Source organism: Crocuta crocuta, unplaced genomic scaffold (assembly GCF_008692635.1).
Source record: "Crocuta crocuta isolate KB4526 unplaced genomic scaffold, BGI_CrCroc_1.0 scaffold7, whole genome shotgun sequence".
Classification (NCBI taxonomy): Eukaryota; Metazoa; Chordata; class Mammalia; order Carnivora; family Hyaenidae; genus Crocuta; species Crocuta crocuta.
The window spans coordinates 7,510,919-7,583,007 of NW_027531904.1; the positions used below are offsets into that span (position 1 = coordinate 7,510,919).

Sequence of the window (72,089 nt, forward strand, 5' to 3'; positions counted from 1 at the left end):
AACTTAAACATTAGACACACACGAGCCCGGTGAAAAGGAAAGGCAGCAAACGCACAGCTGCTCAAGAAAAGGGCGCTGTGGGGTCACTGGTGGGAAGCCCTAGAGCGCAGGTCCCCGCCTGCGCGGGCCACCCTCAGCGGTCTCAGCTCCTGCTCTACAGCGTCAGGAGGGGAAAGCCCTGTACTGTTGGGAAAACAGCAGAACCTAAGAGGAGGGAAAGAGAATCAGGCTAGAGGATACAATTTCTCAGAGCCGGAGGGAGCACAGAAGGATGAGCTAGAAAATCTGAACATTAACCTTAGTAAGGAAATACCTCAGAAGCCGAAACTGACAAAACACAGAATGGTTTAAGGCAATATTCAGAGAAAGAAAATCGCTCCATCTGACGAGAAAGGGAGCGGCCCCGGCCCAGCACTCATCAGTATTTGGGTGACGTATTTCAGGGGGACATCCAGTAACTGAAAGAAATACTCCTTAAAGTCCAGAGAGGTGTCGCTGCTTGGAGACCTGCCTGAGCAGCTCACTCCGTCTGACCGGTGTGCGCATCCGGGCAAGCCCACGGGGGGACAGCCTGGAGCCTCTAAGGAATTCCCAGGGGGCCTGCAGGTGTGGGATCTACTCCCAATGAAAGGTCCCATTAGATACTACGGAGGTACAAGGACAGGGTGAGAAGCCCTAATATCGTGACATGAGAACAACAACAGGTAGGTCTCTTAACTTCTGGTTTCTCTTTTGTAAAATGGAATTTATTCTGAAGACTAAATGAGAGAAAATACAAATCTGTCATAAACTCAAAAGCACTTAGCAAAGCACAGGGCAGATTCTAAGTACCCGGCCTTAGTAGCTGGGTCCTGGAAAAGCAAAGCCTGCTTCACATCGGAAGCCCATTACAGGGGAGGCAGGGGTCCCCGGGCAGCCACTAAAACTGAGTTGACACCGCGGTCAGCAAAATGCCTGTCATGCTGCCAGCTGTCTGGTAGACCAAAAGGCTGGCATATCGACCTCAACTTTTGGCCCATTCCACGAAACATACTCTAGAGTATCTTCTCTTTTTCGTTTAAATAAGTTGTCAGGTTGACCACTTTGATCAAGTCTGATGCCATTGATTTCCTTGCACGCCTGACACAAATCCACAGTAAAACTCTTTTAACCAGACTCCTTGGTTTAAAGCTGGAATCCAGCTTATCAATCTAAATAAACTAGCTAATTAAAGGAAAGGTTCTAGGGAAATGATTCTTTTTGTTTTTAACATTTTTATTATTGAGACAGAGAGAGACAGAGCATGAGTATGGGAGGGGCAGAGAGAGGGGGAGACACAGAATCTGAAGCAGGCTCCAGGCTCTGAGCGGGGCTGTCAGAGTGGGGTTTGAGCCCACAAACCGTGAGATCCTGACCTGAAGTTGGACGCCCAACTGACTGAGCCACCCAGGCACCTCCAACTCAGGAAATGATTCTTACCCAAGAGTAGAAACCATTCCAGAAACTCCTAAGATTGGTAGAATAGGGATTTATAGTTTAAAAGTCATATTCTCTCTCCATATATATGGTATATATATATTCAATATAACTGCATATGAGAAAGAAGTAACTCTTGTTTTTATAATATAAACTTGAGAAAAAGCAAGAGAAAATAGTCTTTGCTGATGAGGATGGAGGTAGGATATAACAGACCCGAGGGAGAGTTAGTCAGAATGGAGAAGAGGGAAGAGGTTTTATGTTTCTTAAAAGAGGCCATGAGTTTTGAAAGATTAAGGAACACCATTCTACAGGAAAGGTGCCTGGGGTTCCCGACTGGCTAGATGGGTAGCCAGTGTTGGGCGAGGTGTCTCTCTGCAGAGCGGCCGACCACGCCTGTACCCCAGAACGTTCTCTGAAACAGTTCCGTGGAATCACGAGGCTCCTTAACACAGAAAGCACTGCAGAGCATCCATCACACAGCGCCCTGCGGCGGGTCCCAGAAGACAGGCGTCCTGGTCCTCGGGTATCATTACAAGGTTTTTTATTGTTGTTGTTCGTTCCATTTTATGCCCATCCCATAAGGCACAGAGAGGACGGTCTCCCTCTTTACACGAGCCAGAAGGAGCTGCGACCCAAGGCTACCGGTCTCCTCTGGCAGACGGCACAGCGTCTGACGTGTCTGGTGAGCACTAACGTCACCTCTCATTTCGTCCTTCCCTCTCCCCACGCCTGGTTCCACCCCGGACTCTTCAGTTAGGTTGTATCCATTCACACAGTGCCAGCCTCTCTTTGTGAGCAGCTCCAAGCCCTTCCGGGAACAAATCCTTCTGGACTTATTCATTTATTTATTTATTATTTATCAATCAATAAATCTAAGACGTGCAAAGCACTGTGACAGGGAGGAGAGGATCTACAAGGACAAGCCAGAGGCTGGCCCTGTCTTCGCGCCTCTCTGGGGCCGGTCGGGATATGGGACGGACGGACACATACACACACACGCACACGAGGCACACACACGCACACGAGACACACACACACACACATATGGGACACACACACACGACGTACCACTCTGAGAACACTGTTAAGGAGGATGTGGACGACTGGGTGGGGCTGGTTGGGAAAATAAGAAAAAAATAGGGCACGAACAGAGTCCTGACGGTACTAAGCAGGAAGCACTATAGACTCAAGAGCTTAGCTGAGAATAAAACACACTCCTCTTCTGAGCTCCCTCCGCATCTGGACATCTGCTTACGATCCTACGTGGAAAAACTGTTCACATGTCTCTCCGGTTACGGCACGGAGCTCCCAGCGGTTCCTCGCCTTGCTCACCTTTGTACCCCCAGGGGCAGGACCAGATGTGGCACAGACTAGGTGCTCAGTAAGAGTCTGCTGAGTGAGAGAGCTGTTAGCAGGGGCAGAGGTGAGCGGGCACTGCAGGCGGAGGGACCAGCATAAGCAAAGGCTGGATGCCCATCCGCTGAGCCCAGTGTCGAGGGTGGCAGAGCTGAGACCGGAACGCGTCCCGAGGGCCTACAAGGCTGCATGACACTCGGAAGGCAAGGTCTTCGCGATTTTTTAAAATAACTCCTACATACTCTAGTTTTTAATGAACATTTCTTGGTTACACAGAATTCCTTCTATGCCCAGACTCAACACTTGTGTGTGAAGCGTCATATTTGTTTATTTTTAAAACTTTTTTTTTTTATATTTTTTATTTATTTCTAGGAGAGAGAGAGAGAGAGAGAGAGAGAGAGAGAGAGACAGCGTGAGCAGGGGAGGGTCAGAGAGAAAGGGAGTCACAGACTGAAACAGGCTCCAGGCTCTGAGCTGGCAGTCAGCACAGAGCCCGACGCGGGGCTCGAACCCACGAACCGCGAGATCATGACCCAAGTGAAAGTCGGACGCTTAACCGACTGAGCCACCCAGGCGCCCCATATTTGTTTATTTTTAAAAGTCTACCTGATATTACTTCTAGTTCCAGTAAGGGAGAATGCTAACAAAGACACTTGCCAGAAAACAGTCTCAATTGGCCGTCCCCACTGACAGGAGCACCTTGCAGAAGGTGGACAGTCCATTTAACCAGCTAGAATCAGCTGGATCATTCCGGAAGCTCAACGGCACTAAACGTCATAAGAAGGGTGCCCTGAGATGCTGAGATAGCCCCCCCCCCACTGTCCTTGGAGGCTGTATGGACTTGGTGACACATGGGAGGAAATGACCAAGATACGCACGTGAGGGTCACAGAGCCCTACTCTCAGCCTAGGCCCTCAGAGAAGCCTGGGACTCCTTCTTAAGAAAGGTGACAAACACCAATGCTTCTCCCACTGAGACAGAAAATGCAGGAGTCGCTCAAGGACGAACACAAAAGGGAAGAAAACAGGATTAACATAAAAAATTCTAGAAAGGGAACACACTATTTAAATGGAACCATGGAGAGAGAAAGTTTTCAGATTCAAATTGGGCAAGACCAAGATAATGGGCTTCCTAAATAACAGGAAGGTGCAAATCACTTCAATGATTCACAGGCTCTGCCCCACAATCACAGCTCAGCAGCAACGCTGCCCTAAGTCACTGCCTCTGGCCCCAACGAGGTCACACCGAACATTTAGCGTGAGCTCCTGGATGCTATCAGGACAGCACAGAACAGGGTCTACAAAACAGCGCCCCTCCACTGGAGCCTGCAGTTTGACGGGGGAACTTGCGGCCATGTCCACAAATTCACACACCGTCTATGGTCCCAAAAGAGACACTTCTTAAACGGGGCACTAAAACTAATGAACAAGCGAAAATGATCTTAAATAGGCACAGACTATTCACAAACGGAGACACAGTCACCAAACGAAGGGAGCCACTGACTCTGTTCCTGGATTCAGGCGATGGCAATGAGAGGTGGAATGAAAGGGGTAAATGTAGGACTTGTAAGTGACTAAACATGGTGGGAAAATGAAAAATCGACGTGACTGCTCCTGCGAAGAAAAGGCGAAATCTGGAGGGGGAGTTTGCAGGAACGGCTATGAGCTTCAGTTTAAAGAGGGGACAGTCAAGCGTAAGTGTCCAGAGGGAACAGAGAGACCCGGACTAGAAGTGAGGACGGGTATTTGTGAAGAACCTGTAGAGAATTACTCGCCGGGCTGGTGACAGTGGATGAGTCACAGCCAAGAGGCAACCCCAAGATCAAATTCTCACTTGAAGTTTTGCTGATCTTCACTGCTCAGATCCCTGACACTCCCAACGGGCGAGCCTTCCAACTCCCCACTAGCCCGGCCAAATCCCAAACAACTTATCGTTCCACCAAGGTGACACCAAGGTGACCATCTCTGGTGTCAGCCATTGTTTTTTTTTTTTTNAACCGACTAAGCCACCCAGGCGCCCCTGGTGTCAGCCATTCTTGAAGAGCGTTTAAAACATATCACACTGGGGCGCCTGGGTGGCTCAGTCGGTTGAGCGTCCGACTTCAGCTCAGGTCATGATCTCACGGTTCGTGGGTTCGAGCCCTGCGTTGGGCTCTGTGCTGACAGCTCAGAGCCTGGAGCCTGTTTCAGTCTGTGACTCCCTCTCTCTCTGACCCTCCCCTGCTCATGCTGTCTCTCTCTCTCTCTCAAAAATAAATAAAATATTAAAAAACAAACATATCACACTAATAATATAATCGCCCAGCTTTAAGTCTCAGGTGTTAGCACTAAACGAGACACTATAAAAACTGACAACATAAAACCTCTCTCCCAGAATAATCTTTATTTTTGGCTAGTAGAGTAATTCAAATATTCCTGAATGATCTGGTTACTTCTCAGAAAAACTCAGCTGTTGCCTCCAACTAGAGCACCCAGCAAAGGAGGAAAAACAAAACAAAAACAAAACAAAAATATGCAAATGAGGAAAATATTAATGTTTTAACTATGTAAGCGTGTATGGAGGAGGTATCTGGAGAGCTGAGGACACAAGTATGAGCATGCTTACACGCAGGCACGCTAGGACCATAAAGCACCCAGGATCCCAGCCTCGGGCAGCGAAGCACCCTACTTCTCCAGGGTAGTCCCGGAAAGGACACTACAGAAGGGAGCCTGGGCAGTTAGGCCAAGCAGTTACCCCCGTCCTCTGCCAGTGGGGGAAGAGATGGAGCGAAGAGCAATTTTCTAGCATTCTACACACGGGAGATGGCTGCCACACTCTCGTGGCGCGGGAGAAAACGTAAGTACAATATAAGCCTCACAGGCGGATTCAAAGAAGCACTTGTTAGCAGGGATTTGCCGAGTTTCATACTCGGCTGAATCATTAAGAGCCCACATCCAAAGTCTAAAGGCTAAAGCCTACGTAATGGATTTAGGATGGCGCTACTCCCTATATGGGAGAGCTTCAGAAGATTAACTGTTCTTATTTTTAAATTATCTCTGCTTTTTAACGGTAATTCCATTAGCGTTAAAGTGTGGATGGATTCCTACTTCAGCTGATCCACCTCAGCTGAGCAAACACTGGAACCTGCTCATTTAGCCCCACACAGAAAATGTGCTTACTTTCAGGTTTCACATTAATACAAGAAGAGAACAAAAAGAATCAAGAGTACTTTGTACTTAAAAACATGCTGGCTTACCCTATGCTGGCCATTTCCCTAACCGCCTCCATGTTGGAAGAAAAACACAACAGGGCCTGGCATTCACCACTTTGAACCTTGCCTTCCTGAAGTCTGCATCAGAGGAAAGTGAAGCCAGGCACTTAAGAGAACAGGTTCAGGCAAAGGAGTTTTTAGAAAGCAAGAGGCGTGCTTGGCCTCCAGCCCCTCTCCCCCGGCTCCCTCCAGATGCTGAAAGGCACTGCCACCGTGTAGAAAGGGCTGAGAGGGTCTCAGTGTAGAAAAGGGTCGGAGCCTCTACAGCACAGCCAGGAGTTTCTGAACCTTCCAGCAACACACACTGCGTCTCTGCACATCTGAGTCACACCCTAGTGAGTAATCAATTTTATGGCTAAGAGATTTCCTATGAATGTCAACGGGCACCCCTGCTCCACAAAAGCAAAAACAAAACACACACAAACAAACAACCCAAAAGTTGTTAGGATCAGGACAACCTTCTTCACATTAAAGTCTGTATCTCCCCAAGGGGTGCTAGGAACAAGCAGAGGAAGGCGAAGCCTTCCCGACAAACACAAGTCAGGGATAAGGGATTCGATAGGCAAAGTCTTTTATTTAAAATTTGAAAAGTTAAGACTCACGACCACCTCGGTATATGCCATTCCCACTTCATAGGGAGGAATGACGGGTTCAGACTCGTGCAGAGCTGCATTTGCATTTACAGAACTCTGTAGGCACTTTAGAAGTGAAGCTTGGCTTCAAAATACAAACACTGGGGGCTTTGGCTCAACCTTTTAATATAAAAAATTCACTGATGTACAAAAATGTGAAAGTTGACAATGACAACATATGAAATCCTGTGATTGCGAGTCCCCTCGAGTGCGCGCCATGGTGCCCATGCACCCGCCCACACATACCCTGGCGTGGAAACAGAAGCTAATGCAAACCATTGCTACCAAGAAGCGCCGACATGAGCGTTCTCCACTCCACCAATCACAGACCAGTATCTACTCCAAACATTCAGTAACGAAAAGTAGGGCATCTTCCAGGAACAGCAAGGCAGACTTCTTACTCACGATGGACCAGCACAAATAAACCCAGCAAAAAGAGTACTGCGTACTGGAAAATAAACACAGAACATCACAAGTCAGAGAAGCTTTTACAAGTTTACACGTCCTCGGAGTTGATGAATAAGTGGGTCTTTGTGGCCATGATAAATTACTAAATTATCCAAGTACCCTGTAATCCATTTAATAGTTTTCCAAAATTAAGCAAAAGATCATATACGTGTATATATATATATATTTTTTAAACTTGAGAGCGAGAAAGAGAATGTGAGCTGGGAGAGGAACAGAGGGAAAGAGAGACAGAATCTCAAGTAGGCTCTATGCTCAGCACAGAGCCCAACACAGGGCTCAATCCCACTACTTGGGGATCATTAGCTAGGCCGAGATCAGGAGTCAGACGCTCAACCGACTGAGCCACTCAGGAGCCCTAAAAGATCACATTTTTAATGAAACATATAGTACAGGCTCTTACCTTAAATTTAGGGTAGTCATTCATGAGGATCGTCACAATCCCGATATAAGGAACAAATCTAAACAAATAAACAAACAAAAAAACTGATCATCACAGAACTTCCTAAGTAGCCATTCTCATTTACCAAATAGTCTCAGTATCTTCCACAGAAAACTAACTTCCAGTTCACAAAGTCCATTCATACAGACTGTCCTAGAAGATCCTTTCAACCATTCATGTGACAAGGAAGTTAGGAATGTCACCATTTTATAGATGAGGAAACAGACACGCGTGCCTGAGCTCCATGGCTTCTGGGGCCAAGAGCCAACACCAGATCTATCGTCTTGGGCCACAAGATGGTGACGCTCATGCCACGTGCAGATTCAGCACTTGGGGCTGGGTTTGCGGTCATCACCTGCAGAGAGTGGTTACGAGCTGGGCAGACAAGGCACACACAGCCAGGTCACTACAAGGTACTTCATGTCAAGTGTCCAAAAAGAGAGCGAAAGAGCTCCCCTTCGGTACTTAAGATTTCACCACCCTCTCATTTGTTAACCACGTGTAATCTGGCTCTGGCTCTGGCTCTCTGAATCCTGAAACGTTTTCCAGCACAGTTCAAATCACCACATGCAGCAGACCAGTCTCACCTCCCGGCTTCCTTCGCATCTCTACAGAACTGGATTTTGAGGACCACAAACTTCCCTTGAAATCCCTTCCTCCTCGGTTTCCCTAACACACCACAAATCCATTCCTCTACCTACCTCTTGGCTGCTGTCCCTCTGGTTTTTTTCACTAGTCTTTCTTGCCCCTTGCCCCTAAAGTTTATCCCCTCAACTAGGTAAAAACACTGTTAAATAATCTCATAGACCTCCTATATTTTCTCTGAAGTCTTTAGCACGTTTTAAAAAAATTTTATTTACTCATTTGGGGATAGGGCAGAGTGAAAGAGAATCTCAAGCAGGCTCTGCACTGTCAGCACAGAGCCCGACATGGGGCTCAAACCCACGAACCACGAGATCATGACTTGACTTGCAAACAAGAGTCCAAGACTGAGCCACCCAGGTGCCCCCAACATTTTTTATGACATCATTAGTAGCACAACTAGCTGTATAGTGTTTGTCTCTCCTACTCTACGCTCTGTAAGGGCCAAAACGATGCTGGTCTTGCTCCCCAGCGTGTCCTCAAGGCCAAACAGCTTGCACACAGTCGCAGGCATCTAGTAAATACGGCCTGACTGAAGGTTTGAATGTCCAGGACTCTTTTCTTCCCTTTCCCTTGGAAGATCTCATGTGCTCCAGGACTTCACTTCTCCCCTCAAAATACTCCTCAACCTCCTAAGAATTCAGGGGAGAAAGAGAAGGTTGTTAGCAGGGTGCCATCCATGTGGAAGGAGATGGCAATTAGCAAATGAGTGACTTTCTTCTTTCTCCTCCTCTTTTACTGCTGGACTCCAGAGTGGGCTCCATGATACTGACCTAGAGCTTGTCCTAGAGAAGGGAGGCTGGGCGGAGGCGGAGACTGAACTCTGCATACTTTAAAATAGCCCAGATATTTCTATTCAGGAGTTTGCACCATGCCAAAGGTGCACAACGAGGAATTACCTCCCACATAACACCTCATATCAAAGCCTTAAGGCAAGCTTGAAAAACAGAAATTTTGTCTTTGGCGCACTTCACTTCCTTTAAAGAACTCTTACTCCCTGTCTCCTGTCCCCACCCCGGCCTGCCTCTCCCCCTTCTGGCAGCATTACCGGACCCACCCCTCCCTCTCTCTCTCTCTCATTCTCTCTCTTTCCCCATTCCCAAACTCTCATTCCATAAGTTGATGTGTCCTAAAACCTAGGCCTCCTTCGTCAGAACCACTTGGGTAGCCTATTAGAAAATAGCGGATCTCCCCCAGATTTACAGAGTCGGAGCATCTGTGGGAGGTGGGGCCCAGATAATGCTTCTGCACACGGGGGTAGCAGAGACTCAGCTCTAGCTAGTGGTGGACCTGGCATGTGGTGGCAGATAATATCCCCTCCTAGTGCCCATGCTTTGGTTTCAACCCCTGGGACCTCTAAGAGCCGAAAATTCACAGTTCCTACAGGATGGCATAGCTAAGCTCCAGGAGGATAGATACAGGTTTTCTATTTAATACATATTTTTTCTTTTTAATGTGGTAACTGTTATTACTTTGTCTCAGTCACAACATTTCATAAAAGCAAGAGCTTTCAGTGGGGTAAATCATCTAATTTAAGAATGTAAAGACAGGGGCGCCTGGGTGCCTCAGTCGGTTGAGCATCTGACTTGGTTTTGGCTCAGGTCATGATCTCGTGGTTTCGCGAGCTCAAGCCCCACATCAGGCTCTATGATGGCAGCATGAAACCTGCTTGGGATTCTCGTTCTCCCTCTCTGCCCCTCTCGTTCTGCCCCTCCTCCACTCACAATGTCTCTGTCTCTCTCAAAATAAATAAACTTAAAAAAATAAAGGATGTAAAGACAGATGCCTCACAGTAAAATGCAGACTAAAAGTGATAACAGCACCTGTGATTTCTACTAGAACAGGATCAGGCTGCTTATCCTGGTCTGATGATCAATCGGCAGCCGTTCTCACAGACGGACTTTCGCTGTTCCCTCCACACCTTATCCAGGCTCGAAGAACATACAGCCTGTTTACGGGTCATCCCTGGACACGTTTTTCCCCCTAAGGCTGGTGTTTCCTTGCCCCACCATGAGTGAAGTGGAAGCAACTTGGGCTTTAGAAGCAATGGAAGCAAATAATATATCAGGCAGCCCAAAGTCAAACAAAAGATTTAATTCTCTGTCTCACTGTACAAGGCACCAAAGGGTGCGAATCAAGCACGCAGCGCTGCCGTTATCAGTCGTCTTAAGTTCCAACCAGTTGCACGTTTTCCCTATGCTGTTCAGAGAAACTCTGCTTTAGCAGAAGCAGAAGAAGGCTTAAAAGAAGTGAGACAAATGCCACCCACAAAGCTAACTCCAAGAGTGGCCGGTGCCAGGTTAACAACTACGAGGCAGAGGATGGACACACAGGTGCCCCTGGGAGTTCTTGGGATCGGAGGTGCTGGGGAGGGAAGAACGATCTGCTGATATTTGGGAGAAAATAATTTTTCCAGCTGTCAAAAGGGGCCTCTATCTGGGAGCCGACTTAAAAAGGACCCTTGTTTCTACATCAGAAGGATGTTTCAAGTTCAGGAGAAAGTCCATTTGAAAAGCCTCATCCTTAAAACTGGTTTTAGTGATCAGAGCGCTACATCACTCCGCCCCTCCTCTCTAGGTCTCTCTTCACGGTCAGTCTGTCCCCACCGCTCCTCTTCGGCCAGTCTCTCCTCTTTCTCTCCCAGGGCTCTCTACTTTCCTTTGCCGAACAGGTCCTCTTGTGTTTTTCAACTTCCTGAATTTAGAAGGAATCACTACTATTAAATACTTGGTTGGTTCAATATTAGTTTCATTTTCTACAGTTGTCTTTATTACATGTTGTAGCGTGAGCAAGCCTTGAAGACATTCTGCTAGCTGAAAGAAGCCAGACGTAAATGAGGACCACATACTGTAAGATCCTGTTTACATAAAACGCCCAGAACAGGCAATGCACAGAGACACAACATGGATTAGTGGTGCCAGGGGGTGCACAGAAAGGGAAGGGGGACTGACTGCAGATGAGTCTGGAGTTTTCTTTCGGGAGCGTGGACACGTTCTGAGATTAGATAGTGGTGACGGCTGTGTCACCATGTGGCTATAATAAAACCCGTTGAACTGTGTGCACTGTTAACTGGTGAATTTTATTTTCTAATATATGTGAATTCTATCTCAATAAAAGTGTTTTAATATGTTTTTATTTAGGGCCTTAGGCCTCAGAGTAAAACTTTTTAGTGTGCAACTATTTGAAAAAAAAAATTTTTTTTTTTGTTTTTATTGTATACACACATTTGTACCACAGTCACTGTCACAGATTGACCTGCAAAAAAAGTTATTCTCAAGGTTCGGGTACAGTCTGACTTTGAATTATCAGTTTAGTGTTTTATAAACATAATTTCCACAAAAGGGAGTGCTCTGCCCCATGGTGTCAAGGTTAAGTGAGTATAATCAATGCCAAGTAAATCTGTGCAGCTAAGGTTCTGGGCTCCTCTTATGTGTGTCCCAGATGTCTGTCCTTGATGGAAAGTTATTTAATTCAGAGATTACCAGGCTCTTCTTTTCATTAAAAGCTACAAAAAGGTCTGTATTTTCAATGTTGGCATTTTATTTAAGATTTTATTTTTATTTATTTTATTTTAAGTAATCTCTACACCCGGGGTGCCTGGGTGGCTCAGTGGGGTGAGCATCCAGCTCTTGATTTCAGTGTCACAAGTTCAAGCCTCATGCTGGGCTCACGCTGAGCATGGAGTCTACTTAAAAAATAAATAAAATAAAAATATTTTATTTTTAAGTAATCTCTTTAATCTCTTTTAAGTAATCTCTGACCCAGCCAGGCACCCTTCAATGTTGGGATTTTACAAATAACACTGTATATACTTAAAGATTTTTTTAAAAATTCTTCAGAAAGACAAGTTACTTTAAGTATGTTTTGGGGCACCCGATTGGTTCAGTCGGTGTAGCATGTGACTCTTGATCTCAGGGTTGTAAATTCAAGCCCCATGTTGGGTGTAGAGATTACCTGAAGCATTTTTAAAAATGTTTGTTTACTTTTGAGAGAGAGAGACAGAGCGTAAGTGACGGAGGGGCAGAGAGAAAGAGGGAGACACAGAGTCCAAAGCAGGCTCCAGGCTCTGAGCTGTCAGCACATCTCGACATGGGGCTCGAACCCACAAACCGTGAGATCATGACCTAAGCCAAGTCAGCCGCCTAACTGGCTGAGCCACCCAGGTGCCCTGGGTGTAGAGATCACTTAAAAATAAGTAAAATCTTTTAAAAAAAAGGTATGTTTAGCTCCAACACAGGAAAGGAAGTTCCCTTGAATGGGAGACGTGCACACACACAGTCACACCAGTGCTCATACTGCTCCCACCTCTCTGGCCCCAAACCAACACTTCTCCCGCTAGAGCTGAGGCAGCTCTCTCACATGGCGTTCTCTGTGGGAAGAGAACTCCTCAGCGTGGTGACCTGGTCGCTAGTGGAATCGCTCGGAATCCAGTGTCTACAGAAGGAAGGGATGTCTGACAGGGGTGAGAGCCCCGTGTGGCATCTAAACAGTGAGGCCCAGCAGCCCTCCACTTGAGAAGCATTACGCCAGTACTTTCGGTGGGATGGTTAAGAGGGTGGGATCTGGAGTCAGCCAGGCGCCTACAGCGTCGTCAGTGTGGCCTCGGATAAGCAACCTAACTCGTCTACGTTTCCTCATCTGTAGAATGGAAATATTAAGATTGTTCTGAGGTTAAAATGAGGTAATACTTGTAAAGAATTTAGAATGAGTCTCTGGCACATAGTAAGCCTTTTTAAATGTGAGTTATTGTTAATACTATTAATAACATGAGGGTAGTAACAATTCCGTATGTCCTCATATCAACAACTTACAATTCCTGTCCTCCACTGATCTGTTCTCCTGATAAAATCTGAAATAAACAGGCTTCATAAAACTTTATAATTTCAGTTGACCTCAGTGGTTTTAAGACTAGGAATAAAACAGTATGAAATAAACACGGTAAAATTAATTTGGATGGATACTTTAAGTTGCTGATTTAAGTAACTCCTTAAATATGTTTCGAGAAGCATGACCAACACTGCCCTGGACCCCCCGAGACTAGTCCAGGGTAGACATTAGGGTACATGGAAGGTGCCCAATAACATTTCTTGAACGAATTATATAAAATATGAATTTTTAAAACTGTCACTCCAATCATCATCTCGTCACTAATATTCTTTCCTTGGATCCCATTTCCTCCCCTCTGGAGCAGCGTACCTCAAGTTTTAGATGTATTCTAAGAACACTTTTTCAAAGGACACAAGGTGATTTGGTAGAACTGGCATCAAAACACTATATTCAATTGTGTGTGATCAGACAACTGGACAGACGGCCACGTTTCAAGCTCAATCCACACCCCTCCTATACTCACCCCCTTGCTCTCCCCACGACATCTTTCTTCTCCAGCCAGTGTTGTCCTTGTTTATAGAGGCCTCGGTCATCAACCGCATTATTATCTCCTTTGGTCAAAAACTTGATATGTCCATTTTGCCTTAAAAGAGTACAGGAGACCCAAGTTATCAAATACCTTCATGCCATTTGCAAGCACCAAATTTGCTTTTGTGAACCAAAACTCCAGCGGAACTGTGGTATTTTACCATCATTCCTAATATCAAAATAATGAACCATGTAGCTGAAAGTTGTTCACAGCTGTGTTTATGAAAGGGAAAAACTGGAAACAGGCTGAAAGTCTAACATTCAGGAGCTGAAATACGCAAGCCCTGAGAATGACTTTATAGGACGGTTAATGACACTGGAAGATCATATACATTTTACTATGCAAAGAAAAGATTACAGAATAGCATGGACAGTATAGTCTCATTAAAATAAACACAAGCCACCAATTTTCTGTAAATACAAAGAGCAAAGGAACACATTAAATTACCTCACAGGATGTAATCAGCAATCACTGCTGGGGGAAACTACAGAATAACCTATTTTCTTCCACAAACTGTGACGGACAAAGGAAGCTGGAGAAAGAATTTCCATGTTAAGTGTAAGAGACTACAGCCCTATCATATAAAGCCAGCTGCAACCAGGGACCTTATTTGAATCAACAGTCAAACAAACTGCTAAAAAAAAAAAGGTTATGACACAACTGAGAGTTTGAACAAAGACTAGAAACATGATGAGGCAAAGGTATGGTCGCTCCCCTCTGGGGTATAACCGTGCTGACGGCAGTTATGGTGTTTAAAAGCTCACTGCTTATGCTTTATAGATATTTGCTAAAATATTTACATATGACATGACATGAAATTAGGATGTGATTCAAGTAACGCAGGCAGGAGAGGGGGAAGAGGCAGTGGTGTAAGTGGGGAGGAAGTGACCACAGAGGAGTAATTCCTAGGACTGGCTGATGGGTACAGAGGAGTTCATCATACAGTTCTGTGTATTTCTGTGCACGTCAGACATTGTCCATAATTAATGAATTTTAATTTTATTTTTAAGTAGGCTTCACACTCAACATGGGGCTTGAATTCATGGCCCTGAGATCGCCGGTCACAGCCTGCACCAACTGAGCCAGCCAGGCGCCCCTGAAATGCTCCACATTTAAAAAATAAAATGAAAGAAAAAAAGATATAAAAAGAGATCTGAAGTGATATACCAACCTATAAACAGTGGCTATCTATGGCTTTCTTTAGCTTAGCTTTCTCTTCTAATTTTTTTCTCCAATAAACATGCATTACTTTTATATGTTAGGATTTATAGGAAAAGCATTTTGCTTGTTCAGGGAATTATTAGTTTAATTCCACTAAAGAAGAGGAGGTTTCCAGTAATTTTAAAGTTTAATTGAAAGCAAAGCACATTTTACAGTTCGATAAAGACTATCTTAAAATGAATTCAAGTGAGTTTGTGTTAACTTCTATATAGAAAGAAGAAGATTAGCCTCAGACTCCTACTGACTGATAGCCACTTAGATTCTAAGCCAGAAACTGGCTTATTAGACACTAAACGTGCAGATGAACCTAAATTGTAAGGTGTTACAAACACCAAAACCAGTTAAGTGCAAACAGACACACTAAAAATGAGACTCTGGTTAGAAAAAATGCAAATATATACAGAGAAAAAAAATAACGTGTAGCTGACAAGTCAGTGAGTGAAAGAATGTCTGAAACAATATGGAGAGTGAAAGAAGGCAGGTGCCCAGAGGGGCTGCCACAAGAGTCAAAGTCAGCAGCGCAGGAAGCAAGAGTCTACTCAACCTGGAAAACAGCAGCAAGCCCCAAAGGGAGAAGAGGGAAGTCAAGTCTGAGGAAAGGAGACCGGGGGAAACGGGAAAGCTCCCCAGGAAAGGAAAGGGACGCTACAGGAGAACTGGGCTCTTCCCACAGACTCGATTTACCAACAGAACACACAGAGACCCGAGCTCCCCGCTCTGGGGCGCTGTCAGGAGAGACCGCTAGAGGGGACTTGAAAAGCAGAGGTCCCCTCCGACCTGACGGGAGTGGTGGCGGCCAGCTCCTGACCCACCTGCCGTTCAGATCTACTCCAGCACCTCATGGCTTGGGGCCCCCACAGTGACTGAGGACACATTTGGGCAGGGCTTCTCCCTCACCAGCACGGGGACCGAGTATTTAGCATGCTCTCTCTCCAAAGAGCTCGGTGTGCTTTGCAGCTGAATTCAACCAGCAGAATACTGGGATGCCAGGAGGGAGGAATTAATCACATCACTTTCTAGATAAGAAAAAGTAAGACCCAAAAAGCCAAACGGGTGCAAAACCATCTCTGGTTTTTCTCTTTTTCTCTGCAGAAAAAGCAAAGCTAAGGACTAACTCATCCCAACCGCAAAACTGCTCCTTCTGAACACTTGACCACAGGCCAGTATTAAAGATCATCAAATTATAATACCTTATGTAATAGGCTGAACTCACTAAACGCATATTAGAATAGGCTATAAAATAAGATAAAGTAGGAATTTATACGTGGGGAAAGCATAAGCATTAAGAGAGACTAACAGGCTAATGAGGAACTGTCCAAGAGAATTAAGTGGACTGATAATTAAAAGCGATGTCGCCTCTTTACATGGAAACACAAACCTCATTATGTGCTAGCCCTTACCTGGAAGAAAATGGAAACCAAGAGAGGAGTAAGGGGAGAGAGGAGGATTCAAAGGCGAGCTGCTTGACCGTTAGCCTCAGCAAGCGTAACCACGCCTGCACACGCATCTCATAGCTGTCCTGCAGGAGTGAGCAGGGAGAATTCCCCTTGTTTCACTTAATTAAAACACAGTCAGTGCAGGAGGCTGAGTCTTTTTAAAGAACACCACTGACCACCATTTCTCAGTGTACTCTTTACTCTTCCAAACTACCTTCTATTACAAATACTAGAAGTTTCTTAGCGTTTCTTAGAAGAGTTTTTGCCTGAACTCAGCAGTGCACTAAAGGTGAGCCCCGGATTACGTGTGCTCCCCTGCCCAGACAGCTCAGCACGCATGGCTGCTGTCACCCCGAGGTCAGGGAGGACTATGGTGGGCACAAAGAACATTTTCAAATTTATAGACCCAAGAGCAACATATTAAGCAGTACTTGGCCAGCTGATCTTCTAATTTAGGGATTCTCTGCATACATGGTAATACCAGTATATTCTACCATATATTCTTGAGATAATCATGTTACAAAAAATAGTAGAGTAGATCCCAGTGGTGTATGGAGGGAGAAAATATATGTTTATAACACAAAGAGAGGATTACCCCAATTTTAATTTAATTCTCTGGGTGCTAGGGTTACATGTGATTTTGCTTGCTGTGTTTCCTAAATGGATACAGCATCATGGGTATACATGTAATCAGAATGTTCACAATAGGGAGGGTCAATATCTGAAAAAACAAGAGCTTCATATGATATTTACACATTTCCAAAGGCACAGTACACAAGGAGCAGGTGGAGAAGGAGGAATGAGATAAAAGAGAGCGGTCAGCTCAACAATTCCCACCTCTATTCTTCTCAGAGCTCAGGATTATACTTCTTAAAATACTGTTCACATGGAAGAAATGTGTACACGTACAAAAATCAGCCTGAAAAGGTTCAGGGCACATTTACTTCAAACAATCCATTCTGGTTGTCATTTGGTCCCACATTTAATAACAATATTAGCACTATTAAATCAAATGATTATTGGGGTGCCCAGGTGGCTCAGTTGGTTGAGCGTCTGACTTCGGCTCAGGTCATGATCTTCCGGTTCAGGAGTTTGAGCCCCACATCCAGATCTGTGCTGACAGCTCAGAGCGTACAGCCTGCTTTGGATTCTGTATCTCCCTCTCTCTGTCACTCTCTCTCTCTCAAAAATAAACATTTAAGAAAAAAAGTTAAATGATTATCACAATCAGTATTTTAGTCTCCCCAAAAGAAAAAAGGAAATTGGAAGCTTCAGAATATTAACTGGATCTGTTGCCTAAACAGGACTTTGGGGCGCCTGGGTGGCTCAGGAGGTTAAGCATCGGACCTCAGCTCAGGTCACGATCTCATGGTTTGTGTGTTCGAGCCCCACAGTGGGCTCTGGGCTGATAGCTCAGAGCCTGGAGCCTGCTTCAGATCCTGTGTCTCAATCTCTCTGCCCCTCCCTGACTTGCGCTCGGTCTCTCTGTCTCTCAGAGGTAAATAAATGTTAAAAAAGTTAAAACACACCAAAAACCCCAAAGAACAACAACAAAAAAAACCACACAGGACTTCAAGTTGAAGGCATCTCCAGAACCTAAAATGAATCACCAACCTTAAAATATTCAGAATCCTGTTAAAATTATCTTAAAATGTTAAGGACTCTGTAACTGACATATCTGTCAATGAGCCTGCCCTAAAACAAGATGAACTGTTTACAATAAGCAGCTCACTCAACTTCGAGGGATCGCATATGAAAACGGACAACTTCTGCTCTACCCAAAACAGGGGCCGATTTTTGTTTGATTTTCTCTGCTAAATTCAGGGAAAAGTTGGTTCTGCTTTGCCTACACAAGGCAACACTAAGAACAAACCCACAATTCCACTCTGAGACTCTGGAAAACACTACCTGTACTGAATAAACTTTCACAACTTCAAACTAAATTTATTTTTTTGATTTTAAAATTTTGTTTTGAGAGAGAGAAAGTGTGCAAGAGGGGGAGAAGCAGAGAGAGAGGGAGACAGAGAATCCCAAGCAGGTTCTGCACTATCAGCATGGAGCCTGATGTGGGGCTGAAACCCATGAACTGTTGAGATCATGACCTGAGCCAAAGTCGACACTTAACCGACAGAGCCACCTAGGCACCCCCAAACTAAATTTCTAAAAAAGTTAAGTCATTTCTTCCTAGTCAATAGCATAATCTGTTTTAAAATTATAATCTTTCAAAATATACACTGAAGTTTGAAAAAAAAAAAAAAAGACCAGTCAGATCTTTAGTTCATCAGTGAAAAAAGAGTATTAAACTAGAATTTAAAAAAAATTTTTTTAAATGTTTATTTTTGAGAGAGAAACAGAGTATGAGCAGGGGAGGAGCAGAGTAAGAGGGAAGACACGGAATCTGAAGCAGGCTCCAGGCGCTGAGCTGTCAGCACAGAGCCCGATGTGCAGCTCAAACTCATGAACCGAGAGATCGTGACCTGAGCCGAAGTCAGCCGCCCAACCAACCGAGCCACCCAGGCACCCCTGAAACGAGAATGTTTATGGGGACTTTCAAAACGCAACAGTTGGCAGTTCCTTCTTCTTTAAGTGGAGAAAATAAATTAGAGGGTGGGGTAAGAATAAGATAATATTTATTTAGGGCTCCCTCACTCCCAAGAGTCTGTATCGGCTGCTTACTGTCCTACTTCCCCTCTGTGTGACCTCTAGGACACCTACTTTTTCCTTCATTTCTTCCTTTCCTTCTCTCCTGAATGACTTCCTAAGTGAGAGAGACTATAGACTTGGAAGGGAAGGGTGGTGAGGAATGTGGAGCTGGACAGGGAAGCATGGGCTCGGAACTCACAGATCTTATGAGCCATCTTCCAAAACCTCTTAATATTACGGATAAATAAACATACCGAGAGAGGTGAAATTATTTTGCTCACTGTTATGCCCTACCTCCACCTCCAGGTGATTCTAAAGGTTTTACATACATCCTTTCTAATTCTAAATCCTTTTTTAAAAATTATTTTAATGTCTGTTTATTTATGAGAGAGAGATAGAGAGCAAGTGGAGGAGGGGCAGAGAGAGAGACACAGAATCCGAAGCAGGCTCCCAGGTCTGAGCTGTCAGCACAGACACAGGGCTCGAACTCACAAACCGTGAGATCATGACCTGAGCCAAAGTCGGATGCTTAACGACTTAGGGTGCCCCCTCTTTCTAATTCTGAAATGCAAGAGTCTGTGTTTAAAGTAATTAGATTTCAGAAAGTTTCTTTGGAATTTGAAAAAGTTGACAAATTCATTCTTATTTGACATATCTGTTAGATCGCCTTAAAGATTTTTTTCAAAAGATTAAGGAGGGCTACCTCATCAATTACATTAGAAAATTCTACTTTAGGGGGCGCCTGGGTAGCTCAGTCAGTTAAGCGTCCAACTTCAGCTCAGGTCATGATCTTGCTCCTCGTAAGTTCAAGCCCCATGTTGGGCTCTGTGCTGATAGCCTGGAGCCTGGAGTCTGCTTTGGATTCTGTCTCCCCCCTCTCTGCCCCTCCCCCACTCATGCTCTGTGTGTCTCTCTCATAAAAAAAAAAAAAAAACACCTATTTTTTTTTTTAAAAAGAAAATTCTATTTGGGATTATCCTTTATGTCATGTGTTTTGGGGGATGATACACAGGGCTATGGATCTGATTGAGAAGTAAAAGGCAACCAAGAAAAACTTCCAGAAAACCTTCAGAGAAATAAATGAATTAATAAATAACTATTTAGTTTTCCAAATGTTCACCAAACCTTCAGACATTCATAAAAATGGACTGGAAGAAGGACTTCGAGGTATTACCCACGCTTCTTAACCTTCAGGCTATCAAAATTAAATACTCAAACACTAAAACACGAAAATATTTTATTTTTAAACAATTTTTTTTAATGTTTTATTTATTTCTAGGAGAGAGAGAGAGAGAGACAGCGTGAGCAGGGGAGGGCCAGAGAGAGAGGGACTCACAGACTGAAACAGGCTCCAGGCTCTGAGCTGGCAGTCAGCACAGAGCCCGACATGGGGCTCGAACCCACGAACCACGAGATCATGACCCAAGCGAAAGTCGGACGCTTAACCGACTAAGCCACCCAGGCGCCCCTAAAACATGAAAGTATTTTAAACCAGAGAAGATATAGTGTACACCTACTTTTCATGAATCTTCAAGACTCGGTGAACTATAGGAATCTCTCTTCCTTCTATCCTAAAAACAACAATTTCTCCCACTCGGATGGGATCTTCAACTCGATTTGTTAAAAAGAGAAGATCTCCTCTATGAAACGCAGGCTCCATGCTGCCACTAGGAGGAAAGAAGAACAGGAGAAAGAACATGTGAGATTAAAATTACTTTCCAAATTGGATACTCAAGAAAACAATCAAAAGTATCACCCTCAGAGTATAACCAATGCCTTAATAAATATATCAACATCAAGGTATACTGTTCTCAAAATATGGTTCCCATGGACCAACGAGTTATACAAAGCTTTCTTTAGTTATTAGCCTTTACTAACTAGATCCATTTCAAGCATTACTATTCAAAGGAGCTTAAATCTTGAAAAGGGCAATGCTACTAATTCCTTAACCTTTTAAAATTTCAAGTGACAAATGGAATATAAAAGAATGAACTTTATCATCACTGCCCTTATTCTCACCTCATCTGAAAACGCTAAACATATTCAAAATATATTCAAATGAGAACTGGATCATCTTCTGCCATTTATAAAGATAGAGACCAAGATGACCTTATAGTTTCAACCCGCTTAGAAGGAAAAGCAGCTCATCAAGTCAAAGAACAGTCAGCTACAAAGATAATACTTCTGTTCTCAACTTATTTGAAAAAGAGAAACAAGAAAGAAAACCAAGTACAAGAGCAGAGATTTTTGTCTAAGAATTTCAGAAACAAGTAAAGGATTCAATTCTATGGTAACTAGTGAAGACAAACTTCTAGAGTGTCTCATCACTTCTCCTCTGTTCTACCCGATACCAAGTTCAAGTTCTTCAAAGGTCCTAAGATATTTGTACTAATTAATGAGCCTTGTCTTGCTATGAAGAAGTAGCCCATCAGTATTATTTTCTGAAACTCAAGCTCCAGTTCTCAGTAACAATAGATTTAGTAAGAGGAAAATAGATAAGGATTAAAATCTAATATGAGAATAATGACGAAGTCCACTTTTTTTTTTTAATGTTTTATTTATTTCTAGGAGAGAGAGAGAGAGAGAGAGAGAGACAGCATGAGCAGGGGAGGGTCAGAGAGAGAGGGAGACACAGACTGTGAAACAGGCTCCAGGCTCTGAGCTGGCAGTCAGCACAGAGCCCGACGCGGGGCTCGAACCCACGAACTGCGAGATCATGACCTAAGCGAAAGTCGGACGCTTAACTGACTAAGCCACCCAGGCGCCCCCCCCAAACACTTCTCTATGGAGACTCTGGGACCTCATAGGAGACTAGAGCAGTGGTTCCCAAACTTTGCTGCACAGTAGAATCACCTGGGGCACTTTTAAAACACTCCCACACTCTAGGTCGTATCTCTGGCCATATAAATCAGAATCCCTGGGCATGGGAGGCAGGCATCAGCATTCAGTAAGGACCCCAGGTGATTCCAACATACAGTAAAATCTGGGAACCACTACGTCCATGGATTTTCCGGTACATGTTTATTCTCAAAACTTTTGTTAAGGTTCCTGAGGGGACAATGAGTGTTCCCTTTTTCAGATGTTCAAGCAGAAGATAGGACAGATATTTGGTGAAAACATTAGAGAGAGTATTCTAGACATGTAGTTTTCAAGGTTTTACCGATTGCTTTTTAAAATCAGTGACATCCTTGGATCAAATAAAACCGTGCTTAAAAATTATATAAATAAAACAGAAAAAAAGCTGAGTTGCTATGGTTCAATGGTTCGTTTTATTGAGCATTTACTGTATACAAAGTGCTATTCTAAGTTTTTTATAAACAATCTTTAGAACAGCTCTATGCTGTAGATATTTTTTATTAAAAATTTCTTAACATTTATTTATTTTTGAGAGAGTGTGAGCATGAGTGGAGGAGGGGCTCAGAGAGAGGGAGACACAGAATGTGAAGCAGACTCCAGGCTCAGCCATTAGCACAGAGCCTGACGTGGGGCTCGAACTCATGGACCGTGAGATCACGACCTGAGTCAAAGTCAGACACTCAACTGACTGAGCCATGCAGGTGCACCTAACGTAGATATTATCATTACCCTAGTTTTATAGATAAGGAGACTGAAGCTAAGAAAGATATAAAGTCATCAACCAAAAAAATTATAAAGGGGAGATTTGAACAGGGAGTCCAACAGAATCCACTCTCACTGTGCTACACTGCCTCGGAACCACTGTAGAATTTTAGGGAGTGTCATAATCATATCTACATTTAAGAAACATCACTTCAGAAGCTATAGTGTAAAGGACATTTAAATATTTATTGAAATAATGAGTAAACTAGAAAAGACCAGAAGGTAGATTGGGAGACCAGCTGTCCAAACTAGTACTTAGAATCAAATACTTGGCAATCATTAAAAGTGTTATTAATGGACAAAGGAGAATCATAAGGGGACAAATAAAGAAAAGGATGCACATGGGGCACATGGGTGGCTCAGTCAGTTAAGTGTCTGACTTCGGCTCAGGTCAAGATCTCATAGTCCGTGGGTTCAAGCCCCGCATCAGGCTCTGTGCTGACAGCCCAGAGCCTGGAGCTGCTTCAGATTCTGTGTCTCCCTCTCTCTCTGCCCCTCCCCCGCTTGCTCTCTGTCTCTGTCTCTCAAAATAAAATAAAGACATAAAAAATTAAAAAAAAAAAAGGATGCACAGAATTACTTCAATTATGTAGGAAGTAATACACATGAAAAAGGAGACTAAAATGGTAATAGCTGTTATATCCCAAACTATGGGCGACTGCATTTCATCTAGATTCTTTGTGTTTTCAATGCTTCATATAATGAAAATATATTAACTTTTTCTGATTATAAAAGCGGATTTTTAAAGGTCACTACAACAGTCCCGGCAGGAAATGCTGAGGGCCTGAAACAGAACAGCACAGGGGAGACAATTATAAAAGAGCAGAAGAGAGAGGGAAAGTAACACATTTGATGGCCAATCAGACAGGACAGAAAAGGCTGATCAGGGATGACTCCTGGGTTTTAAACAATGGCAATGGAGCAGATGGCGGTGACAGTCACAGACACAGAAGGAAGAAGAACAGGTGTGTGGGAAAAGGAGATGAATTTTACTTTTATTACATGGAGTTTCAAGGGCCCGGTCAACACTCAGATGGAGATGTCCAGGGTGGGGTGAAAACAAAAGCCTACATTTCAGGGAGAAAGCTGGATGAGAAATAACAAGATTGAAAAATTCAGATCCAGATGGCGGTTAAAACCAGCGGGTAGTGAGAGGACCATTAAAGAAATAAACGGGGAGAAACTTTTTAAACGTTAAATACATTTTTGGTAAACTTCTTACCGCTGCTTGATTCAACTATACTTTTAAATTAAATACATCATAAACTTTATAAAAAAGTTATACATAAACCACTTAACTATTTTTAAACTGCCTTCAGCTCTATAAAAGGGAAACAACAGTTTTGGAGGTTCCCTGAAACTCTGCTAATGAAAGTACTTGTCTTCACCTGAAACTGGTAGAAGACTGTGTGGTAATTCTACTGGAATTTAAAAAATAAATAAAAAATCATTACAAAAGAAAAGTTGCTTGTCTTTATGTCCAATGACTTCACAAAAGTCCTAGAAGCGGATTCTCAGTTAACCTGAGTCTTTTGAGGCATATCTGGTTCTAGGTAAAAATTCTACTCCTCGAAGTCACATGCAACCTGGATGATGACCTGCTTTCACTCGGCCACCCAATCACAACCCTAACCTCTCTCTAATGGCTGCTCCTTCTCGTCTTGACCAAATTCTCTCCCAATATGACCTGGTCTCTCTTACTTTCCTTTCTTTATTTCACATATCAGAAAAGCTTAGTGTACAAATAAACCTAGCTGCAAAATGCCACGTTTAAGCCCTAACTGATATTTCAGATTTGCTAGCTGCAGCAGAAGTGAACTGGCTTCAGGGCCACCGCTGTGTGGAGCAGGTCCTCAGTCGAAGCCGTTGCTCACTCCACCATCCCCAGGTTAAGGGTCATTAGACTGTCCTTTAGCATCTCCACTGAAGGGAACGCAATAGGAAATAATCCCAGAAGAATCTCTAACAGAGGCCCCCCCGGCTCATTCTCTACACTTTTTCCCCATGGTGCCAATTAGCATGGCTTCTCCGGTCAGTGTCTGAAACTGAAGCTCTCCATAGAATTTCAAACTGTCTGGGGACTTGGGGCCAAGTCTCTATACTCCCAGACTAGTACATTAAATGCTTTCCCAGCTAATAAAATCCATACATGTCTTTGGATCTCAAAATTATAGTTCCAGGTGACTGTTCAGAAACACAGAACAAAGGTGTGCATAAGAGCAAGGAAGGTGAGAGCGAGACACTGGAGGCCCAGGGCCCTGGTGCTAGAACCACATGTTACTGAAACTCGTATGTGCTTTTATTTATTTATTTTTGAGAGAGAGAGAGAGAGAGAGCTAGCAAGCACAAGCACGAGTGGAAGAGGGGCAGAGAGAGAGAGGAGATATAGAATCCAAAGTAGGCTCCAGGCTCTGGGCTGTCAGCACAGCCCGACGCGGGGCCTGAACCCACGAACAGTGAGATCATGACCTGAGCCGAAGTCGGACGCTCCACCGACTGAGCCTCCCGGGGGACCCTGAAATTCGCAGATCCTAATATGACAATGAAGGAATCAAACTGATCTTGTTAATAGCAATGGTCTATTATCTAGACTCTACACAACATTAGTGATTCATTTTACATTAATACACCATCATGTCTAGAAAGGACCTGGAATAGCTTACATAATTAAAGCCCAAATAAGACATAACTATAATGATTCAATTCAACAACCAAGTGGTAATTCTCCCAGAAAGAGTCAGTTACTAAATGAGGTTTTTAAAGCACTGGAGTATGAGTACAAAGGAAGAGGAGAAGGAACGGTGGGAAAAAAAAACAAAACATCAGCACTGTCACTTTAAGAGACAGCATGGAGATCTTCAAAATTCCTGCAGTCTATTTAGAAGTGATATTTAAAGGTCAGCAGGAAACATGGAAATAATCAGCGATGCTTCTGTATGACACGGACGATGTGCTGCAGAAAAACTCTTTAATTCGTGGAGATGATACATAATTAGTTAACAGCTAAATATCAGTCTTGATGTATCAAAATGAAGAGTGTACCAGAGACAGAAGAGTTTCAGGAAGATACAGTACATTGAAACACTTTCTTAAGAAATGTGCCAAAAAGATTACTCCCATAGTAATCATTTTATAGAAAAATCCTGAGCCCTTTGGGGTCTGAATGGTAAGGGCCTGACAAGGCTAAGCATTTTTCACAGTTGAAAAATAGTAACTAATTTTCTTTCAGGCCCTCTTCTGGGAAAGCGTAGTTTCTAGAACAATAATACAACAGTTATTCAATTATTCCATTCTTCTCTCAAGTAATGTCATGCAATTCTATGTCGTGAAAGGAAATTGTTACCTGAGCACCACTACGATTGGACTTTCACTTCCAGTTATGACCATTAACCCCTTCCAGATCATTAGTGCCGAGGAGACTATCATTCCAAAATTTAGGACTTGATAATACAGCTGGAAAAACAAAAGAGAGGAACTCAGATCCATAATTATCCCTGCTTAAAAAAGCAACCGAGAGTAGTATCAATTTAAAAAACTTCAAGTCGTACTATTAGGGTAGCTAAGTTCTGGAACATTCTTTAAAATACTATCACGAGTACCCCATCAGCATCCCCGAACAGCCCTCCTACCACCCGATGACCTTTCTCTCTTTTTGTTTGCTAAACACGCTACCCTTACAGGATAACTTATGTTCAGGACTTTCAAGAGATGTTATTTCATTTAGGCTTCACAACAATTCCCCTTAAATTCGACTTCATCCGTGATACATGCCAGCTGAGAGAAACACACCAGTGCTCCTGACCTCTCCAGGACGTCCTTCCCTACGACACTTATCCCTTGATAACCGTGGGCTATTTGATGGCATGGGACTCCACTCCTTTTACAGTTGAGGAAACTCAGTCTCACAGGAAGAAATGACTTTGCCAGAGTCATACGGCTTGTCAGTTACATAGTTAGGACTTGAAGGCCAGTCTTTTCCGTTTTACTAAATTTCTACTACTTGACAAATCGTAAAATTCTAGGACTGGAATAAGCAGATACAATACCAAAAAGGTATTTCATGTGAGGGAAATAATATGAGCTAATTGTGTTAGGCTAAGACTGGATAATGGGTAAAAGCAGAGAGGATGACTGACTCATTTTTGTTATTTAAAAAAGCTATATGTGCATGTGGACATGATACAGGACAACTGGTCTCGTCTTCAAAAATTCAGTCATGAAAATAAAGGTGGGAGACTATTCTAGATTAAAAAGGACTAAGGAGACATAACCAAATGCAACCAATGCACTTTGACTGGATCTTTGTTCAAAACAACAAAATGTTTATAAGAAAAAATCCCAACGATTAAAGACATTTTGTGGGGTGCCTGGCTGGCTTAGTCAGTAGAGCATGTGACTCATGATCTTGGGGTCACGAGTTCGAGCCCCACATTGGGTGTAGAGATTATTTTGAAAAAGGCATTTGGGGGTCAATTGAGGAAACTCAAATGTGATTTATACTCTGGCACCCCAATGAAATATGACGTGCTCTATGGATACAATTAACATCATCCTCACAGGAAGAAAATACGAACATTTTCTTTTTCTTTTTTGCCCTTTCGGTGACAACATACACTCACGAGCACCCAGCTGTAGTGGTAAAGCCAGCAGGAGCTAAGGAGGCTCACTTACTCTTTTGAGTAAAGAGTTTTGGTAGGAAAAAGAGGGGAGAAAAGAAGGGAGAATATGACATTTTTCAAAATTTTGCTCAGATAGTGTGCTTCTGTCTAGGTTTTGGCCCACAGACGGACTCAGCTGCCTGCGAGTAGGCGCCTTTTAAGGGACAGACCAGTTATACACAGTGAGCGACTTTTAACCTCTTTCTTCTCAAGGAGAACGATGGGGCTGATTTCGGTTATTACATAAATTTCACAACGATGACTATGGTGAAAGGGAGGGTTACAAGTCTGAATTTTTAAAGCGAAGGGTGGTTATGGGTGGAATAGTGATCTTGCAGGGACCTAGGAAATTGTAATTCTTGTCTTTCATTCTTCTTTTAAAGAATACTTTATTAGATACCCCATATCTGTTCTGACAATGCTACATCAGTGCCCCTCTGAAAATGGAAAGATTTTCATCAAAAAAAAGAGACTTGGGGGCGCCTGGGTGGCTGAGTCGATTCATGGTGCCACTTGTGGGCACGGATGTGTGCACTATCTTTCTCTCAAAAAGAAATAAACTTAGATAAATATATAAATAAAATACACTACAAGTAACACATAACACAAATTTAAGAAAAACATAAGACAGAAAATTCAGTAGAATAAAAGCTGATGAGTTTAACAGCCATAATCTATCTAGAAGTTATGTACTGTGCCTTTATCTGTTATAGTTGTCAAATACACATTGTATTTCCTATTCTTCCAAGGGATATTTGACGGGGCGCCTGGGTGGCTCAGTTGCTTAAGTGTCCGACTTCGGCTCAGGTCATGATCTCACAGTTTGTGGGTTCAGGCCCCGCGTCGGGCTCTGTGTTGACAGCTCAGAGCCTGGAGCCTGCTTCGGATTCTGTGTCTCCCTCTCTCTGCCTCTCCCCTGCTCACACGCTGTCTCTTGAAAATAAAAAAATTAAAAGAAAAAAAGATATCTGAAAGCTCAACACAGTGTATTTTCAGAGAAGTCACACTTCTAGCCATTTCAAGCAAAGATAGAAGTGACCATGTAAGCAAAAATGTGTCTCGGAGCTGCAAAATTACAGCTGGCCTAAGTCTTCAATTCCCCTTAAGACCTCAAACTAAGAGACTCATCAATCCATAACCACAATTCTCCTGCTTTCTAACTCACAAAAGAGGAAGCGATTAGAAGCTGGGGTATTAGAGGCAAATATCCTGACAGCAGCTAGAAGTAAAACTGATGGTACTGGAAAAATTGGGCATGTTCAGAATATATGCTGTTATCATGGCCCAGTAAAGTCACAGACAGTCCCAGTGATGACCTTAAGTGATAATAACAAAACTCTGGAATAGTCTAAATAGGCATAATATTAATAACAGTAAGGTAACTTTAAGAAAAATCTGTTATGTCTTTTAAAAATCTGACACACAAGACACTTGGCTGGCTCAGTTAGAAAAGCAAGCAACTCTTCATCTTGGGGTCATGAGTTCGAGCCCCATGTTGGGTGTAGAGATTACTTAAATAAATACAACTGTTAAAAAATAAAAAACCTGACACAGAAAACATATCTTTACAAACATACTTTTATACCAATATACAATATCTTCTCATTACTGAAAGACACAAGCTATCAAAGCTCACTGAAGATGAAACATAACATGATCAGATCGATGTCTGTTAAAGAAACTGAATATGTGGTTTAAAAGCCTTCCAACAAGGAAAAACTTCAGTCTCAAATGGCATTCACTGGTGAATTCTACCAAGCATTTAATGAAAAATCGTAACAATTCAATGCCAATTCTTCTAGAAAAATTGCAGAAGAGGAATAACATCAAGCAACCTAGCATACATGTAATGGGATTTGTCAGGAGGAAGGGAGAGACAGGAAAAAAACTGAATAATGGCCAAAATGTTCCCAAATTTGATTAAAATGATAAACCTGTATATCCAAGAACCGGAGCAAACCCCAAGCAAAAGAAACTTGAAGAAAAATACAACAAAATTCAACATAATCATCAAACTCCTTAAAACCAATGAGCAAAAGAAAACTGTAAAAGCAGCCAGATTAAAAAAAGACATTATGTAAAGAGGAACAAAGATTACAGCAGACTTTTCTTTGAAAATAACACATGCCAGAAATCAATGAAGCAACATCTTGAAAGTATACTAAAAGGAAAACTATCAACCTAATATTCTATACCTGAGAATTTCTTTCAAAAATGAAGGCAAAATTAAAGCATTTCAAACATACAAAAAAATAAAAAAATACTTCTTTCTCAAAAATGTTTTTCAATTATTTTGAGAGAGACAGAGACAGCACGAGTGGGGGAAAGGAGGAAGGGAGGAGGGAGAGAGGGAGAGAGAGAGAGAGAGAGAGAGAGAGAGAGAGAGAGAGAGAGAGAGAGAGAGAGAGAGAAAATCCCAAGCAGGCTCCACCAATTGAAACCATGAGATCATGAACTAAACTAAAACCAAGAGTTGAATACTTAACCAACTGAGTCCCCCAGGTGCCCCTAAGAAAATACTTCTTCATCATGGGCACCTGGGTGGCTCAGTCGGTTAGCATCCGACTTCGGCTCAGGTCACGATCTCACGGTTTGTGGGTTTGAGTCCATCGGGCTCCGTGCTGACAGCTCAGAGCCTGGAGCCTGCTTCGGATTCTATGTCTTCCTCTCTCTCTGACCCTCCCCTGCTTACACTGTCTCTCTCTCTCTCTCTCAGAAATAAATTAAAAAATTAAAAAAAATATGTCTTCATCGTGAGCAGGTCTACATCACAAAAAATGTTTTTAAAAAGTCCTCCAGGCAAAAATATCAGTTTCTCAAAAAATTAAAAATAGAACTATCTTTTGACACAGCAATTGCATTAGTAGGTATTTACCCAAAGGACACAGGTGTGCTGTTTTGAAGGGGCACATGCACCCCAATGTTTACAGCAGCACTATCGACAATAGCCAAAGTATGGAAAAAGCCCAAATGTCCATCAATGGATGAATGGATAAAGAGGATGTGGTGTATATATACAACAGAGTACTTACTCAGTAATCAAAAAGAATAAAATCTTGCCATTTGCAACAACATGGATGGAACTAGAGTGTATTATGCTAAGTGAAATCAGTCAGAGAAAGACAAATATCATTCGACTTCACTCATACGTGGAAGTTAAGATATAAAACAGAAGTCATATAACATAAGTTGAAGATAGACTGAGATAAGTTAAAAAAAAACACATGATAAACCTTAAAGCAAACAAAGAAGGTATGTCTAACAAGCTAACAAAGGAATAAAATGGAAACTTAATAAAAACAACAACAACACACAACTAATCCAACATAAGATGAAAAAAGAGGAATGGGGTACAATAAACAAATGGGAGAAATAAAAAAATTAAGATGAGATTCTTAAACACAACCATATTAATAATCACATAAAATGTAAATGATCTAAATACTATACATTGAATTAGGGGGGAAAAAAGCCCAATTATACGTTGCCCACAAAAAAATGCACTCTAAATATAGACACAAATATTGATAAAAGTAAAAAGACAGGAAAGCACATCATACTAATAGTAATCAAAAGAAAATTGAAAATAAAGACAAGACGGAGGGAAGAATGGATGAATGGATGGATGGATGGATGGAGTGGCTACATTAATATCACACAAAGCAGACTCTATAGCAAATAATATTATGAGGGATACAAGGGTCATTTTATAATGATAAAGAGGTGAATTCACTATGAGGACATAATCCTAAAGAGTGATACGAAGGTCATTTCATAATGATAAAGAGGTGAGTTCACTATGAGGACATAATCCTAAACACCTATGCAACTAATAACTTAGCTCCAAAATACAGAAAGCAAATGCTGACAGAACCACAAGGAGAAACAGACAAATCCAAAGTTGTAAGTTAAAAATATTTAAAATCCTTCTATTAATAATTGATACAGCAGGAAGGTAGAAAATCAATCAGAATAGAGAAAATTTGAACAGCACTTCCAACCAATTTGACCTAATGGATATTTACAGAACATTCTGCCCAACAACAGCAGATACACATTCCTTTTAGGTATACATAGAAAGTTTACCAAGATAGACCATATTCAGGACCACAAAAAAAGTCTTAATAAAGAGAAAAGGATTTGAATTATGCCAAGTGTATTCTCCAATCACAAGGTTATGAAAACAGAAATCAATAACAGAAAGGTATCTGAAAACTCCCTCCAGTATTTCAAAATCAAATAACAGGCTTCTAAATAACCCATGGTAAAAGAAGAACTCAAAAACAAAACTGAAAGTATTTTGAACTGGATAAATATGGAAATACATCAAAATCTGTGGGATGCACTGAAAAATACTATACAGAAGAATTTTATAGGAGTACAAATAAAACAGAAATGTCTCAAATTATATGCTTGTATTTTTGTTTACAAAGTTCAAAATATTTCGTAATTTCTCTCGTGATTCTCCTTTGACCCATGGGTTATTTAGAAACTGTTTAATTTACAAATATTTGTGAATTTCCTAAATTAAGCTTCTACCTTAAAATACTAGGAAAAGCAAATGAAACCCAAAGTAACTCATAAAAAGTAAATACTAAAAATAAGAGGATAAATAAATGAAACAGAAGACAGTAAAACAAGCAAAATCAATCAAACCAAAAGCTGGTTCTTCAAGAAGATCAATTAGCCAGACTAATCAGGAAAAGGGTGGGGGGATATGGATTACTAGTATCAGGAAGGAATGAGATGAATATTCATTTGTATTAATATACAAACATTATAGGGATAATAAGCAAGGATTATGAATACCTTTATGCCAATATATTTCCAATTCCTTGAAAGACACAAGTTACCAACACTCACTGAAGAAAAATAACTTGAATGGATCAACATCTACTAAAGAACTTGAATTTATGGTTTAAAAAAATCCCAAAAAGAAAAACTCCAGGCTTAAATGGCATTCACTAGTGAATTCTACCAAGTACTTAATGAAAAAATCATGAACAATTCTATGCCTACTCTTCAGAAAATCACAGAAGAGGGAGTACTCTCCAATTCATTCTATGAGGCCAGCATTACCAAGCCAGACCAAAGACATTATGAGAAAACTACTAAACAAGGATGCCTGGGTGGCTTAGTTGGTTCAGAGACCAACTCTTGATCTTGGCTGTCATGATTTCACAGTTCATGAGCCTGAGTTCCACATTGGGCCCCACACTGAGAGCGCAGAGTGTGCTTAGGATTCTCTTTCTCCCTCTCTCAGTGCCTCCCCCATGTGTGCATACTCTCTATCTCAAAATAAATAAACTTAAAAACAACTAGCTTTTTTACATTTTTTAAATGTTTAATTATTTTGAATGAGAGACAGTGAGGGCATGGGGAAGGCCAGAGATAGGGGGACAGAGGATCCAAAGCAGGCTGGTGTGGAGAGTAGTGAGTAAGCCTGATGTGGGGCTCAAACTTAGCAACCACGAGATCATGACCTGAGAAGTCAGGATGCTCGATCAAATGAGCCACCCAGGCACCCTACTCCCCAAAAATTGTTTTTTTTTTAAAGAAAACTACTGAACAGATTGTGGATATTGATATAAAAATTATGTGCAGCATTTTAGCAAATCAGATCCAACAATAATACATACTGCATACCCATGAAGGATTTATTCCAAGATTAAAAGTCTGAGACTTCAATATCCCTTTCTCAATAGGTGACAGAACACAGATAATCATCAATGATATAAAAAAATTGAATACCATCAACCAACTAAACATCTATAGAACACTCCACCCAACACAGCAGAATCCACATTCTTTTCAAATACACATGAAACATTCTCCAGAGATCCAGTCCTCGGTAAATAAAAAAGAGCCTCAATTTTTAAAAGACCATAATCACACAAACTATGCTCTCCAACCACAATGGAATTAAATTAGAAATCAGCACTGAAAGAAATTTGGAAAATCCACCGATGTTTGGAAATTAAACATTTTTCTAAATAACCCATGGGTCAGAAGGAAATGATAAAATATCGTGAGAATGGAGTGTAAACAAAAACACAATATATCAAAATTATGGATTGTAGCTAAAGCACTGCTTGGAAGGAAATTTATAGCTTTAAATACATATATTAGAAGAGATCTTAAATTGATAACCCAAGGTTCCACTTTAAGAAACCAGACAAAAGGGGCGCCTGGGTGGCTTAGTCGGTTAAGCGTCCGACTTTCGCTTAGGTCATGATCCCGCNACCAGACAAAAATAGCAAACTAAACACAAAGCAACCAAGCAAGGAAATACAGTTTAGGGCATAAATCAATGAGACAGAAAATATATAAACAAACAAACAAATCAATAAAAGTCAAATTCATAGAGACAGAGAAGGGTGGTTGCCAGGGAATGGGGTGAGGGGAGAACGGGGAGTTCTTAATGAGTACGGAATTTTAATTTTACAAGACGGAAAGAGTCCTGGAGACTGGTTGTGCATCAGTGTTGACGTACTTACTGAACTCTAACTTTTTTTTTAAAAGTAGGCTCCATGCCTACAATGTGGGGCTTGAGCTTACAACCCTAAGATCAAGACCTGAGCGAAGATCAAGAGTCGGCTGCTTAACCAACTGAGTCACCCAGGCGCCCTGACTGGACTCTACACTTAAAAAATGGTTGAGTCAGGGGCACCTGGGTGGCTCAGCTGGTTAAGCAGCCGACTCTTGATCTCAGCTCAGGTCAAGCTCTCACAGTTTTTGAGTTCAAGCTCCGCATCAGGCTCTGTGCTGCTGGTGTGGAACCTGCTTGGGATTCTTTTTCTCCCTCTTCCTCTGCCCCTCCCTTGCTCATGTGCATGCTTTCTCTCTCGAAAATAAATATGCATTAAAAAAAATGGATGAGTCAATAAATTTTATGTGTATTTTACCACAATTTAAAAAATGTATGCTGAATGAAAGTAGTCAGCTGCACAAGTCTACATTTTGTATGATTATGTTTATATTAAGTATCCAGCTAAAGCCAGTCATGAGAGAAAGAGAGCAAAGTAGCGGCTGCTGGGGAGGGTGGGCCATGGGAACAGGAATCAACCGTCAAAGAAGACAAAGGGTGTTTCTGGGACCATGGAAATCTTCTAAAACTGGATTGTAGTGATGGTCGTATGATGGTCGTAGGACTCTATATACATTTACTGAAAGACATGAATTGTACACTTCAAATGGGTGAGTTTTATAAATTTTATGTCAATAAAGGTTTATTTTTTAAAAGCACAAGCACACAAAATAGAAGCAAAGAGAGTAGGAAAGGCCTCAGAGTAAAGGGGGTCTTAGTTAACTGACCTGAAATCCAGAAGCTATGAAGAAAATCTAGGTAAATGTAACTACCAAAACAAAATAAAAAAGCAAACAATAACCAAAAAAAAAATCCCATCACCATGCATGGCAAATTATACTATAAGTCAAAAGACAAATGATAAAACTATGAGAAAGTATTTACCATATATATATAAATATACTTATATATATTCAAAAGACTAATCTTCCTAGAAACCGCTCCGAGCAATCAATAAGAAAATAACTCAAAAAGGAAAATAGGCAAAGGATTATGAACTGCCAGTCCATGGAAAATGAAGTAAAAATGACTCCCAAATCATATGAAAATATGCTCAACCAAACTCATAATAAGGGAAATAGAAAACAAAATTATTCTGAGATACCACTCTTCACTTACTAGAATGACAAAAATATAAAAGTCTGGAAACACACAATGCTGGCAAAGCTAAAGGAAAAAGTCCCTTTCCCTTTCAAAATTTTTGAACAATGTAAATATAATACCTATTCAAACTATTCATTATTTCATTATAAGAGGGGGAAGAATGGGCCCATAAACTTATTTCAACTACCTTACTTGTCTTTCTGAGGCATCTGGCACTTGATTAACTTTCTTATAACCCATTCATCCCTTGGCTTGTTAGGCCAGACCCTGCAATACAGGTGTTCGAGGATCCAGTCTTTGCCCTCTCCTTCCCCATTCTGCATGTATTCTTACCTCTTCACAGCTTCAATTACAACATGCATGCTGATGACACCTAAATCTCTAAATATCACACCACTTCTATCCTCTAGGTAAATATATTCAGTTCCCTTCTGAAAATTACCCATGTCCAAAGCTCAACTCAACCCTTTTCCTCAAATCGCTTCCTCCTTCCACACTCTCCAGTGTGGTACCAACATCCGCCCTGGGCCTCTGGAGTTCACCTCCTCAACATCTCTCACATCCAGCCTGTTGGCTTTACTCCCGTGGCTACTGTCTGAATTCAGGTCTCGTTTCCTCTCACCAAGACTATGAAAATAATCTCACAGTTCTACCTCTAGACTTTCATCCATGTAATTCATCTGCCTATATATTATTTTTATCAAGTGAAAATGGAATTACTGTGCTGTCTGCTCCAAGTTTTTTCTCACAACTTACCAAGTCTGAACTCCTCGGTATACAAGGCCTTCCATGATTCAGGCCCTGCTGACCTCTCCAACCTTACTTCTTACTAAAGTGATATTCCCAGGCTCATAACCATAAACATAACCTAGTTTATAATGCTATAATCACAGTCCCTTAACAATGATACTACAGGTAGCAACAATCAGAACTAAAAGTATACATCCTTAACAAGTCTGAATGATGAAAATCAGGGGTTGGGTATCCTGTCTTAGCAAGACAGTCATCAGCTTCTAGCCAACACCAACTTAAAAGAGGCTCGTTGCATGTTTTTCTGACAATTTCCTGTCTCTGAGGACCTCCGTAGTAAGAGGAATAAGACCACCAGGTATACTTTTGACCACAAGGCCTACCAGAGGGCTACATCAGTTCTAGAGCTTCCTATCATAATCTAGTCCATGGGGACCTTGACTGGCCCTCCATTCCAGAGTAAACTTGTTTCTTATATTGACGATATCATGCTGACTGGACTTGGTAGTTGAACCTTGTGACCTAGACCCCTTGGTAAAATACACAAGTGGCCAGAGTGTGGGATATAAATCCCACAAAAATTCCCCTCCTGATGAAAATTCTTGGTGTCCACTTGGTGTCCAGTGGTCCCTAAGATAGCTCCTCCAAGGGTAAGTTGCTGCATCTGGTTCCTGATACCACTAAGAAGCTTAAAGCCCCGTGGGCCTCTCTGGATTTTGGAGACTCATCCAAAGTGCCCATGTGGGTGGGCTACTCAAAATCACCATATCAAGTAAACCCATTTTGAGCCAGTTTTGAACAGAGCTCCACAACAGGTCCGAGCTGCCATAAAAGTTCTTCTAGCAATTGGGCCAAAGGACCCAGAAGATGACTGAAGTATGTGTGACAGACAGGTAGCCTCTGGCCAATCTCTATGGGTGAATGACAGCACATACCTTTGGATTTGGGGCAAAGCCATGCTATACTTTAGAGAACTATTCTACTGAGTAACAGCTTCTGGCTTGCTACTGAGTTCTAGCAGAGACCAAACACTTGACCATGGGTTACCTGGTCACAGTTACCATGTGACCTGAACTCCCCCAGCCTGAATTGCCAGATACACCAAACCATGAATTTGGGCATTCATATCGGACTCCACCATCAGGCGGAAGAGGTGAACTTAAGATTGCGCTCAAGCAGGTCCTGAAGACACAACTGTATGAGCAAGTGACTCAGATACTCATGGCTCCTACTCACGTTAAACTGCTTCAGTTCTCTCATCTTATACCTACTGCCTCATGGGGCGCCCCCTTTGACCAGTTGACTAAGGAAAACTTTGGGCCTGGTTTTTAGACAGTTCTATGCGAACCACCTAGCACCAACTAAAAACAGATGGCTGTGGCATGCCCATTCAGGGTTGCCCATGAGGGATTGTGATGAAGGGAAATCCCCCAAATGGGCAGAACTTTGAGTGACATTGTTCATTTTGCCTACACGGAGAGATGGCCACAGGTGTGGATTTACACTGATTCAAAAGTGACTAGCAGTTTGGCTGGATGGCCAGGAACTGGAAGGGCCATTATTGAAAAGCCAGAGATAAGAGATTTGGGTAAGTGGTATGTTGAGGGAGTGCTCCAAGTAGGTATTTAGAATGTGAAGATACCTGTGTCCCGTATAGATGTTCACCAAAGAATTACATCAGCAGAGAAGTCTATTTTTTTTTTTAAGAGAGAGAGACCAAAAGAGAGGGAGAGAGAGAGAATCCCAAGCATGACCTACACTGTCGGCACAGAGCCCAACAAGGGGTCCATCTCTACCAACCGTGAAATCATGACCTGAGCCGAGATCAAGAGTTGGACACTTAGCCAACTGAGCCACCCAGGTGCCCCTGCAGAGGGGTTATCTTAATAATCAGTTAAATAGTGCTCGCTGTGGCAGCACATACTAAAATCATCAGTTAAAATTACCTACTCTCTAGATGTCAGCCTCTTTCCCCAGCTCCCGTCATCTTGCCCAATGGACTCACAATCCAAGTGGCTGTCTGGAGCAGCCAAGCTGAAGGTTAGCAATGTGGATTTTCACTCAAACCAATTCGGTTCTGGCCAATGATGAGTGCCTACTCTGCCAACAGCAAAAAAACAATGATACCATTCCTGATACTGGTTTACTTCCACATGGGAGGGGGCAGCAATTTATCCTTCCTAGACTATATCCTAGATACGGATCTGTTTTCCCTGTCCTTGGTATTTCTGTCAAAACCAGGATCCGTGAACTTGCGGAATGCCTTAGTTCCTCATCATGGTACTCCATTCAACATTGTCTGTGACCAGGGAACCTATTTTATGGATAATTAAAGCACAGCAGTGGGCGTAAGGGTCATGGAATTCACTGGTCTTACTAGGTCTCCCATCATTTTGAAGTGGCTGGCCGGAACAACGGTGGAACAGAAGGCCAGGTGTCAGCGTACTGTCTCTGAGCTCCAAATCCATCTTGGTGTTACCTAAACAAATTCTCCTTTTCCAACTGGCTCGATCATGTCTGGATTTATCAATAAGAGGCATGAGAGGACTACTGCAAAATGATGAAGGAAGGGGCTTCTCTTCTCCGTCCCATGTTTCTATTTCACACGGTGGTGAGCGGATCTGTGCGGGTCTGGTAGTGCTCAGTCACTGACCCTCACAGACTGCTTCCTGCCCACATGATCTCCACGAATTTCTCAGCCTCCCGGAAGGCCAGTTCTGTGGACCAGCTCCAGCTCCCTACTCCAGCAAATGTCACTGCCGTGGCCGAATGCATGTTCCTGTGGAGCCACACCCTCTCAAAAGAGGTCTTGGATCTCAGGCTTGGGAGGGGGGATAGAGTAAAGGTATCTTCTTTCTTTCCTTGTTCACCCCCTCATGCTAGAGGGTATAGCTGTTTTCTGCATATGCTATTTCTGAACTTCTTCTTATTCCCCTCTACCCATTTTCAGTAGTTGAGCATCTTTTACTAGTTAACAATTCTTTATACTAAAGTTTTCCCAGTTCAATTCTATCTTCTGAGTGATACAGGTGGCCTTTTGAGGTTACTTACAGCACCAGTTAGTCACCAGCAACACTCTGTGGGGCCGGGATAATGCCTAATGCCTTCTGGTGTGTGGCATGTGCTCGGGGTCAGCAACCAATATGTGAGATGACTTCTTCCATAGGTACTACTCACTTGTCCAGAACAGAAGGATGAGAATGGGAGTGAGCTCTCTCATTATTACCCCTAACAATCTGCCAGTGAAATTTCTGCTTTCCATTCTCACAACTTTGGATTCTGCTGGCCTAGACATTTTCATTCTCACAGGAGATATCCTTCCATCAGGGGACACTGAACTGGATTTAATGCAGGGATTACATTAAACTGGAAGTTGAGACTACTATCTGGCCATTTTGAGCTCCTCATGCCAGTGAGCCAAAATGCAAAGAATAGGGGGTTATTACTGGCAAGGGTGACTGATCCTGACTTTCTGAAAAAAATAGGGTTGTTTCTACATAATGAGGGAAGTGAGTAATCGGACTACAGAATCCTGGACTATAACAGAGAAGGCCTCTTAGTACTCTTATGCCTTGTGATGAAAGTTGGTGAAAACTACAACAATCCAATTCAGGCAGGCCTACTCTTGACACTAACCCTTTAGTAACAAAGTTTGGGTCCTTCCACCAGGCAAGAAACCACGACCAACTTAGGCTCTTGCTGAGGGCAGACGGACTATGGAATGGTTAATGGAAGAAAGAATACAGCTACAACCACATGAACAATTAAAAAAACAAATGATAGCTACATATTAGACAGAAGCATAACTTTGTTTTATTTGAAAAATTAAATATAAGGGCGCCCAGGTGGCTCAGTGGGTTAAGTGTCCAACTTCAGCTCAGGTCATGATCTCACAGCTTGTGAGTTTAAGCCCCACATCAGGCTCTCTGCGGTTAGTGCAGAGCCCGCTTTGGATCCTCTGCCTCCCTCTCTCCCCCCCACCCCCCCAGAAAGAAACATTACAAGAAAAATTAAATACAATTAGAAGATGTGTGTATAGTTGCTGAGCTGATAAACAGAATACTACAGTAGTTTTGTACTTTGCCAACTTGGATAAGCTAGAACCAGGCGTCCCCAAATCCCCTCTCTCTAGGGTTTTGGGTTAAAGTTGGCCGAATAAAGAAATGTGCCCAAGATCTAGAAGGTCAAAAGGAAAGACCTGTTATTATGCTGACAATCACTGTGATTAGAGGTGGTGAGAAACAAAGCGCCTGGCTGAATCCAGTTTGTCCTTCTCTCTTCTCTTCCATGCCGAGCTCTGCTGGCTGACCAACAGAGACTAGATGCAGAAGCAACAGCCTTCCATACACTGCATCTACTCTCCTTTGGTGTGGTCCCAATCCATCAACCAGATGTGGACTCCAGCCCCAGATGCCATGGCAAACTTGGATTTGTCCTCCCGTAACAGTGCTGGTTAGTGACATTTCTCTGATTCACTATGTCTCAGTTTTAATTTTTTTTTAATATTTGTTTTTGAGAGAGAGATGGAGCACAAGCACGGGAGGGGCAGAGAGAGAGGGAGACACAGAATCTGAAGCAGGCTCCAGGCTCTGAGCTGTCAGCACAGAGTCCAACATGGGGCTTGAACCCACGAACTGCAAGATCCTGAGCCAAAGTCGGATGCTTAACAGACTGAATCACCCAGGCGCCCTTGATGTTAGTACTTCTACACTGAAACTTGGCAACTAATTACTGAATATGGACACCTTGTCAGTAACATTTTCCTGATCCTAAACTAGACCATATGAGTTTTCAAAAATCTGAATAGATCTGTCCTCTGTGCTATATGTACCTTCTATTTGCTGCACACTTACTCATATTAGGTGTGAGACTAAGAAAAATCTCCTTGGCTTCTGTGTGCCCAATTAATTTAAACAAAAATTATCACAGATATCTAGAATTCAATCAGATATCATTACAACAGCCTTTAGGAGGTGAGTGATCCTAAGAGATAAGAAGAAATAAAAAGACTGAAGGATTCTGCTAAGTCCTAAGATCTTTAGATTTAGGCAAGAAAACATACAGATAACTGAAACCCAAAGAAATGCAAACCTCAATCAAATAATATAAGAGGCCTAGGGAGGAGCTAATAAGCAAATTCTGTGAAAGCTGGACCAATCCCATCAAGGTTCAAACATGGATCTAGTCACATCCTGGCCAATACCCTCTGGTCATTAAGAATTCTTGGCAAGCAGAGGGACAACCCCAAATTTTACATGTGAAAATAACACAAAAATTATTTTGCATGACATCCTTATTTTCTTAGTGGGTAAACATCTTTTGACCCCAGTAAAATTTATAATTAAGAACAAAAATTCTTAAAGGAAATTATGTATAGTGTTAACATTTTTATGTTAAAAACTCTGTGCACATTTGGTATTTTAAGTATTTATAAAATTTAAGAGAATTTGGCCCATTAAAGTAATAGGTCAGGTTTGTAGTTCCAATTTGTAATGTATAATCAATTGTTGTAGATTTATGATTTTAAGCAGAAAGTTTACTATTTATACAGTGCTGAAACACTTCAGAGAACTCACATAGTCCCAGACATATACAAATTATATTAAGTATGCAGGGATGTTTGCTGAATAACCGATGTTCTTAAAAAGGAAAATTTACTAGGCCACCTGGGTGGCTCAGTCAGTTAAGCGTCCAACTTCCGCTCAGGTCACGATCTCACCATTCGTGGGTTCAAGTCCCACATCGGGCTCTGTGCTGACGGATCAGAACCTGGACCCTGCTTCAGATTCTTTGTCTCACTCTCTGCCCCTCCCCCGCTCACTCTGTCTCTCTCACTCTCAAAAATAAACATTAAAATAAAATTAAAGAAAAAAAAGGAAAATTTACTCATTTATTTTGAGAGAGAGAGAGAGAGAGGGAGAGAGAGAGCACACGTGCACACGCAAGCATAAGAAAGGAAGGGGCACAGACAGAGGGAGATAGAGAGTCCCAAGAAGGCTCCGTACTGACAGCAGAGAGTCTGATGCAGGGCTTGAACCCACAAACGGGGGCGCCGGGGTGGCTCAGTCAGTTGAGCATCTGACTTCGGCTCAGGTCATGATTTCATGGTTTGTGGGTTCGAGCCCCTCACAGGGCTCTGTGCTGAGAGCTAGCTCAGAGCCTGGAGCCTGCTTCAGATTCTGTATCTCCCTCTCTCTCTGACCACCACCCCCGCCCCCCCCATGCTGTCTCTCTCTCAGAAATAAATAAAAAACACTAAAAAAAAAAAAAAAAAGAACCCACAAACCATGAGATCATGACCTGAGCTGATACCAAGATTGGATGTTCAAACGACTGAGCAATTCAGGCACCCCTTAAAAAAGAAATTTTTAAATTTATAATATTTTTAAGACGTTTGTTTGTAAATTGGCCCAAATGTTCAAAGGGCCTTAAAAGTGTCTGTTAAATTTTCCTAGACTTTATTTATTTTTCTTTTTAAAAAAATTTCCTAGCCTTTAAATAGGATTAAGCTTTGTAAACTGATTCTAAAAGCTTTAGAACTCAGTTTTAAAATTTTAGCTTTTACAAACTGAACATTATTTTTTAAAATAAAAGATAATTCTAAATAGGCTCTTCTGGACATAAAGGCCATCTTGACGGGCATCAAAAAACTAACCTATAACCAGGGTCACCTGGCTGGCTCAGTTGGTACAGAATGTGAACTTGTCTGAGCTCCACGCTGGGTATGGAGATTACTTAAAAATAAAATCTTAAAAAACAAAAAAACTGGGGCACCGGGGTGGCTCAGTCAGTTAAGTGTCAGACTTCAGCTCAGGCTATGATCTCGCGGTTTGTGGGTTCAAACCCCACATCAAGTTCTGTGCTAGCATCATGGAGCTCCCTTCAGACCCTCTGTCTCCATTTCTCTCTGCCCCTCCGCCACTCATACTCTCAAAACTAAATAAAAATTTAAAAAATAAAAACTAATATAAAAAACCTAACCTATAACCAGCAGTGTGCTGGAGCCAATTTGCTAAATTTTTAGGAGTTTTGCAAGCTGGTTGCCAAACACCATGTTATTAAAAATTAGTGCAATTAAATTACATTAAAAAAATAAGATTAAGAAATAATCTAAATTCATCAGTTCCTGACTATTTTACTACATTTTTTCATTATCTATGTTCCTTTTTTAAGGAACATAATTTTGTTTATTTGTTTATTTTGAGAGAGAAAGAGCTAGAGAGCAAGCAGGGGAGGGGCAGAGAGAGAGAGGGAGAGAGAATCCCAAGCGGGCTTCGCACAGTCAGCACAGAGCCCGACGAGCACCGGAACTGTGAGATCATGACCTGAGCTGAAACTGAGATAACGACGCTCAACCTACTGAACCACCCATGCATCCCCTGATTACCTATGTTCTTGAGATTATTTTTTTCAATTTTGTCTATAAAGTGGAAAAAATAGTTGCCTGCTACCATATCTCCTCCTAATCGCACATTCAGTGATGTCATGTTAGTAGCATGAAATCAGCCATGTTGAGTGTATTTATACCACAGAAACAGACAAACTCTAATGATCAGGTCTTCAGGGATTAAGAAAAGCTGCAGGAAAACAGTGATCTGATACTTCAGTAAAGGAGCCATACTCCAATGGGTAGAAGACAAATAAAATAGTATATAACTGCTAAAAGGGCTGTAGAGATCACGGAATATTCTGGGCCAGTCCACAAAGACTCTAAAAGAATACAAGAGGAGTTCCAAAGACAGTTAAGTATACAAGGTCTGAAAAGAACAATGTTCATAGAGGCAGTGACATGAAATAGGCAGAAAATGTAAATGGGACAAGAATTGAAGTGGTGAGAAACAGGGACTGTAAAATGATTGGGGCTTACTGCAAACGCCATTCCAAGGGTCTAGGCCTTTACCTACAAGGCAACAAGGAGCTGAAGGTTTGTGGGCAGGAGAGAGGACCTTAATCCGACAACAACGTACAGGATTGAGGGAAGGTAGTGAAATACTTTATTTCTGGCAACGCTGAGGCTGACCAAAAAAACTGCATTACATACAACACACAAAAGTCTTGAGTATGGTGTTAAAGAAATCAAAACCAAAAGCTCAAAAGAATATAAACTGCAAGTCCAAAAAATAAATAATAAAATACAATCAAGTTCATCAATACAAAAAGCAAAACAGTGGTTGCCAGGTGCTAAAGGAGAGACCAATTAGAAAGGGGGCACAAGGGATCTTGTGGGTGGTGGAAATGTTCGGTTACCTTGACTGTGACGGGTGTATATAACTAGAAGTTTATCAAATGGTACACTCTAAATGGATCAATTTTTGGTACTAAATATTCCTCTATGAACCTGACAGGAAAAAAGAACAATGACAATGCAAACAAATTAATCAGACACTTGATGATGTTTAAGCATGAATGGAAAAGTTATGCAAATGACAGCAATTTTAGAAGAGAAGAACCAAACTCGGAGTTACCCTCTTCTCGTCTGATTAGCTCTCAGCATCTAGAGTCCCTGTCAGTTCTTTTTCCCAAATACCATGTACGGGTAAAGCCTCATTTCATCACTTGCCCTCACCCCACTGCCATGGTGTCCAGTCCTTTCCACATCCTCCCAGCAGCCTCTGGGAGGTTGGTCGTTTTCTTCATCTGCAGAATGGGAGTAACGTTACCCACCTCTCCAGTAACTAAAACCCATCACACACAGCGAGAGTGAGAGCTCGAAACAGTGATCATTTGCCTTAGTCATTTTCTACACACTTATGCTCCTCAAAGGCCGGAGTCTGTCTCATTGACCCTCGCATTTTTCACATCACACCTGGCATCAGTCACAATAAACGGGAGGCCCAAACGAAGTATTTCTTCAGAGAAATGTCTGTGGCACCTAGAAATTCAGATACGAAGAAGACAGCACTGTACATGTCAGACGCTGAAGTGTTACCATAAAGACATGCATTTCATGCAACCTGAAAAGAAGGATCAGGGCGCCTGGGTGGCTCAGTCGGTTAAGCCTCCAACTTCAGCTCAGGTCATGATCTCAACGTCAGTGAGTTCAAGCCACGCATAGGCTCTGTGCTGACAGCTCAGAGCCTGGAGCCTGCTTTGGATTCTGTGTCTCCCTCTCTCTCCTCCCCTACTTGTGCTCTGTCTCTCTCTCTCTCTCTCTCAAAAATAAATAAATGTTAAAAAAAAAGAGAGAGAGAGAATGATCAATTATGACTGAGGAAATTAGGAAAGGTGTTTAAGAGGAGTCACTGAGCTAGGAGAAGTCTTAAGTGGATAGAGCGGCAGGGTACATATCCACTTCTTTAGGGGTAACTATAAATGCTGTAAAATACAAGTCCAAGAGAACATCATTAATAGTGACACGTTAGGGGTGCCTGGATGGCTGAGTCGGTGAAGGGACCAACTCTTGATTTCCGCTCCCCGTTTGTGGGTTCGACCCCCATGTCCAGCTCTATGGTGAAAGCGCGGAGCCTGCTTGGGACTCTCTTTCTCCGTCCCTCCCCCGCTCCGCTTTCTTTCAAAATAAATAAAAACATTTTTTTTAATAAAAAAAATAATGACACGTTAAATTCTTAACACCAAAGTACCATAAAAAGGTCCCAGGCAAGCAAAACTAGGCTCTACAAACGCACTTCGTGCAGAAGACAAAAAGGGGCAACCTTTCTAATGACTAAATAGTTACAAGTGTCCGCAGGACCATGTGGCAGATAGTCTAGAAGTTCAAGATGGAGTAAGGTTTAAGGACAAAAGTCACAAGACCTCAATTTCAAGATCCCGGTGCCACTACTATTGGGCAGTAAACCCGAGGATTCTGAGAGCTGCCCCCTTACTGTTACGAGGACTCAGGGGCAAGTACCACCACCGCTCCAACTCTGAACTCAGAGGGGCTCCAGGCAAAGGGACCGCACGCAGCCCGCCGGGGCCCGACTGCCCCAGAAGGATTGCCTAGGGCTGGAAGAAGCAAAAACGGTTCTTGGGGGGCCTGCACCGCCCTCCCGAGCATCCCAGAAGCCAGGAAGGAGCAGCACTCAACTGCTAAACCCAATCGCCAGAATTGATCAGGAGTCGCCGCGATGGCACAGAACACGAGTTTGCCGCCTTCCCAAGTCTCAAAGAACAGGCACCCCCAACTCCCACTTAGAAAGCGCCCTGCGGTTTCCACTTGCTCTCCAGCCTTGTTAGCAGGCACGGAACGCGAAGCCCCGGCTTCCCGCTCCACCCCTAGCAGGCCCGGCGCAGCCAGGGGCTAAAAATAGGGGGCGGACAAAGCGACCTCTGGCCACCACACACTCCACCGAGGGAAGGAACGATCCAGGCGCCAGACCTCCTCAGGCCCTCTCACGAGGGGGGCAGAGGTCCGCCCGGCCCCGCAGCGGCAGCGGCAGAGAGAAGGGGGGAGCCCCGGGAAAGAGTGGGCGGCCATCCTCACCTGCCGCTTGTTCATTCGCCGCACATCGTCCAAAAAATCTAGAGACAGCATGGCGAGGCCGGTGAGGGGGGGACACGGGCAGCGGAGAGGGCGCGACGGGACCCGCGAGCGGAACGGCTGGCGCACCGGCCGGGCTCGCACTGGACAGGACCCCGGGGCGCCCGCACTTCCGCTTCCGGGGCGGGAACCGGCGCTCCCTCCCCGCGCCCGGAGCGTCGCCGCGGAAAGCAGACCAAGGGGCTCCAGGCTCTCCTAATGTAGCCTCCCGGCCTGGTGTCGCGGTGACAGGGCGGTCCCGCTCCAGACCTCGCCTGCACCCAACCTAACCGGAGCCCTGGGCCCGCGCTTGGTCCCGGNCTGGGCTCCCGCGCTACGGGAAGTGGCCGCTCAGGAAGTTTCAGTAAGTGCTTTACGGATAAAGGTGGAGGATATGAGAGTCCTTCAAAGCACAGCCTCAGCCTCCCCGGAGTTCCAAAGACTGTTGGTGCAAGAGAAAGGAACCTAAGCGTGCAACAGTGTGATGAGACCACCAGGGGTGTGGGCTGCAGGACGTCCCTCGCTCCGCCCCCCTCGCCAAGCCCCCCTCCCCGAACGTGACCTCGCTGACGGGATCTGCTGGCCCCTTGACCTCTGCTGCTTTTGTTACCTTGGGCACCTGGATGTGACCTTCTTCTCGCTGCCCCTGACTCAGAAATTTTGCCTTGATTTGTCCAAGCTGCTAATATGCACCTAGGACGGGAAGGTTAGCAGAGCTGGTCCCTTAACCGTTATTTCTATCTTTTTCAAAAGACTGGTGATCTCCCATTAGGGGAACCCGAGTGTAGGATCTACTTTGTACTGTCTTTGCAATTCTGTACATCGAAAATGATCTCACAGTAAAAAGTTAAATATTTTGGAGGATGGCTATAATGAAGAAGATAATAGCAAGTTTAGGGGAGAATTGAAACCTCATAGGCTGCTGGTGGGAATGTGAAATGGGGCATCCATTTTGGAAAATAGACTGGTAGTTCCTATTTTTATGTTTTATTTATTTCTGAGAGAGAGAGAGAGACAGCGTGAGCAGCAGAGGGTCAGAGAGAAGGGAGATACAGAATCTAAAAACAGGCTCCAGGCTCTGAGCTAGTTGTCAGCCCAGAGCTTTACGCGGGGCTCGAACCCACCAACCGTGAGATCATGATCTGAGCCAAAGTCGGACGCTTAACCAACTGAGCCACCCAGGCACCCCTAGACTGGTAGTCCCTTAAAAGGTTAACTATAGAATTATTATATTAAACATATTCACCAGCAGTTCCACTCCTGGGTATATAGCCAAGAGAATTGAAAACATATGTCCATACAAAAACTTGTGCACGAATGCTCATGCGCATTATTCATAAAAACCAAAAAGTACAAATAACCCAAATGTGCGTTAACCAATGAAGGGATAAGCAAAATGTGGTCTAGTCATTCAATGGAGTATTGTTTGTCTGTAAAGAGAAATACAGCAACACAGATGAACCTTGATAATGTTAGGCTCAGTGAAAAAAGAAAAGTTAATCACAAAAGACCATGAACTGTATGATTCCATTTATATAAAATGTCCAGAATATGCAAATAGATAGAGAATGAAATGGTTGCCTAGGGCTCTCTGAGGGCTGAGAGAAGTGGGGAGTGATTGCTACTGGCTAGGGGGCTCCTTTTGAGGAGTGTTGAAAATAATGGTGATAATTGTACTACTTTGTGAATACACTAAAAACCAGTGAATTGTACACTTTAATTGGTGTACTATATGGTGTCTGAGTTATACTACAATAAGGCTCTTATGAGAAAGAAAAAGCATTGATAATTTGTTCATTTTTATTTTATTTATTTTATTATTTTTTAAAATATTTTTTATTTATTTCTAGGAGAGAGAGAGAGACAGCGTGAGCAGGGGAGGATCAGAGAGAGAGGGAGTCACAGACTGAAACAGGCTCCAGGCTCTGAGCTGGCAGTCAGCACAGAGCCCGACGCGGGGCTCGAACCCACGAACCGTGAGATCATGACCTAAGCGAAAGTCGGACGCTTAACCGACTAAGCCACCCAGGCACCCCAATTTGTTCATTTTTAAATTCCCAGTGGCGAACGTACAACCTGGCACATATTAGGTACCAAGTAAATACTGAATTTTAAATGTATGGATGTGTATGTGTGTGATCTCCCACTGCTGCCCCTAGGCGCCCATACTTATTGAGTTGAAAAATGAATTCCTGATTTTTCTAAAACAGGAAGGCCTGTGGAAGAAAATACATATAAGCCTCATGGGGGCACGGATTGCATAACAATGCCAAACTCATAGCAAATACTTAATAAGTATTTGCCAATAAATGTTGAATATGGATGGGTTCTAACCTAAATTCTGGCTAATAGAGTGCTTGGCCTATGCTTGTTAATGTTGCATTCAAATCTAAATGTGAGGCTCTATAATCCCTTGAATGGGTATGAGCCTCACTCAATCTTTGTATTGTGCAGAGCCCTGAGAGAGGCATAAAGTTTTGTGGGGCTTCAGATGTAGCAAGAGTCAACTTCGTTGGGGAGGTTAAAAGGGGCCATAGAAGGGAGAGAACATTTAGGTCAAGTTGGAAGGTGAAATGGATATACCCAGTGGGGAGAATAGGGGCAATAAAGGTATAGGGGCAAGAAACTGAAAAATATATTTGAATAATCCAGTTTGGTTTTTCCAACTTTGCCCATACCTTAAGGAACTGGGTTAGCTGGCTTTGCAGGTGTTCTCTTACCACTGCAGACATTTGATCAAGCCTAAGATGTCATTTGTTGGATATACACAATTTGTACTAGGGCCACGTTCAGGTACTACTCTACCTCTGAAACCTTGTATGCCCATAGCTCACACTCTGATGGTTACCTCTTTTTCATTTCTCTGTGTCTTTGAACTATACAAATAATACAGTACATTCTCATCATGAGAGATTAAAACAATACAGGCAATCCAGCCATCCCACTTCTGGGTATATACCTAAAAGAATTGAAAGCAGGGTCTTGAAGAGGTATTTGCACACCTGTGTTCATAGCAGCACTATTCACAATACCCAAAAGGTGGAAGAAACCTAAGTGTCCATGAATGAATGAACAAAATGTGGCATAAACATACAATGGAATACTATTCAGTCTTAAAAAGAAATGAAGTTCTAATAAAGGCTACAACATGAATGAACCCTGAAGATACTACGTTAAGTGAAATAAGCCAGATACAAAGGACAAATATTGTAATGATACCACTTATATGAGGTACCTAGAGTTGTCAAATTCATAGAGACAGAAAGTAGAGCAAAGGTTTCCAGGGGTTAGGGGAAGAAGGAAATTGGAAGTTGCTATTTAATTGGTATGGAGTTTCAACTTTTTCAGATGAGAGTTCTAGAGATTGGTTGCACAACATTGTGAATCTACTTAACATTATTGAACTCTACACTTAAAGGTAGTGTAGTAAATTTTGTGTTATTATGTGTACTTGACCTCAATTTGAAATAAAAAAGAGGTGTATATGGGGCACCTGGGTGGTTCAGTTGATTAAGCATCTTACTCTTGATTTTGGCTCAGGTCATGATCTCACAGATTGTGGGTTCAAGCCCTGTGGCAGGCTCTGTGCTAACAGTGCGGGGCCGGCTGAAGATCCTCTCTCTCTCAAAAATAAGTAATATTTTTAAAAAGATAGGCATATAGAGAGTAGAATATGAAAGTTCCCTTTGCTCTCCTAGTCTTTCCCCTCCCTAGGCTGATCACTGTTAACAGTTTTTACTTCTAGTGCTTTCTTCCTATGTACTTAAAATTTACGCTCACTTTTTTACATAAATGAGATCACACTGTACATTTCCTTTCAGTTTTTCTCCTCTTCATCCATTTACATTTTTTTCCATTTCCATGAGTCCTCTGGTCATGTGACTCTGCAGGTTGTTTTTTTTTTTGTCCCCTTCTATCAACCTTCTTCCAACATGTGGTCTCTGGATGCTGTGACCCATTAAGTTGTCTACAGCTATTGAATTGGAATGAGAAGCTTTATTCACACCTATTTCACAAACTTTAGATGTCAGATTAAGTATGATTTTCTCAGAAATCATGTTATACTCTCAATAATCATTTCGCTCATAAGGTTTAGATTGTGTTGGCTTTATAGTTTGTCTCAGCTCATGTACAATTAGCATGATTTGGTTAATCTAAACGGACATGTTGTTTCACAATATGTGTTATTGTTTATGTGTTAAATTTGGAATTTATTGTTGTTACATTTATTTTAAATTCACAAAAGTAGATCAGTAATGCAATTCAGGAATTCAGTTAGTTAGTTGAAAGTTAATTAAATCAGGATGCTGAATATTTTTAAAGTTGGGGGAAAAAAGTTGTAAGTGAAACATCCACCAGGAATCTAGTGCAAATAAAGACACAGTGTGAGTCTGTCTATGCTGGGATTGGGTAATCCACAAGCATGATGAATTATGATGAACAGCTGTAAGAGAAATGTGCTAATAAGAAATACAATAAGCCTCTAAGACATATGTTTTATTAAACTGGTAACCTATTTTCCCCCTGGTTCCCAGTGCATTATGTTACAAAACTTGGTCAAAGAGTGGAACAAACCCAAGGAAGCCATAGTGCCATTTTTAAGAAAAGTTCAGTGGCCAATCTGATAAGCAAGACAAATTTTTCTAGAAGAAGGAGAGCTCACAGAATAGTGCTTCCTAGTACGACATTGATAACATTTACCCCGAAACATAAGTGGTAAAAACTATAATGGCATCCTTTAAGGTTGTATTTTTTAAAGCCAAAACAGTCATATTCTGGCTAAGAAGCTTTTAAAGTCAGTCATAATGTTAATGATAAATATGCTTGGTAGGAAAGCTCAATAAGCTTTTTGGCAAAAACCTTTATCAAAAGGTAGTATTGGGGGGGAAAGATACTATTGGACATTGCATAATATTGATGGTATACAGAGCGGATGAGCATATTGTATAGAGTTGTCTAGGGCTGCTGGAGAAAGTCATTCAACCATGCTAGGCCCTGGAAACCTTTCTCATTCTTTCCCCCTCATTTTCAGTGATCTGATGAATTACTTGTCTATTTCTGCATAACAAATCACCCCCAAACTTAACAAATTAACACAACAAATATCTCACAATTTCTTTTGGTCAGAAATTTGGGACCATCATGGCTGTGTGGCTTGGGCTCAAAGTCTTTCTTGAAGTTATAGTCAAACTGTCCAGAGGGGCCGCAGTCTCATCTGAAGGCTTAACTGAAGAAGTATCTGATTCCAAGCTCCACTCATGTGGCTGTTGGTAGGTCTCAATCGTTCTTGGGCTATTGGATTGAAGCCCCAGTTCCTAGTTGGCTGTTGACTCCAGATCTCCCTCAGTTTCTTTCTATGTGGACCTCTTTTTAGGGTAGCTTGTAACATGGCAGCAAGCTTTTTATCAGAGAGAATGATCTAAGAGAGAAAGAACCAGCTCAAGACTAGGATCACCAACACATCCTGATTATGCACTGAAATGTCTGCACCTTCAGTCCCAAGTAAAGCAGGATGGTTGGTTGCTCTATCAAGACAAAAGTTGCAGTGTGTTTTTATAGCTTAATCTCTGAAGTGAGTTATCATCATTTCTTCCATACTCACTGAGTTCAGCACAGACTCAAAGGAAGGGGAATTAAGTTCTACCTTTTGAAGGAAGGAGTATCAAAGAATTTGTGGGCATTTTAAAAAACACCATCACATCTGGAATCCAGTTTCATGGGGAAAAGAAAGTATTACAGAGAAACTCAACTTCCTAACTTACTCCTTATCCAACTTATCTGCTTCCATAAACATTTATTCTTCCTCTTTTCTCTGTCAGTGAAAGAGATATCCCTCCTGTCTAAAGCTAATCTTTCCACCAGCCAAAGTTTATCTCTTCTACCTCCTCAAAACTTTTCTCCCTTAATCACTCCTTCTCTCTCTCAATTTCTTCCCCTTAACTTTCTATTTTCCTAGTATATGATCATGTTCACATATATCTGAAAAGACTTTTATGCTTAATGCTTTATGAAGGTATAATTTACCTATAGTAAAGTGTGTAAATAGTATGTATACAGCTTGATGAATTTCAATAGATATACATACCCATTCATCATCTATATTCTTCAATACACTGAAAGTTGGTTTCTGCCCCCTTCCTGTGGCTGAAAGCCATAAAATAGCCTCTCAAAATCCCTTTAGGCCCATTGGGTCCCCTTTTCAGTTTGCCTTCTGCTCTCGGGCTTGTTGTTCTCAGTCTCCATCATAAACTCCTTAGCTTACTCCTTCAATAGTGAAATCCTGCACCACTTCTCACCCTACAATGCCTCTGGGTGATTTTATCTGTTCTCAAGACTTCAATTACCTTCTGTATGCATTCACCTCTCCAATATCTATACTCTGATCTCTTTCTGGATGTCAACTTTTTATATCAACTGCTTCTGGACATCTTCACTTGGGTGTCCAACACACACCTCAAACTCACTGTGTCCCAAATGTCACATCTCCCCATCCTCGTTACCCCCCCCAGAAAAAGACCTGTTCTTGGGGTGCCGGGGTGGCTCAGTCTGTTAAGGATCTGGCTTTGGCTCAGGTCATGATCTTGTGCTTCATGATTTCAAGCCCCCCATAGGGCTCTGTGCTGACAGCTCAGAGCCTGGAGCCTGCTTCAAATTCTGTGTCTCCCTCTTTCTCTGCCCTACCCTGGCTTCTGCTCTGTCTCTCAAAAATAAATAAACGTTAAAAAAAAAAAAAAGACCTGTTCTTTCACATATTTTCCAAATCTCCCTAAAAGGCACCACCCAGTCACAAAAGTAAGAAATCTAATTGTCATCCTTAATCTTCCTTCTCACTCAGCTGCCAAATCCAATTAGTCACCAATCTTGTTATTCCACTTTCTGAATCTTTCTTATTCATCCACTGTCTCCAACCCCACCGTCACTAGCTTGGCTCATTCTACTTGCCCTGATTGTTGGGATGAACCCCTAACCAGTCTTTCAGCCTACAGTCTTCCTTCTCTGTCTTACCTTATTCCACTCTCTTCTCCACACTGCAGCCACTGTGGAGCCAAATTTATTCAAACCATAAATTTGATGATGTTACTTCATCACAGAAAACCTTTCAGTAGGTCTTCCTGACTTACAGGATATGGTCAAATTCCTTACCACTTTTTGTTCTGGCCCCTGCCTACCTTCCCTCTGGTCTCACTCTCCTCACGATTGAGAGTCTGTAGTTCCCTGAATGCTGCATACTCTTGCTTTTGTGTCAGCGGCTTCCTCCGCCTGAGAAGTCCTTTCTTTCACTCCAACACTGTTTATTCCTCCTTGACTTTCAAGTTGAGCTCATGCATCACTTCCTTCACGGCACTTTTCCTACACGCAAGCTCACCATCTAATTATGTATCTGTCACTCTCACCAAACTATGAGCTTTCTGGGGACAAGGGCCTTCTTGCTTATCTTTTTACTCCCAGAATATTACAGGAGATAAACACACAAAAAACTGTCAAATGATGAATGGAGATGTTAAGGTCCAGGAGGCTCAGCCCACCCAGAGACAGATGATCAAGCTAGACTCTCAGAATAAGATTACTTTCACTCAGATAGATGGGGATGTTGGCCCACAATGTGTGCTCAAGGTTGAAGGAGGATTTTTCAAAGTATAAAGCAGGAGACATAGCCCTAGTCCTTGAAGAACTTTCAGTATCATTTGCAGCAGGAAAAAAAAAGGTAAAAATAAAAGGTATCTTTAAGAAAGGAAACAAAAAGTTAAGATATAACTGTCAACCTATACATTCTATAGAAACTCAGAGAGGAGAAAGGATCTTTTAGGCACTGCCTCCGTCAAAGGAGACTTTCAGCTGGGCCACATTTGGGCAGGCATCACACTGTGGCAGGGGAAACATAACATTCAGCACAAACTAGAAATGGGATCCGGTGTGGGGTGCTTTCTTCCCAGAGCTTACAGTCTTGAGGAACAGACAGACTGAGCAAGAAATAACTGGGATGGAAAGAATCCGGTAAGAAGGAATAGGACCTAGAGAGATTAATGTAAACTGGGTGGATCTGGAAAGGCTTTATGAAGTTTTCCTGCAGTATTAGAGTGGAAACAGTGTGTCTTAGGAAAATGATTCAGATATTTAGGACAGTTGATTCCAGACTAGATGAAGACATAAAGCTGAAGGCATTAAATTTTCCAAGTGAGGGACTCTGACATGCTACGTTCATTCCTCATTGGGCTGCGCATCTTCCCAACGTGAAAGCCTTTAGGCCCCATCAATCACAAGGGCATGTCCAGTATTTTCTTTCATATACAGCCTGCTGGCCTGCCTGAAGGAGGCATCTTCTTATAGAGGTTGAGTCGGACCCACTTGGCTTTAAATCACAGACCAATCAATCACTAGCTGTGTGATTTTGGGCCAATGAGTTAGCTCTTTTTAAAAAATGTTTATTTGTATTTATTTATTTAAGTGATCTCTGTACTGAAAGTGGGGCTCAAACTCACAATCCCGAGATCAAGGGTCTCATGCTCTTCCAGGTGAGCCAGCATGTGCTCTCTTTTTTTTAATGTTTATTTATTTTTGAGAAAGAGACACAATATGAGTGGGGGAGGGACAGACAGAGAAGAAGACACAGAATCCAAAGCAGGCTCCAGGCTCTGAGCTAGCTGTCAGCACACAGCCCAACACGGGGCTCAAACCCACAAACTGTGAGATCATGACCTGAGCTGAAGTCAGACGCTTAACCAACTGAGCCACCCAGGTGCCCCCCCAACTTAACTCTTTTTTATCCTCAGTTTTCTGGGGATATAGTTTCTGGGAACAAAAGCTCCTTCTCATCATTTGAATCTTAAACAAGATAGTGCATGTTAATAAGGTTGTTGGCACAGTGGGATGACAAACGGTAAGCAGACAATGAATATTAATGATGGTTAAAAACAAGAAGTGGGTTCAACCTGTTGTCTAAATGCTCAGAAAGCCAGTCTGTTGTTACAGCTGAGCCCTGGTCAATGACTTCAGTAGAAATCACACCTCTCTGCCGGAAGCAACACTGACTCCATTTTTAGAAAACCCTATTCAAAATAACCACGATCTTTTTGTAAATTTTTTAAAAAAATTTTTTAGTGTTTATTTGAGAGAGAGAGACAGGAGAGCAGGGGAGGGCCAGAGAGAGAGAGAGAGAGAGAGATACACATAGAATCTGCAGCAGGCTGCAAGCTCTGAGCTGTCAGGACAGAGCCCAACGCGGGCTTGAACCCATGAACTGTGAGATCATGATCTGAACTGAAGTTGGCCGTTTAGCCGACTGAGCCACCCAGGCACCCCTGTAAACTTTTTTAAATGTGTATTTATTTTTGAGAGAGAAACACAGTGTGTGTGTGGGGGGGGAGGGGTCAGAGAGAGAGGGAGACACAGAATCTGAGGCAGGCTCCAGGCTCTGAGCTGTCAGCACAGAGCCCGACGCGGGGCTTGAACCCATGAGCCATGTGATCATGACCTGAGCTGAAGTCAGATGCTTAACCAACTGGGCCGCCCAGGCACCACCCAAAATAACCATGATCTTACCAGTTTCTCCTTGACCTTCCCAACAAAGAAAGTGGTCAGTGGAAGGAGAAGGTTTCTGTATAACCCTGTCAGGAAGGGAAGTGGTCGGGGAGTATTGAGACAAAGCAGTGCACAGGCCACACTTCTCAGCAGGGCCTGGCTCTTCCTGGAGCCACCTGGTGAAAAGATCTACCTGGGTTTGCTGGAAGGACACATCCAGCCACCCTCTTTTAGGTCAAGTCAGGGGCTAAAGAGATGAGACGTTCGGCTTAATGGCTCAGGACATCAGAAAGCCTGGTTTTAAAAGATGCGGCAGTTCTGCTCCACACAGGCTGTCGGGAAGCAATCTCATTCTCCCAAATTACAGGTGCCTCCGATGCAGAGAGATGACTAGAGTCAGTCTAATGTCCCCGGGAGGCTTTTGGAGAGCTCTCTTTAAAAAGTCTTGGACAGGGGCGCCTANAGTCTTGGACAGCTGCAGGGGCAGCTGGGAGAAGGAAATGCCAGCCTTCTGAGTTGGTATGTGGGTAGATGCGGTGGGGGCGGGGCGGGGGGACACCAATTTCCTGTTTGGCCATTCTGCCTTGGCTCAAAGAAGAAAGAGAGCTTGGTGTTTGTTCTACACGTTCTCAGATAGGAGAGGGCGTGTTGTGACTGTGAAGGTCCTGTGGGCAAAGAGCCAAGCGTGGAGATGACGTGAGCCCCCTCTCTTCTCATGAGGGCTCATACCTCTTCCGTCACTGATAACCGGCCTTTTGAGCGTTTGCATTTTACAGTTAATCATAGGGAGACTGAAGGGGCTCCATTTTTAGAAAGGCTCTATCTCTGCTGTTTTTCTGCTAGGCCCTATTTATTCACATTCTAGATTTCACCTTGCGTCCGAATCAACCAGCGAAGCTATGTTCCCACTCCGAGGGGGAAGCCTGGAAGTTAATCATCTTCTGAGTTTTGTCCTTGGCCCCCAAATGCCTGATAACATCTCAAAAACTGGATCCCAAACATGTTCCGGGACATTAGCTTCGAACAAACCTCTGCTGGTGTTGGCATCCACACCCCCCCCGCCTTCAGTTATTTATGAAATAACACCTATTGTTCGCCTGAACTTGGCTTCGATAGGACCCTTCGCTGGATTCCTGAAGGAATGTGTGCCCTGGACCCCTTTCCAATCTAACCCCTAAATCCAAGCGAGGAAAAGACTCCCTCTCCTTTCCTTTCTGACTCTCCCAGACCCCTGTCTGCTTTACTCTGCCATTGACGCTATTCAGTAAACTCTGCTTTCACTTCCTCCTGGCTTGTGTTTGATTTCTATCCTGCACGAAGCCAGACACCCTCTTGGCTGGTCCTGTGGGACCCTCTCTGGGTGCTTGGATCCAGCCTGCCTACATTATCCTGATGGTTTAAAGGATCCTATGGGAATCTGTTGAGGCGGTGAATCACCACTGGAAATGTGGTTTGTGTAAATCTGGATTTGGATATAATGTTCTCTTAATGGAACCACATTCAAAAAATATGATCATTAGCAATCATTTGCATACGCGCTCAAGTAATAAAAAACATTTACCTAAAGGCTGCTATGTAGCCTGTCTTCAAGGGGCTGGTGCTGACACTCTGCCTGATTTGGCCACTGTCTCCCTCATCGGTTTGATCTGACATTCCTTGCTAATCCCTCGCCCTACAATCCAGGCGTGTGCAAATATCTGTAGCCTCCAAGATATGACGGGAGGGGGCTTGGTTAATGAAGTGAGCTCTAGAGCCAAACTACTCTACTTCTTCCAAACTGTGTGAATTTAGACGAGTCACTTTAGAGTTACTTTACCTCTCTGTGCCTCAGTTTCTTTACCTGTAAATAGGGATTGTGGTATCTCGTTTTGGTTTTGGTTTTTGTTGTTGTCGTTTGTTTGTTTTGGAGATAAAGTGAACTTAGAATGTAAGCCACAAAAATAGTTCCTGACACTTAGTTAATACTCTTATCATTATTAGAATGTCTGTCCATTTGGAGGCCTGACAATGCTACTTCTTCCAGACCCTGTTTAAATGTCATCTGTCGTGGGAAGCCTGCCCAGACCTCCCCGGGGCAGACTTAACACCCGTTCATCCGTTCCACTCCTGTATTTTGTATGTACTTTGCTTTTATTAAGAACAGCTCTCCAGAGAGGCGCCTGGGTGGCTCAGTCGGTTGAGTGTCCGACTTCGGCTCAGGTCATGATCTCACAGTTTGTGGGTTCGAGCTCTGTGTTGGGCTCTGTGCTGACAGCTCAGAACCAGGAGCTGCTTCAGATTCTGTGTCTTCTTCTCTCTCTGCCCCTCCCCTGATCACACTGTCTCTCTCTCTCTCTCTCTCAGAAATAAATAAAACATTTAAAAAAATTTTTTAAAAAGTAAGGTATGTTTAAAAAAAAAAAAAGAGCAGCTCACCAGAAAACAGATTCTTCACTGTAGAGAATAAATTGGTGGTCACCAGAGGGGAGGTGGGTGAAACGGATTCAGAGTACACGTATCATGTGGCTCAGCCGGTTAGGCATCCAACTCTTGATTTCCGCTCAGGTCATCATCTCACGGTTTGTGAGATCGAGCCCTGGGTCAGGCTCTGCACTATCAGTATAGAGCCTGCTTGAGATTCTCTCTCTCTCTCTCTCTCTCTGCTCCCCCCTCTTTCTACCCCCACAAAATAAATAAGTATTTAAAAAAAGAGCCTGGATGGCTCAGCTGGTAAAGCATCCAACTCTGGGCTCAGACTGTAATCTCACAGTTCATGAGTTCAAGCCTCGCAATGGGCTCCACACTGACAGTGTGGAGCCTGCTTGGGATTCTCCCTCCCCCTCTCTCGGCCCCTACCCTGTTCGCTCTCTCTCACTCAAAGTAAATAAATAAACTTAAAGAAAAGAGAGAGAGTACACATATCATGATGAGCACTGAGTAATGAATGCAAGTATTGAATCATTCTATTGCACACCTGAAATTAATATCACACTGTATTGTAACTACACTGGAATTGAAAAAAAGAGTAAAAAAGAAAGAAAGAAAGAAAGGAAAGCCCATTAACCCATTTGAGTGTGTAACTAGTGAACTCAGACTGAACTGGTGAAGGAATATTTTCGGGGTGGGGTGCTTCCTGTCTTGGGCTGGCCTATTCTCAATTTGTCAACATCCTGCCTCCTAGCTCCCACCATTAACTGGGCAGCCCCGAGGAATGATGCCTGATGCCATTGTTCCCTGTCACCCGGAGGCCCACCACAGGGAACCGCTTTCGGTTCCACAAAAAGCTTCTGGGCCTTCCCTACAGCCGCTCCTTCTGCCCTGAACAAATTTTAGCCCTCCCTTCTCCCTTTTTTTAGCTGTTCTTCCTTCAATCTTCCTAGCTCTCTCCACCCCTAAAGCCTTCCCTTATCTCCGGACACAGAGTCCATTATTCCCCCAGGTGTGGCCACTCAGCTCCTCCTACTTCCCCTATAGGTCACAACACTTACTACATTAAAAAAATTTTTTTTATTGTTTATTTATTTTTGAGAGAGAGAGACAGAGACAGAGACGGAGCACAAGCAGGGGAGAGGCAGAAAGAGAAGGAGACACAGAATCCGAAGCAGGCTCCAGGCTCTGAGCTGTCAGCACAGAGCCCAACGCGGGGCTCGAACTTAAACTGGGAGATCATGACCTGAGCGGAAGTCAGACATTTAACCGACTGAGCCCCCCCGGCACCTCAACACTTACTACATTTTATTGTAATGGTTTCTGTGGGTTTTCTGCTAAATTGTTGCGTTCACAATCCAGGGACTATGCCTGGAAGGTTAACCCCAGGCACAGTCCCTGACCTATAGTTGATGCATCAACTATAGAATGAACTAATGAATGAACAGAAGGAATGAATGCTTGTAGCAGGTACCCACCTGCATCACATTCCCTGTCTTTCTATTTTTTCCAAGGGATTCTCTGCACCATGGGGCTTAAAAGAAAAGAAGTCCTCTCTCAAGGATAGGATGGAAATGGATTAGGAGAGCCAGACCTGAAACATTTAACATTTCAAACTAGAGACTCTCAGGATCTGAGTTTTCTTCCGCTTCCTTCATAATCTAGCCCTGGGGTCCCTGGGTGGCTCAGTCAGTTACGTGGTTAAGCATTTGACTTCGGCTCTGGTCACGATCTTACAGTTTGTGAGTTCAAGCCCTACATCTAGCTCCTCGCTGATGGTGCAGAGCCTCTCTCTCGCTCTCTGCCCCTCCCCACCTGGTGCATGCTCTCTCTCTCTCAAATTAAAGAGACTTAAAAAAAAATCCAGCCCTTTCCAAATTCAACATGTTTTAAAAGAAAGAAAGGAAAAAGAGAAAAAAACCTATATAAGCAAAATACTTTAATGCCAGAATATTAAGTATGGTTTTCTCTAAACCTGTGTTCATTGACAAAGGCCACCAGCCACATGGGTCACTGAGTACTCAAAGGGGGGCTGGTTTGGATTGAGATGTACCTTGAGGACTTAGCATGGCAAAAGGAACTAAAATTATTGGTCATATTGGTTACAAGTTGAAATAATAGTACTTCTGATATATTAAAGAAAGTATATTAAATTTGATTTCACTTGTTTCTTTTCACTGGTTTTGATAGGGCTACTAGATGATGTAAAATTGCATTTGTGGGGGCATCTGTGTGGCTCAGTCGGTTAAGCGTCCAACTGTAGCTGAGGTCATGATCTCACGGTCTGTGGGTTTGAGCCCCGAGTTGGGCTCAGAGCCCAGAGCCTGCTTCGAATTCTGTGTCTCCCTCTCTCCGTCCCTCCCCTGCTCATGCTCTGTCTCTTTCTCTCTCAAAAATAAACAATAAAAAACCCTCTTTTTTAAAAATCGCATTTGTGGGCATGTAAAGGTTAGTTTGCAAGCAACCTCCTTTCTGCTCAGAGCTGTTTTTTTCAGTCCTTTCCTGGTCTGCTAGATGCCCTTGAACCCTGGCATTTTTTCCCACTGCCTTTGGTGTGACCTCTGGGGCTGGGACTTTGGTGAGGCAACAGGGTCTGCTCTCTGTGTCCTGACCTTGGGTCCTGTTTGCCCAGTTACTTACCACAGCTCTCAGTTTCTGTCTCTGGCCCTGGCTTGTGACCTGAACGTAACACTGCACAGTGCCCTTTGGGCTATGGTTTGGTTTTGGTTTTCTCTGTGCTCCCTGCATGTAGCAGTTTGGCAAGAAGAAATGAGGTCTGTTCTTCAGGGAGTTACTTCGAAATCACCTATCCGAAAATATTGACAGATGAGAAATACACCACAAAATGCCTCAAGTCGATAATTGTAATAAACAACTTGTCAGCATATGCCAACTGTTTCCCCTCCGTTCTCCTGAGTTAAGAAGATTGCTTCTTCCACGAGGCAACCATCTGAGCAGAGGGTTGGGTGAATCAGTTGGGTCACACTACTCTCCTGGGTCTTCAGCTGTAACTTTCTTGGCCACACCCAAGTAATTCTCTCACTACAGAAAGGTCGGCTCAGTTCTCTGGCTCAGATTTTCCTCTATGTAAAGCGAGGCGTTTTCGATCATGCCAACTTTAAAAGTCCATATGCTTCTACATGTGAGTGGGAAGGAGAATTCTAAATAAACACAAATCTTCAGCACACACCTCTCTTCCAAGACTTTTCTTCCTTTCCTTGGTGCCGGCAGAAATTATTCCTCCTCCTCAGTAGTGTCAGCTTTTCTGCCTGTGTGTGGGATCGCGGTCGGTAAGCACGGGCACTTTGGAGTCATATGACCTGGGTTTAAATCCTGGCTCCGTCACATACTAGCAGTGTGATGTGGGGCAAGTAACTTAACTTCTCTGAGCCTCTATTTCTCCCCGATCCCAGGGGAGCCCTTAACTTCTCTGAGCCCCTGCGTATTGGGGGTAAGTCTTATGAAAAACACCTGGCCCAGGGGAGCCGTTCATTACCATATTATGCTGGCATTGCACCCCTGGGATCTGGGGCCTGGGACCTTGTTCCTCTCTCTCGCCAGCATCCACAATAGCTGTCTTTGCCTTAAAAAATTATATATATATTGGGGCGCCTGGGTGGCTCAGTCGGTTAAGCGTCCGACTTTGGCTCAGGTCACGATCTCATGGTTTGTGGGTTCGAGCCCTGCGTCCGGCTCTGTGCTGACAGCTCAGAGCCTGGAGCCTGTTTCAGATTCTGTGTCTCCCTTTCTCTCTGCTCCTCCCCTGCTCTCTCTCTCAAAAATAAGCTTTCAAAAGAAAAATTTAAAAATTTTTAAAAATATGTATATAATATATGTATATGATATGTGTACCTTTCCTGACTTTCAGAAAGAAAAACATGCCTCATTTGACTCTTTCCCTGGTTAATGTCTTACTCTTCCCTCCATTTTGTAGCCAGTTCTTGGATCGCGGGCAGTTTACTGTCTCGCTCTTCTTTCTTTCTTTTCTTCTCTGCCATGTGTCATCTGCTCTGACACTATAGTGACCCTCAGTCACTTGGCAAATCCAGCGGTCCCCTGTCCGCCCCCCTTCTTCCTGACTTCACCCAGCCCTCGCCGCCCCTTCTCTAGATGCATTTCTCCCCCCCGAAGCTCTGATGACCTCCTGAGGTTTCCCAACCAGGCAGATCAGTATCCTTATAAACCCACGGGCTCTGAGTGATCCCTGGCAGTCTGGTCACCTGCTCTACTCACTGTCTGTCCCCTCTTTAAAATGCTAAGTCACGACTTGTCCTCTGTCCTCAGACCTCCCGCCAGCCCCTTGTCCCCTCCCTTCCACCACAGGTGACACGGTGACATTCCTCCTGGCTGCCCAAGCCTGCACCTGCAGCGACGCTGCAGTCAGCTCCACCCCTCCAGCTCATGAGCGGAAGTGGCTTCCCAGCTAAAGCCAGACCCTCCACCTCTGCCCTAGAACATTCCTCTCTGCCATCTGGGCATCTTTAGGGGAAAGAACAGATCATCAGTGATTTGCCCTCAGCCTCTGACGCTCTACTATCTCCTCCCGGCAGCAGTCAGGATCTCGCCCATCTTAAAAAAAAAAAAAAATTCTTCCTTGGCCTCACTTCCCCCTCTAGTTACGGCTGTCTCTCCCCTCCTCCATTTTAGCCAAAGATCTTGAAATCAAGCCCATGCTCTCTGCTTCCTCCTTTCGCTCTCGGCTCCAGTTTCTGCCTTCAGGCTCTGCCAAGGGCTCCCTCCCTGCCTTGAATTCTAAGTGTTTTATTGGGATGTAGGATTCCCTTGAGGAGGAGGGTGAAGATAGGACCGTCTCTGCGAAACACCTGCAGAGCACAGACGGAGTTAGCAGATGAGCCAAGGTCACCCGGCAGGGGTTTGAAACCAGCCAGTGGGGCTCAGAGTCTGCACTGCTGAGCTCCGTGCCGCAATACGCCCTGCCTCAAACTGGACGGGTCTGTGCCCAGCACGCGACAGTGCCTCACATATCACAGGAGGTGCATCAACATGTTTGAATGAATGGACACATACTGTCGTCATGGTTCAGGTTCTTAATCTCTCACTCTTAGAAGAGCCAACTAATCATCTGTTGGTTGTGGGCGCTCTGTGGGGTGCCTGGGTGGCTCTGTCTGTTAAGCGTGCGACTTCAGGTCAGGTCATGATCTCATGTTGTAACTTCCAGCCCCACATCGGGCTCTGTGCTGTCATCATGGAACCCTCTTCACATTCTCTCTCCCCACCCCTCTGCCCCTCCCCCCTCAAAAATAAACATTCAAGAAAAATCACCCACGAATCAGAGATTCTTATAAAGTGCAGGGGCTAGGGGCACCTGGCTGGCTCAGTTGGTGGAGCATGCAAATCTTGATCTTGGGGTTGTGAGTTCAAGCCCCACATTGGATGTGGAGATTACTTAAAAATAATTTTTTTAAAGTGCAGCGGCTGAGGTGTATGTCTATTTTTCTGAAAGAAGGCATAGTTTTTGTGAATTTTTCAATGGAGTCTTTGTCTCCCCCACCCCAGCCCAAAAGTTCGTAACTTCTTGATTCATTCATTTCTCTATCTTTGGTTTTATTTTCCCCAAACTCCTCCCTATATCTTTTTCTTTTTAATTTTTTAAATGTTTTATTTATTTTTTTCCTTAAAAATTTTAAATGTTTATTTATTTTTGTGGCAGAGAGAGACAGAGCATGAGCAGGGGAGGGGCAGAGAGAGAGACACACACACAGAATCTGAAGCAGGTTCCAGGCTCTGAGCTGTCAGCACAGAGCCCGATGCGGGGCTCGAACCCATGAATCACGAGATCATAACCTGAGCTGAAGTCAGACGCTTAACTGACTGAGCCACCCAGGCGCCCCTTATTTATTTCTGAGAGAGAGAGAGAGAGAGAGAGAGAGAGAGAGAGAGAGAGACAGCGTGAGCAGGAAAGGGTCAGAGAGACAGGGAGACACAGAATCTGAAGGAGGCTCCAGGCTCTGAGCTGTCAGCATAGAGGCCGACGCGGGGCTCAAACCCATGAACCGTGAGATCATGACCTGAGCCAAAGTCGGAAGCTTAACCAACTGAGCCACCCAGGAGTCCCTTCCTCCCTATATCTTGCACACTGCCATTAATTAGATGACTAGATTGTCAATGCTTTAATTCTGTTGCTGATAAAAATGTGAGACTAACCTCCCTTCACCTAAAGAAGCCTTGAGTGCCTCCTTGGCTGCCTGCCTCCAAGATAAAAATCAAACACTTTGGCCCAATGGCTGAGACTTTAAGTAACCAAACCCAGGACATTTTACCAGGACCTCTCTTCCATTTTTCTCCGACTTGAATCTTCTGTCCAGTCAAACTGAAGTCTCGTACCCTCTACAGCTTCTGTTCTGACACCTCTCAGCAGCTCCTCCAACAACAGTGTGTTATGTTCCTAATCTAAGCCAGGACTTCGCCCAGGGCTGAGAATACAGGAAAGGCTACAACACAGGCCTTCCTTTTGAGAAACTGGCTGATTTAGGAGACATACGTGAAAACAAAATCCCCACAAGAAGGGATGACAAACTTGTGGGAGTTATTCCCATTTAGAGGTAAAGGGAGGGGGGGAGAGCCCATACAAAGCAGACTTTCTCTAAGCTAAACTTTTACCTGTACTCTCTACGTGTTTCTTTTCCAACAAGCATGCCTTAATTTTGTAAAAATTTGAAAAAAGCTCTTATCAGGTAAAGACTATGATTAATTCAATTCTGAGCACCTGAGTGCCAAGGGGGAAAAAACTGTAACTGTCCAAGAATTAGTAAAATTAGGGGTGCCTGGCTGGGTCAGTCTGTGGCGTGTGTGGCTCTTGACCTCAGGGTTGTGAGTTCGAGTCCCACACTGCGGGTAGAGATTGCCTACATAAATAAAAACAAACAAAAACAAAACAAAATCAGTAGAATTAATGAGGAAAGGACAATCGACCAGTAGAAAAACAGGCAAAATAGGCATTTCCCAGAAGATGAAACATTTATGGTCAATAAATACATGAAGACAGGTTCAATCTCATGAATCGTCAAGAAGTACAAATTGAGAGCTCAGTGAGATTCCATCTAATATCCACTTGAGGGGTGAAAAGGAAGAAATCTGATAAGCCCATATTGGCAAGGATGTATGTGGAGGATGTGGGCTCCCATGTATGAAGTTGAAACTGTGAATCGGGGGGCTCCTGGGTGGCTCGGTCAGTTAAGTGTCCGACTTCAGCTCAGATCATGATCTCACGGTTTGTGGGTTCGAGCCCCGTGTTGGGCTCTGTGCTGACACCTAGCTCAGAGCCTGGAGCCTGCTTCAGATTCTGTGTCTCCTCTCTCTCTGACCCTCCCCTGCTCATGCTGTCTCTCTCTCTCTCTCTCTCAGAAGTAAATAAAACATTAAAAAAAAATAAAATAAAAAAGAAACTGTGAATCGGTAAAAAGCACTTTGCTAAACAGCTTGGAATTACGCTGTGGATTGAAAGTGGTCGTAGCCTTTGGCCCAGTGATCCTGCTCCTATATAAATCCACAAGAGAAATCCCTGCACTTGTGCGCCCATGGGTTCAACACACATTTTCTTAGCAGCACTTTTGCAAAGGCAAAACCCCGCAATGGAGCGAACGCCCGTTACCAGGACATTGGTTGTATTAGTTTGAGTTCCTCAAGAGCAGAGACTGGGCCGAGGACTCGGGTGCAGGTTGTCTGTTTGGGAAGTGATCTCAGGCGGTGGGAGTGAAGGGGGGAAGGGTGAGGCAGAGTGGGAAGCGAGGCCCACATGGGATACGAGATTCCACAGACGCCTCTGAGAGGCGGACAGAGTGCCTCCCAGAGTTGTTCATCTGAACCATGGGACCCTGGGGCATCTATCTTGGCTCCTGTCCCCGTTGGTGGAGGGTTAACTCTCCTTACTTCAGGTTGTGCCTGTGGGGCTGCCCAGAAGGTTCCTGTGACAGAGAAGGTCCGGAAGCAGAAACTGGAGAAGCCCAGGGCCTAATGCTTGCATCAGGAATCATGAGTATTGGGAGCTCTCATGAAACTAGCTGCCGCGTATTTGCCTAAAACCTGAGGTGGGCCAAGGGGAAGAACACAGGGTGCTGAGAGCCTCTGCGTAGAGGGGCAAAGTCATATTAGTGTATTCACACTCTAGAACAATCTACAGTGGCCGCAATATAAACTCGGCTACGTGTAGCATGCCCAAGGTAAATCCTAACAATGTAACTCGGAAAGTAAAAAAGAAGTCCCAGGATATCTGTAGGAAACAATACTCTTTAATAAAGAAACCAGTGAGGGGCACCCGGGTGGCTCAGTCGATTGAGCGTCAGTCTTCGGCTCAGGTCAGGATCTCATGGTTTGTGGGTTCAAGGACTGCAGTGGGCTCTGTGCTGACAGCTCAGAGCCTGAGCCTGCTTTGGATTCTCCATCTCCCTTGCTTTCTGCCCCTTCCTTGATCACGCTCTGTCTCTCACTCAAAATAAATAAACATTTTTAAAAATTAAAAAAAAGAAAGTGACTAAAATACATGTTTTGAGAATATGTATGCAGGATCACATACACAAATATATACTTAAGTGTTTATGTAAATTCATAGACATATATTAATTTCTAGAAACTAAACTTTTTCTGTGTACTTGAATTCTAAGGGGGAAAAAGTGCAAAGGATTATTAAAAGAACACATAAAGAAATCCTGAAAGTTAATAAGAAAAGGATAAAACAACCCATAGAAAATGGGCAAAAAAGTATGAACAGATATTTCACAAGAGGAAATATTTATAGCTGATAAATATACATAAACACATTCAATCTCAACTTTTTAAAAAACATTTTTAATGTTTATTTATTTTTGAAAGGGGGGAGGGGCAGAGAGAGAGGGACAGAGGATCCAAAGCTGGCTCTGTGTTGACAACAAGGAGCCTGAGGCGGGGCTGAGGCCATGAGATCGTGACCCGAGCTGAAGTCAGATGCTTAACTGATTGAGTCACCCAGGCGCTCCTCAACATTAAAAAAAAAGCAAGACTTTTCAACTTTAAATTTTTATAAAGCTGGGGTAATTTCTTAAATTGAAGTACAGCTGACACACAATGTTCAATTAGTTGCAGGTGTACAACATAGTGATTCAACAACCCTATACTATGCTACACTCACGAGTGTAGCTACCATCTGTCACCACACAAGGCTGTTACAATACCATCGACTATGTTCCTTATGCTGTACCTTTCATCCCCCGTGACTTATTCATCCCATAACTGAAAACCTGGACCCCCCTCTCCCCTTCTCCTCCTTTGCCCATCCCCTCCCCTCTCCCTGCTAACAACCACCAGTTCGTCCTCTGTATTTATAGATGTTTCTGCTTTTTGTTTGCTCATATACATTTTTAGATTCCACGTATACATGATATCAAAGCCAGGGAAATTTTTTAAAATAAATTTTAGGGGAGCCTGGGTGGCTCAGTCGGTTAGGCATCCGATTTCGGCTCAGGTCATGATCTCACGGTTCATGGGTTCGAGCCCCGCGTCGGCCTCTACGCTGACAGCTCAGAGCCTGGAGCCTCCTACAGATTCTGTGTCTCCCTCTCTCTCTGACCGACCCTCCCCTGCTCACACTGTCTCTCTCTGACTCTCAAAAATAAATAAAAAACATTAAAAATTTTAAATTAATTTTTAATGACATTTATTTTCTAGATAAAAATATATTTAGGAGCAAGAAAATAATAAACACAAGATTATGCACTGGGTTTGGGAGGGGATACGTGTAAAGTGGTCAATTCTAATTTTTAGAGTGGATGATTAGTAACAAAAGAGGGTCACGCATAAACCAATGAATGGGTTCTGACCCATGGATTATATTAGGCCAACTCTGTACATCTTGAAGTCTAAGAAATAAGGTTATATGGTATAAAAAGTATATTCTTAGGTACACATAAGATACACTGATAACATGAAGGAGGGAGCTGGGAGATACGCCCTCACACCTGGGAAGGTCAGGGAAGTTTGACCAAAGACGTGACAGTGAATGGGTTTAATAGAATCAGGACAGTGTTGCCAAATCTGGGAGAAGGTGGAGGGTATGGCAGTGTGTTTTAAGTGGAAAGAGCAGCATGCACTAAGATAGGGGAATGAGAGACAGTTTGGTGTGGCCAGCAAACTACAGATGATTAGTGTGGGTATAAAAGGAGAGAGGGAGAGATAGAGGCATGGGATGGACCAAGAAGATTCAAAAAGGTCCATCGTGAGGAGGTTAGACAGTATCCCAGGGGCGTCTGGGTGGCTCAGTCGGTTAAGCATCCGACTTCGGCTCAGGTCATGATCTCACGGTTTGTGGGTTCGAGCCCCGCGTCGGGCTCTGTGCCAACAGCTAGCTCAGAGCCTGGAGCCTGTTTCAGATTTTGTGTCTCCCTCTCTCTCTGACCCTCCCCTGCTCATGCTCTCTCTCTCTCTCAGAAATAAATTAAAAAAAAAAACATTAAAAAAAAGACAGTATTCCACATAGTAAGCCATCGGTAGCTTTGGAAGGTTTTAAGCAGGATAAGGATGTGATTCATTTCAGGAAGATTCTCACCGCAGTGGAGAACTGGTTGGAAGGTGCTGGGGCAGGAAGGTATCATGATCTTTGTCCAGGTGACAGATGGACACGGCTTAATAAACCCAAGAGCTCTGGTGTGTGTGGTCTAAACCAAGAGGTTTTTAAGATATGGAACAGGCAGAATTTTATTTCCCTGCTCTCCCATGTTTTTCTTTATAACACTTATCACCCTTGACATATTTACTTATCTATGGTCTGTCTCCCCCCACCAGGATGTAAACTGCAGAGAGCAGGGATGTTAATTTTGTTCCCTCCTCAATCCCCAGGGCCTAACGGTTCCTGGCACGTGATAGGTTCTAAACAATTATTTGTTGAAGCCATGCAGTTTGGCTAGGAAGGAGAAATATAGGGTAATAGCCAATATGGCAAGAATTTCCAGCGCTCTAGTCTAATTTAGCTCCTGTCTCTCCTATTAATCTCTTCCAGAGCTCAGTCTCCAGCAAAGTATTTGGCAAATAAAATAAAATAAAATGTGCCTGCTGCTACCTCTCATTCTTGTCTCAATCTGAGTTAACAATCTTTCCTCTTCCCTCCATCTACCCTTCCCGCTCTCCAGCTACCTCTACTTTTTATCTCTGGAAACCCTGGTTTTCCGGGTTCCCTTAAGATCCTTGGCCATATGCTTAGACAGTTACGTTATTATATGATCACATACCTGCTAGATATTCTGCCTTCGTCCTTCCAGATCTACCCTTCATCATTTTTCAGAGGCTGGCCTTGAAGAACAATGTCATCTGGGCTCGCTTGCCCTTAGGCTTCCTCTTGGGTTCAGCCAGTGGGAAGTAGCACAGGAGATCTGAGGGCAAGAGAGAGACAGGGGCAGGGCTGTGTTCCTGTAAGTTCCTATTGGCTTTCCCTTTTCATCAGCTATTGTTCTCACTTAGCACTGGGGTCCATCTCTTTTGCTAGTCCTGGGGTACTTCATTATCCCTCGCTGGCTTCCCTCAACCCCGCCCCCATCTTTGCACACTGTCCCTTCATTAACTCTCTTCAGTTACACACTTTTGAGCAGGCCATCTGTTTCCTGCTGATCTTGGCTGATACAAAGGCAAAAAATACAGAATTGTATCTTTTTTTTAAAAAAGTTGAGATATGATTCACAAAATTCACCCAGTTAAAGTACACAATTCAGTTTCAGGTTCTTAGTATAGTAGAACAAATTGTATCTTTTCCCAAATAATATGTAATTAAATGTTTTCCAAGTTATCCCTTTCTGTTTACTTAGTGGTAAGTTATACAATGTTACACACTGTAAGTTTCTCCAACTTTCAGTATCACAAAAAGACAGTAGCCCATATTGTGAGCGTGGACCGTCTCTTTGGGGATTACCTCCCAAGGAAAAGTTTCTAGGAGTGGTATCGATGAATCAAAAGGGAACCATGTCTCTTTTAAAGCTCTTCAGGAGTAATGTCAATTGCTTCTTGAAAGGATTATACCAACTCACATTGCCACAGCCTTTTCTGAATACCAACTGCATCATCTTATTAGCACTGGAAAGTGTTTAAGATACATATATTTTGCTAATGCAGTATGTGATGTTACCATTTGAATTTCTTTGATAGCCATCCCAACCCTAAACCATTTACAACTATGTTTAGGCAAATGGGAATGGAGGGACAGTGATTTTGAGGGGATTATAAAGTGGATAAATGACGGAAGGAGAATGTTAAGATATATGCATGTAGAGTCGGTCACACTAGTCTATGAGCATTAATGGCTCTTAATGGACTCTCTGGAATCAACACTTTCCATTCCCTCCAATTAAACATATTGACTACTACCTATGACCTGCTGAATGCTTTGGACTAAGGAGTTCATCTCTGGAATTCTGACACACTTCTTCCTATTAGTTGAGTTAGATGCCTAACAGGCGTCTGTTGTGTTTGGTGCCAAACCTGCTTATGCCAGAGTGTAATTAATTTAAGTTACACAAACTGATGAAACACAAGTGTGAAAAGAAAGAGTTGTTTCTATGAAATGTCAGTTGAATGTTTTAGCTGAAGACCAGTTGAAAACTGTCAAACCAGCTGTGGGTGAGACAATTACAAAGGATTTTTTTTTTTTAGATGAAGAAGCCTCCACTTACATTGCTTTTCAAGATGTTTTAAGTCTTTAGTCAATCTTAACTTTTTTTCATATTTATTTATTTTTGAGGGAGAGAGAGAGAGAGAGAGTGGTGGGGAGGGGCAGAGAGAGAGAGAGAGAGAGACACTGAATCTGAAGCAGATTCCAGGGTCTGAGTTGTCAGCACAGAGCCCAATGTGGGGTTTGAACCCACAAACTGCCAGATCATGACCTGAGCGGAAGTCAGATGCTTAATAGATCCGAGTCACCCAGGCATCCCAAGTCCTTAATCAACTTTGAAGAAACAATTTGGAAAGCAGAGGAAATATATCATGGATCGGTTTTATGTAAGATAGGGCGCAAGAAAACTCTAATCAGCACTCTTTCTCAAAGAAAAGGTTTGGCTCACATCAAAAGATTGGCAAATGGGAGTTCCTTTTGGTTTTAAGTGAAAAGGAAATGTTAAGGCATGTATTTGCCATTTTTAAAATAATTATCTGTGTTAATATACTTTTCCATTCAACTGCCAAACTAATGAGTCACATCCAATTTGTTTGGGCGGGGATAAATCCTTAGTCCCCAGCTTTGTTTGTTTGCTTGTTTTCATAGGAGGTCAGGTAGGAGAGAATTTATCCTGGGTCTTTCAGAAGGAGCGACTTACCTAGTTGGTGAATTTGGATCCGTCTGCCCTCAGAGAGTGCTATCTTCTCTAATCAGACACAGTTAAAGTGGCTAGGCCCCCTCGAGGTGAAGGTTGGACTTTTGGAGGAGATAATTTTAATTCAGGGAATATTAAAGAGCCTATAGGTCATCAGGAAAGCCACATTCTTCAGTTCAGCTCCATTGGTGATGGAGTTATTTTCATCTTCTCACTGGTTCTGGATGTAGAAGAAAGGGGTGGTACTTATTGTCTCTATCATAATCCGACAGTGGTGGGTAAGACGGCTTCTATGTACTTTCACAATCAAGACACATTTTTTTTTCCCTCCGTTCATTGTAGTCTGTGATTCTGTTCATTCAAATGAAAAGTTGTCTCTGGTTAACAGGATAGTCTGGCCTTGTCTGAACTTCAATCTGTTATCTCAGGCTAGACAAAGAAGAACACATTTATGGCTCCTGAGAAATGTTGATATCAGGAAATATTTACTAAGAAGGGAAGAGGAATCCAAACATGGCTTGCGCCAATCTTTCTATCCCCACCCCCACCACATCCTGAGAGTCTTGCCTGTCCTGTTGACTTCTGGGACATGTAAACATGGCAAACTTAAGGTTACAGTCTGTATGGCTATTTAAATGAGAACTGCAAACATAGCAGGGAATAGTCTAGCCTTTTTAAAAATTTTTTTTAATATTTATTTTTGAGAGAGTGAGAGAGCGAGCGAGCATGAACGGGGGAGGGGCAG

General features: G+C 43.1%; 1 protein-coding gene and 2 long non-coding RNA genes across 5 annotated transcripts in view; 1 reads left to right on the top strand and 2 right to left on the bottom strand.

The window, feature by feature from the left end:
* Nucleotides 1–6,618: 6,618 nt before the first annotated feature.
* SEC11A (SEC11 homolog A, signal peptidase complex subunit) lies at nucleotides 6,619–46,452 on the bottom strand. The gene is made up of 6 exons (XM_077774366.1): nucleotides 46,101–46,452; nucleotides 25,923–26,032; nucleotides 20,479–20,628; nucleotides 13,596–13,715; nucleotides 7,565–7,622; nucleotides 6,619–7,144 (listed from the first exon to the last, which is right to left on the bottom strand). Exons 1-6 carry the CDS (start codon nucleotides 46,149–46,151, stop codon nucleotides 7,094–7,096), a joined length of 540 nt encoding a protein of 179 aa, XP_077630492.1. The 5' UTR covers nucleotides 46,152–46,452; the 3' UTR covers nucleotides 6,619–7,093.
* Nucleotides 46,453–46,460: 8 nt separating this feature from the next.
* On the top strand, nucleotides 46,461–48,256 carry LOC144240118 (uncharacterized). Its single transcript, XR_013337596.1, has 2 exons — nucleotides 46,461–46,842; nucleotides 47,987–48,256. It is a non-coding gene; the product is annotated as an uncharacterized LOC144240118 (long non-coding RNA).
* Nucleotides 48,257–66,312: 18,056 nt separating this feature from the next.
* Nucleotides 66,313–72,089, bottom strand: part of LOC144240126 (uncharacterized) — an 8,865-nt gene continuing 3,088 nt past the window's right edge. Inside the window, exons 2-4 of one of the 3 annotated variants that reach the window (XR_013337603.1) lie at nucleotides 71,348–71,773; nucleotides 69,278–69,418; nucleotides 66,313–66,507 (exon numbers count right to left, since the gene is read on the bottom strand). This is a non-coding gene — a long non-coding RNA (uncharacterized LOC144240126). Of the gene's footprint in view, nucleotides 66,508–66,897; nucleotides 67,033–67,746; nucleotides 68,708–69,277; nucleotides 69,419–71,347; nucleotides 71,774–72,089 lie in introns of those variants that run through there. The other 2 variants (XR_013337605.1, XR_013337604.1) reach the window with 2 other exon arrangements.

Coding starts and splice junctions, on each gene's coding strand:
- SEC11A (XM_077774366.1), bottom strand. CDS start 46,151: ATGCTGTCTCTAGATTTTTTGGACGATGTGCGGCGAATGAACAAGCGG. Junction 7,623..13,595: donor GTCGTGGGGAGAGCAAGGGG/GTGAGTATAGGA, acceptor TTATTTGTTTAG/ATTTGTTCCTTATATCGGGA. Junction 7,145..7,564: donor ATGACTACCCTAAATTTAAG/GTAAGAGCCTGT, acceptor TTTATTTTCCAG/TACGCAGTACTCTTTTTGCT.